The sequence below is a fragment of the Penicillium diatomitis genome (assembly GCF_028827545.1).
Source record: "Penicillium diatomitis strain IBT 30728 chromosome Unknown utg000003l_segment0_segment0, whole genome shotgun sequence".
Taxonomy (NCBI): Eukaryota; Fungi; Ascomycota; class Eurotiomycetes; order Eurotiales; family Aspergillaceae; genus Penicillium; species Penicillium diatomitis.
The window spans coordinates 3,276,736-3,337,163 of NW_026623175.1; the positions used below are offsets into that span (position 1 = coordinate 3,276,736).

General features: G+C 50.5%; 16 protein-coding genes across 16 annotated transcripts; 7 read left to right on the top strand and 9 right to left on the bottom strand.

The window, feature by feature from the left end:
• Nucleotides 1–259: 259 nt before the first annotated feature.
• On the bottom strand, nt 260–1,916 carry N7539_003212 (NAD-dependent epimerase/dehydratase family protein; the record flags this gene model as incomplete). Its single annotated transcript, XM_056932814.1, has 8 exons — nt 260–392; nt 447–724; nt 845–948; nt 1,029–1,101; nt 1,177–1,293; nt 1,370–1,482; nt 1,622–1,803; nt 1,876–1,916. 8 exons carry the CDS (start codon nt 1,914–1,916, stop codon nt 260–262), a joined length of 1,041 nt encoding a protein of 346 aa, XP_056792773.1.
• Nucleotides 1,917–3,781: 1,865 nt separating this feature from the next.
• On the bottom strand, nt 3,782–6,810 carry N7539_003213 (leucine--tRNA ligase NAM2; the record flags this gene model as incomplete). Its single annotated transcript, XM_056932815.1, has 2 exons — nt 3,782–6,184; nt 6,292–6,810. 2 exons carry the CDS (start codon nt 6,808–6,810, stop codon nt 3,782–3,784), a joined length of 2,922 nt encoding a protein of 973 aa, XP_056792774.1.
• Nucleotides 6,811–9,682: 2,872 nt separating this feature from the next.
• N7539_003214 (uncharacterized protein) lies at nt 9,683–10,576 on the top strand (the record flags this gene model as incomplete). The annotated part of the gene is made up of 1 exon (XM_056932816.1): nt 9,683–10,576. The coding sequence occupies one exon, from the start codon at nt 9,683–9,685 to the stop codon at nt 10,574–10,576; it is 894 nt and encodes a 297-aa protein (XP_056792775.1).
• Nucleotides 10,577–11,594: 1,018 nt separating this feature from the next.
• Nucleotides 11,595–12,749, top strand: N7539_003215 (sucrase/ferredoxin-like domain-containing protein; the record flags this gene model as incomplete). Its single annotated transcript, XM_056932817.1, has 2 exons — nt 11,595–11,993; nt 12,081–12,749. The coding sequence occupies 2 exons, from the start codon at nt 11,595–11,597 to the stop codon at nt 12,747–12,749; spliced, it is 1,068 nt and encodes a 355-aa protein (XP_056792776.1).
• A 329-nt stretch (nt 12,750–13,078) lies between these two features.
• Nucleotides 13,079–13,375, bottom strand: N7539_003216 (uncharacterized protein; the record flags this gene model as incomplete). Its single annotated transcript, XM_056932818.1, has 1 exon — nt 13,079–13,375. The coding sequence occupies one exon, from the start codon at nt 13,373–13,375 to the stop codon at nt 13,079–13,081; it is 297 nt and encodes a 98-aa protein (XP_056792777.1).
• A 6,158-nt stretch (nt 13,376–19,533) lies between these two features.
• Nucleotides 19,534–22,054, top strand: N7539_003217 (uncharacterized protein; the record flags this gene model as incomplete). The annotated part of the gene is made up of 4 exons (XM_056932819.1): nt 19,534–19,781; nt 19,849–20,063; nt 20,124–20,221; nt 20,294–22,054. 4 exons carry the CDS (start codon nt 19,534–19,536, stop codon nt 22,052–22,054), a joined length of 2,322 nt encoding a protein of 773 aa, XP_056792778.1.
• Nucleotides 22,055–22,712: 658 nt separating this feature from the next.
• Nucleotides 22,713–24,788, bottom strand: N7539_003218 (uncharacterized protein; the record flags this gene model as incomplete). Its single annotated transcript, XM_056932820.1, has 1 exon — nt 22,713–24,788. The coding sequence occupies one exon, from the start codon at nt 24,786–24,788 to the stop codon at nt 22,713–22,715; it is 2,076 nt and encodes a 691-aa protein (XP_056792779.1).
• Nucleotides 24,789–27,815: 3,027 nt separating this feature from the next.
• N7539_003219 (glutathione S-transferase family protein) lies at nt 27,816–28,619 on the top strand (the record flags this gene model as incomplete). Its single annotated transcript, XM_056932821.1, has 3 exons — nt 27,816–27,846; nt 27,909–28,132; nt 28,191–28,619. The coding sequence occupies 3 exons, from the start codon at nt 27,816–27,818 to the stop codon at nt 28,617–28,619; spliced, it is 684 nt and encodes a 227-aa protein (XP_056792780.1).
• Nucleotides 28,620–29,990: 1,371 nt separating this feature from the next.
• Nucleotides 29,991–31,679, top strand: N7539_003220 (isocyanide synthase family protein; the record flags this gene model as incomplete). The annotated part of the gene is made up of 1 exon (XM_056932822.1): nt 29,991–31,679. One exon carries the CDS (start codon nt 29,991–29,993, stop codon nt 31,677–31,679), a length of 1,689 nt encoding a protein of 562 aa, XP_056792781.1.
• Nucleotides 31,680–33,787: 2,108 nt separating this feature from the next.
• On the bottom strand, nt 33,788–34,918 carry N7539_003221 (uncharacterized protein; the record flags this gene model as incomplete). The annotated part of the gene is made up of 1 exon (XM_056932823.1): nt 33,788–34,918. One exon carries the CDS (start codon nt 34,916–34,918, stop codon nt 33,788–33,790), a length of 1,131 nt encoding a protein of 376 aa, XP_056792782.1.
• A 2,615-nt stretch (nt 34,919–37,533) lies between these two features.
• N7539_003222 (DJ-1/PfpI family protein) lies at nt 37,534–38,377 on the top strand (the record flags this gene model as incomplete). Its single annotated transcript, XM_056932824.1, has 2 exons — nt 37,534–37,966; nt 38,067–38,377. 2 exons carry the CDS (start codon nt 37,534–37,536, stop codon nt 38,375–38,377), a joined length of 744 nt encoding a protein of 247 aa, XP_056792783.1.
• Nucleotides 38,378–38,921: 544 nt separating this feature from the next.
• Nucleotides 38,922–41,808, bottom strand: N7539_003223 (putative C6 transcription factor; the record flags this gene model as incomplete). Its single annotated transcript, XM_056932825.1, has 6 exons — nt 38,922–39,093; nt 39,141–40,361; nt 40,439–40,836; nt 40,966–41,398; nt 41,479–41,673; nt 41,705–41,808. 6 exons carry the CDS (start codon nt 41,806–41,808, stop codon nt 38,922–38,924), a joined length of 2,523 nt encoding a protein of 840 aa, XP_056792784.1.
• Nucleotides 41,809–43,290: 1,482 nt separating this feature from the next.
• N7539_003224 (putative 4-nitrophenylphosphatase) lies at nt 43,291–44,423 on the bottom strand (the record flags this gene model as incomplete). Its single annotated transcript, XM_056932826.1, has 3 exons — nt 43,291–43,646; nt 43,709–44,114; nt 44,178–44,423. The coding sequence occupies 3 exons, from the start codon at nt 44,421–44,423 to the stop codon at nt 43,291–43,293; spliced, it is 1,008 nt and encodes a 335-aa protein (XP_056792785.1).
• Nucleotides 44,424–44,975: 552 nt separating this feature from the next.
• Nucleotides 44,976–46,920, top strand: N7539_003225 (isocyanide synthase family protein; the record flags this gene model as incomplete). Its single annotated transcript, XM_056932827.1, has 3 exons — nt 44,976–45,336; nt 45,404–45,723; nt 45,796–46,920. The coding sequence occupies 3 exons, from the start codon at nt 44,976–44,978 to the stop codon at nt 46,918–46,920; spliced, it is 1,806 nt and encodes a 601-aa protein (XP_056792786.1).
• Nucleotides 46,921–48,853: 1,933 nt separating this feature from the next.
• N7539_003226 (uncharacterized protein) lies at nt 48,854–50,446 on the bottom strand (the record flags this gene model as incomplete). Its single annotated transcript, XM_056932828.1, has 1 exon — nt 48,854–50,446. One exon carries the CDS (start codon nt 50,444–50,446, stop codon nt 48,854–48,856), a length of 1,593 nt encoding a protein of 530 aa, XP_056792787.1.
• A 6,735-nt stretch (nt 50,447–57,181) lies between these two features.
• On the bottom strand, nt 57,182–59,280 carry N7539_003227 (tRNA modification GTPase; the record flags this gene model as incomplete). Its single annotated transcript, XM_056932829.1, has 3 exons — nt 57,182–58,735; nt 58,833–59,140; nt 59,247–59,280. The coding sequence occupies 3 exons, from the start codon at nt 59,278–59,280 to the stop codon at nt 57,182–57,184; spliced, it is 1,896 nt and encodes a 631-aa protein (XP_056792788.1).
• Between the last annotated feature and the right edge of the window lie 1,148 nt (nt 59,281–60,428).

A 60,428-nucleotide genomic window follows, 5' to 3' on the forward strand; every position in this document is an offset into this window, starting at 1 on the left:
AGCGGACGGGAAGCCCTGTTCTCCACACCCTGTGGTCGTATGTACCAGAGAAAGTAGACATAAGAAATATAAGCCTTTTGTTTTTGCGTGTTGTGCTTGTGGCTGCTGCACATTTCTTACTTCGCCATGACCTTAGTTATTACCAGAGGTTGAGTCATCAAGTTTTCTGGAATTCACGCACATGGGACTTGAAAGTAGCTTGCCTAGACAGTTCCCAGTCTCGCATTTACTAAGTTCATTTGTAGCGTTTCAAAGACACTCAAGGACTATCCTTGGACCTAGCCAGCTCCAGATAGTTTTCAATTTCCTCATCAAGACTTTCCAACAACCTCTCACGATCCCAGACCGGTTTCCAACCGATCAGGTCCTTATTCAAACAACTCACCTTTGGACTGCGCGATTTAGCTTTATGTTCTGTAGTTGAGGAATTGTCTCTTCTGACATACCTCGAGTCCCACATGGTCAGGGTCAGATTGACGGGAAGGTCCAGTGCCTCTGCTGCAAATGCATCATCCGGCCATGTCTTTGCAGTTGGCTCGTCCACGAGTCCACGATTGTGCATTGCGATTGCTAGTCGATCCAGAATCTCCCACCATCTGGCCGAGTGTGAGACTGTGAAGTAATAGCCTGATGTGCCGGCCGGCAGGGCTCGTTTTTGGAGCACAGCTTCAACTATTTGAATGTAGAATGTCGTGAGGTCGGATATATGCGTGAGAAGAATTTCCTTGTTGACACATCAGAATCTTGATCGATCGAGGGATGGGTTCTATTCTCAAGGAGAATAGCAACAGAATAGACATCTAGCGAGTCGAGCGCTGCGAATTTGACGTGATCTTTGACATACCTTATCCCTGGCAAACTTGAAGACTTGCCTATTCGCAATAGCCGTTCGAATGAGGGCCGGTAGTAGTAGCGTGGTTTGATTCCATGTTCCGCCTCCTCGCCCATCTATCAAGCCAAAGAGGTCAGAAGATTGCCGCTCTGCCAATCGCTACTGTCGTTCATGTCTTCTTCAGCCAAATACTAACACAGAGATGAAGGTAACACTATCAGACCCGTCAACCCGGCCGATTCTGTCTGTTCGGCAACGAGGACATCAACCTGGATGCGACAGTATAAGTACTCAGCGCCGATGATAGGTGCGAATGATCGGAGTATGGGTTGGAATGATCTCACCTCCCGCACGACATACGTGTCCGTACACTGTTTTTCGAGAAAATACACGGGGTCAGTATCTCTCACGTGTCCGAAGGGCCATCCGGTACTTTCGTCAAATGCTGATAGACCCGAGTTCTGCGATTAGACTCAGTAAGGCGATCCAAAAATGGACATGCCCGACTCAAGGTCGAGAGCTTTGTCGGCTACTTACATGGATGAAGCACGCTTTCTTCCCGTTTGCCTCACGTCGCCGTTTGAGCGCTTCTATCAGGTTATGCGCGATGTCTCCGTCTATGGATGTTGCAGTGTGAACAATGATACTCACTGCAACAGTATATATCATATCAGTTTCAGAATGACTCGAGTCTCACAGGGTAAGAGACACAGGCGAAAATGATGAAAATGATTGGGGCCTTGATCCGTTGGAAATAGGCCGACATGCCAGAAATGGGATGTCGCTCACCGTCATTGCGTATCATATAGCCCGCCAAGGCATATGGATTGTTCAGGTCAATTTTTGCAGCAACCACATTATTTTTGGTAAGGCTCTGAGCTTGCTCTTCCGAGCGAACAGCAGCATGTATTGTCGCTTTCGCGAGCAGGCCATCCTTGACGTGGGCGAAGCTTGCAATAATAGATCCTCCTCTTTCATCAGTCAGTCCCAAGCTTCATGTTCAAGACACTGACTTGGTCGAGACGAAGTGGATTGATACTTACATATAACCGCAGGCACCAGTTATAAAGATGTTCTCACCCATTCTCGAGGTTCGAAATTAGCTGGGCTAGGTATTTATTGCCGTCGCCCAAGCTTTGCCAAGCTTTCTCAATAGACCCGCTTGCCGATGGACTCTCTTCTGTGGGTTCGTCTACCCGATGAAGGTCGTCTCGGGACTTCAGACGAACTCAGGCGTGAAAGAGACAGAGATTTGAGGTAAGAAGCTCATACGTACGAAAAAGTTGATTCGCGTCAGACAATTAAGCTGGTGACAAAATCTTCCGGGGTCTTTCGGCTAGTCACCTTATGAGATCTAAGGGAGGTGGCTTTTCGGGCGCGGGGTAGAAAGTGCATCAGCGGACCTCGTGCGGATAGCGGTGCATGGTAATTAAGGGAAGAACAATTTGTCACATGCCCAAAGACGGGCAACGGTAGAAAGTCAATTTCGGGAACGAAGTCAGTCCTTGAGATCAGTGTACGAAGAATGGTTTCCATGGTTCTGATGACCGACAATCGAGATCCTACCCTGAGGCTCCGCACGGCTCTCTTTGCTCAAGTGCAAACAAGGGTTCGCCGGATGTGGACAGTACTTCCTCATCTGATTTAAGATCTGAGATTATCGTGTACGGTTGCTCCCCGCGACCTTGTCTGCAATATCCTGGATCGTGTATGGTCCACATATCAGATCAATCGATATGGTCGAAGACAAAATGATCAATCCCGTCAGGATACATTCGGGAGCCCAGCCACATACTAGGAGGGTTTGCTCCTTCCACAATAAAGCACATCTCTCCCAAGAGGTTGTTTCTGTATGACATCCCTGGCTCTGTAGGAATGGAGATCCGAGAGACGCCTCGATGATAAACTTCTGCTTGCATGGAATCTTGACCATGTCCTGCAAAAGCTTCTCGTCGGTATGTTGCCATGCTCCTTTGAACGTCAGCTCGCGCAGTCAAGGGGGTACAGTACAACTTTTCAATGTCGAACAGTTTCCACTTCGTGGACGGCTAGAAAATTCACAATTTTTTCAGGTTATCAAAGGCAGTCTCCAAATATGGTCTTCGCTTGAGATCAAATGTTTTCACGATGGAAATATCGAAAGCGCGTCTCAGGCATTCAGAAGGAGAATTTCTGCCAAGCGCTCAGACTGACTCCATCTCATCGCCTTTGGCCTTCATTAGATTCCCAGTCCAGAAATCAACTTCTCGGAAAGCGTATCATTGAGAGTTAACACAGTCCAGTGTATCATTCCGACTCGCAACTGTCATTACTGTTTTTCCAAAAAGTCATCAGCGATTTAGCCATAGTGTTGCTCCAATCCATGTCGGGCGTATTCAGTAAAAGCCAAGGGATGTCCAACTTCTGGCGAGTCATATATTTTTCTAGGCGTAGTTTGGCGTGTCCAGGTCCGAGGTCGGTGTATTGCGTGTAATCACCTGCGCAAAGAAGAGCACGCTTTGCTACGTTGACCACCGTCTGGCGCTTGTGGCGACGTTTCTGGCTTTCTGGATGGGATCAACCAGCTCCTTGAACGATGATTTCCCTCTACCTTCTCGCGTGGTGGTCATGCTGGGGGAGTTTTTTGCATATAACTTAGCTTGTGTTTGGTATCGAAGCTGATCGGAGTGAAATGAATGTAATGGAAGCAGGAGAAACCTGTGTAGCGTGCACTGGAATGCACGAGCGGACCTCCTATGGATCCGATCCAGATAAGGAACAACTCTCGTCTCAAGCTTTATTTGAAACCTTATAGAGGATCTACTGTACAGTTGATATTCAGATGCGAGGGTTTGTAAAAATACACAAGGACGGACACGCTGGCCGGTAATGCAGAGCCAATCCAACAATCAGGCCCATAGAGCACAACGTCAATGCAAATGCAATGCAACGCCATGCGAATGCAATGGGTTAATAGACAACATTCATCAACTTCCCTCCCTTAACAACGATGACCCGCTTCCTCTTCTCCCAATCATTCTTCTCTTGCAACCATAGCTTACCCTCCGCTGTTTCCAAGACTCGACCGATAATCCAGTCTTGTTCTTCCTTCGATGGACCCTTGCCACCAGCGGGTGCAGAACTGGATTGCTCCATTCGTGGAATGGTGACTGCACAGCGTAGCTTTCCATTGATTTGAACTGCAACTGTTTGGCCACCACGTGTAGAGAGAATCTCTGCTTGCTCTTGGGTGAGGAGGGGAGTGGGCCAGGGGCTGGAGTGAACTGAGGGTACTGAAACCTCAAGGCCACTGGATTTTACAACCTTCTCGTGGAGGATCTCCCAAGCCTCTGATGCAAAGGCTGGTGCGACGGGGGCGAGAAGGCGGAGAAGAGATGAGACGGATAGATAGAGCACGAGGGGGCTGGATGGTGGAGTAGATGAAAGAGCATTGGTCAATTTGATCAAGTCGGAAATGACCGTGTTCAACCCGTAAGGGTCTGACTCGATGCACGAAGTCACAGATGACACAATTTTATGCGATGCTAGAATTGCATCCGCATCAGAGTCACTCAGTTCCTGCAGAGAGGTTGGCAAGTCTACGATGTGTCCATCGGATCTCTCCATGTCGTCCACAGGAATGGATAATGATGCGCGGGTCAAGGACTGCTGAGTATCGAGAACCAACTTCCACAGTCGACCAAACCAACGCTCAACCCCGACAATCTTGGTTTCGTCCCACTCGAGAACTTCGCTGACAGGGGCAGAAAACAGAATGTGAGCACGGGTTGCATCAGCACCATACTTTGCAGCACAGACAGTGGGGTCCACGCCATTGTATTTGCTCTTGGACATCTTCTCAAAAGACACGTTGGGCGTCATCTGAGTTCCCTTGATCAAGGGTTGGTCAGGGCTTGTCAGGTCGACTTCAGATGGTAGCAAGAATCGGCCAGTTGAGGGCTCTGTAAAAGTCTTACCATGAACCATACCCTGGGACAAGAGTGTCTTGAAAGGCTCAGCGGGGCCATTACCGGTGTCAAGGCCTTGGGGGAACAGCTCGGACTGAGCAAGGAACTTGTAGATAAATCGAGCGTACAGGAGATGCAGAATTGCATGCTCAACGCCGCCGATGTACACGTCTACCGGTCGTGCAAGGGAGGGTGAAAAGGGTGCCTCCTTGTTTGCGGGATCCAGAAAACGCAAAAAGTACCAGGACGAGTCAACAAAGGTATCCATGGTATCCGTATCACGCTTGCCAGGACCACCGCAGCTGGGACACTCGGTGTGCAGCCAGTCCTCGGATGACTCAAGAGGGTTACCTTTCTTCCCTTTCAACCATTCTCCTTCGATCGTGGGCAATTTCACAGGGAGATCCTTAGTCGGGACCGGGACTGGGCCACATTTGCCGCAGTGAATGATGGGAATCGGGGCTCCCCAATACCTTTGCCGGCTGATGAGCCAGTCTCGAAGGCGCCACTTTTCAACAAATCGAGCATGGCCAACTTTTATCAAGTCCGCCACAATTTGCTTTGCGGCTTCTCGGGAATGCAGGCCTTGGTACTTCCCACTTCGAGAGGTTAGCAGACCATCCTGAGTGAAAGCTTTAGCGTCCTTGGCAGGTATTGTGCTGTCATTTGCACCGCTAAGTGAAGACTCCGGCTCGATCACGATTGGAATGGTTTCTGGATTCATGTTTTCCTTGCAGAAAGCCAGATCTCGGGCGTCATGACCCGGCACGGCCATAACGGCACCTTCTCCGTAGTCGCTCAGGACATACGGTGCGGCGAAGATGGGCAATCTTCTCTGAAGGTGAGAGCTTTCACCATCGATCAGCCGTAGTGGATGAGATGCAGTCACATCTTTCAAGCGATAGCCGGCCTTTGAATCAGCTGGCAACGATGCGGCTTCATCCAAGAATTTCCGAAGCGCCGAGTCGGTCTCAGCTGCCTTGACAACAATGGGATGGTCCAGCGCCAGAGCAAGATACTCCACACCGTGCAGAGTATCTGGACGTGTGGTGAATACTTCTACACGGACCTCCTGTCCATCAGGGCCGGTGGTGACTGGAAATGTGACGTTTGCGCCGTATGATTTTCCCAACCAGTTCCGTTGCATGGACAACACTCGCTCGGGCCAGCCCCCAGCGAGCGAATCGAGGTCCTTAAGCAGATCTTCCTTGAATCGCGTGATGCGGAAGAACCATTGTTTGAGTTTCAGCTTCTCAACTTTGGCGCCAGATCGCCACGAAAACCCATTCGCATCCACTTGTTCGTTCGCAAGCACTGTCTTGTCAATGGGATCGTAATTCACCAACGCTTCCGCCTGATAAGCTAGTCCTTTCTCGTGAAGCATGAGAAATAGTCGCTGTGTGTGCTCGTAGAATTCGGGGGCGCAGGTCGCTAGTTCCTGTAGACATGGATCTTGTCAGTCTTTCATTTCTAGAACCTTGAGCCAAATGTCGCGCTTTCAGTATGACGAACCCTGTCCCAATCAAAATGAGCTGAGATACACTTCAATTGCTCCTTCATCCGTGCAATATTCTGCTCCGTCCAGACCGCAGGATCAACGCCGCGCTCAATAGCTGCATTCTCAGCGGGTAGGCCAAACGCGTCCCATCCCATAGGATGTAACACATCCCGGCCACACATTCTGTGATACCGTGAGATCACATCAGAGATCGTATACACTCTGAGATGTCCCATGTGCAGGGTTCCCGACGGATAAGGGAACATCGACAGGATGTATGATTTTGGCTTCGAGTCGGTCTCGGCCTGGTTTTTCAGCACCGATCGCGGTCGCGCCTCGAGCGCTTGCCATTTTGCTTGCCATTTCCGATCGAGAGCCGGAAGGTCAAGTTTCTTGTGCGTATGAAGTGTCGATGCTAGTCTTGGGAGACCAGTGGCCGAAAAGCAAAGTATGGGTGAGCGGAGGCTAGCCGGCGTGCATCTGCGAGCTCGCGCGAATGAAGGTGTCAATTGAATTCGGCGGAGCATTTCCATGGTGAGACAAAGCTCATCGTGGCCATAAGGACCAGATCTTGGAGGTGCCTAATTGCTGTTATAGGATGAAAACGAAGTCCACGGTCTGTGTTCCCGTGTCAGTTGACGCCGATCGCTGCTCAGGGTGATCTCGATATTATGTTGGGCCATGTCAGTCGCAATGAGTGAATCACAAAAAGCTTCCGCGGACTCTGAAGCCGCAATCTCCGAGGCTGGTAGCAAAATAGATTGATAAACATATTCTGAGTGATGAAACACATCGAAAGCCCGGCTAACTCAATTGGTCAGAGTGCCAGACTTTTAAACAAGAAAGAGTTATCTGGAGGCTCAGGGTTCGAGTCCCTGGTCGGGCGATTTCGATTTTCTTTTTGTTGCTAATATTAGCTTGTCCCCCTGCCGGATAATCGGCTCTCTGGACTGGGAATTGGCAGGCTGGTACCCAGTGACCCACACTACCCAGACTATTAGAATTTCACCAGAGCACTACGATGCGGATGCATTCCCGAGTACCTTTGGTGGTTCGAATTCGAGATTGGCCTTGGTGGTAATTTAGCGCGTGTTGACCTCTTTGATAAGTGCTTTATATTACTGGTGATTCACGAATCAGCTCCCAGTTGAACTGTACCTTGCTTTTAACAAAGATGTACCCGCGAGGCGCTGATACTTCCTTTCACAAGATGGAGTAAACCATTAGATGCACCATAGCGGTGATTACAAGCAAACATAAACACATCTTTCCATGCACTTCCAGACAATAAAGTAACCTCATTGTCCCAATCATCTGCGCCGCCTCCCGTGCCTGTAGCGGTCGTCCGTTGGCCGCCGAAAAGATCTCTCCTACCCGTATACCTTGTTGCTGCTCTCGTGACGGCCTCACAATCAGCGTCTCGCAGCTAGGTGGCAGAAGACTGGCCTGTACCAGCAATAACATAATAGAAGAGGGAAGGAGGAGAGATAGGTGGGTAAAAAGCATGAGCGCCGATATCAGGATCTCGGATCTGACAATATACGCTGAACTCTCCATCGTGACCTTCTCGATCGACGCTGGAGCAAGAGTGCTGTTGAACACATCCGGCAGATACATCATCACTGCTTCGGCCGCGGAGTAGATCAAAGTGGGAAGTGCCAGAGCTCTCCATCGTCGGCGATCGTGGGGACTAGACACGAAGCGCAGCTGGTCGGGTGGAAGGATAGTTTTTGCGGTCCAGAAGAAATGGGTCTCCGCGAGCAGTATTGATGCAACAATATACGCCACCGGAGTAGGAAGTAAGATGGTTGATATTTTCGTCAACGAGGAGTGCATCACCCAGTAGGTACACGCGGAGCCGATGCCATTCAGGAGAAGACGAAAACCCCCTCTGCGGTAAAGGACAGCACTAGTCTGGAGCAAGTAACGACTTGAGGGAACTAGCTTCTTGTCTCCGAACTGAGAGCTATTGACCTGCTTTTCCACAGACTCGAGGATGAGAATGGACTTCAATACATGGCCAATGATGTATCGGACCTAAATCGGTTAGTTTTCGTAGACAATCAGGATTTTGTGTCAGTAGCTTACTAGAAGTTTGAGAATAATCCCGAGAGCAATAGGTGCTAAAAGTAAAATATGGTCGGTTTGAGCAGGGTCTTTCTGAAAGAGTCGATGAGCTCGCGCAAGTAGTGGATCATCTCCTGCGGAATGGATGACAGTATTGATGAGTTCGCGAAAGAGGGTTAACAAAAATTGTGGTCGTGGAGTGTATGCCATCGGTTATTGAGACAGTGAACGGGAGCAGGAATTTGAAGTTGTGCACTTTTTCTCCATTGCCCAGAAGGAAAGACAGTAGGTATTATATCTTCTCCGAAACCGAAACCGACGATTTATCCAATCAGAAAAAATCGCGCACCGACTTCGCAAAGTCCCGCGAAAGGATCGAGCTAATACCGCGCTACTGCCACGCTACTGCCACGCTACTGCCACGCTACTGCCACGCTACTGCCAAGCTACTGCCAAGCTACTGCCATGCTACTGCCATGCTACTGCCAAGCTACTGCCAAGCTACTGCCAAGCTACTGCCAAGCTACTGCCATGCTACTGCCATGCTACTGCCATGCTACTGCCATGCTACTGCCATGCTACTGCCATGCTCAGTTGCTCACACTGTCACACATACTATTATTTTCACCGTCTTAGTACTCCGTAGTGATCAACAGAACAAGTTCAATGCTGAAATCTTTTTTGAGCGGAGAGCACAACCAGTTCAGGCCCTCATCAGACGCCCATATGACTCAAAGACATACTTATACGGAGCTAGGCTACGGTAACAACCGAAAGTCTTATCATTAGCTATAGCAAGTAAACCCATCGCGATCCCAGTCGCTCCTTCCTCTCGCATTTAGCGCCTCATGCTCGATTTTCAAACACCATCTCATGGTGTATCAGTCAGAGCTTGGCTGTGTGCACATGCGACGTTCACACAGATCTTACAGTCACCTATCGGCCTGGTTAGTCCTAAGTGGGTACTGCTTCGCTGTTGCCTTGAAACTACCCCTCTCCAATGTCACGCTGTTCTAATGCGAAATCAACCCCTGGTCCCCTAGTGTCTCTAGGGATGCACCTTCGTCTAGCGGCTCAATGCTACTGGCCAAAGAGCGGACTTTTGACGGCCCTGGAAACTGAATCAAGACCAGTATCGGTTGCTAATGATCGGGTAAGCATCCATGCTCAACTATGAGGGTTATACTCTCGGAAGCCTTATAAATAGAGTCAATTCCACCAGCTGGATATGCACAGAAACAAGCACAGCAAGCTACTGTCTGATCAGTCTCTCAGCTCAGACCCTCCTCGGCCTCCTCTCCCTCTGCTCTTCCGGTTTCTTGATACCCTCCAATAACAATGAGAACTTTTTCGATATATCTCCTCGCTGGAGTGCTACTCGGACGAACCGCCCACAGCCAGCAGCTCAGCTACAAAGACAGCATCCAAGCATTAGCCTACGGCAATATCGCCACATCCTCAGTGGAATCCAGCGGCGATGTCTGGCTGAACATCACTGGCTTCGCGGAGACTGAACTGCCGCACATGCAGACGGTGGTGGGAATCCACTCCTTGGACAACGCCCGTGAGCTACAGGTGATTGCAAATCTGGCGCAAAATGCCGCGAGTCAGGCACTCTGGGGCGACCTCGTGTTTCTGCACAACGTCTTTTCAATGAACGCCTATCCCGCATATGCCAACGTTACGAGCACGCAGATGCAGGGAGGCCTGTTAAGTGCTGTGAGCGGCAAGAATGGGCCAGAAGAGAGCTTGATCGAGCTCTACGCCAGCACATCGAGCGTCCCGGGTCTAGGGGTGGCGTACCGCGCACTGCCCTCCCAGTACAACAAGCAGCATAGCAAATCCGACATCTCGTCCTCGGTAGCGGCGATACCCACGACGACGACCGCTGCCGCCATCGATAAACGGGAGATGGACTGGACTCGCAACCAAATCGTCTGCAGTGCCGCGCATGTTGCCGTGGGCGCCGCCTGTATTGCACTGCTTGGGCGCATCCGCCTCGATGGGAGCTGGAAGTCGGGCGGCCCACGTGATATTTGCTACGAGGGGTGCTGCATCAGCTGGAGTGCCAATGCCACCTTCCAGATTGAGAACCTTTATAACGATGCCCAGCGCTGTTATAGTATCTGCGTGAATGCGTCCGGGGGTGTTAGCTGCGAGGCTTACAACGTCAGTCTGCAGGGAACCATTGTCAACCAGTGCTTGAGCAACCGGCCGAATGGATGTGCTTAGATTGAGAGGGGAGTCGTATGGTCTTTTGTGGAAAATCGAAGTAAGGAGCTTAGCGAAAGGGAGAGGTTGTTACCCCCGAGGATGCTCCAACGACTTGGATGTTGGCCCGAGAGACCAGGTATGACATAACATTCGCGAAGCAGCAGGACGGGTGGACTCTGGAGGATGGATGTAAAATTTCCCGTCAAGATTAGTCTAGTCACCAGTACATACAATTTACTATTCAGTACTGTACTGAGTACTGACTAATGAGGATAACGGCTTGTCAGCAACGTAGAAGGATTCGAGATTTCGGCGGTTGCAGATGGGAAGAGTTTGGTGCCCTTAAGATTTCGAAACACTCTTTTCAAGGCACTCAAATGGCGTTGAGCAGGATTGTGCGAAATCTAGCCAGCTTAGTGACTGAATATTAAACATCTGGTCTGGTGTTGACCATTCGCCAGATCAAGGGGCCGATCTTCTGCGATATTCAAGGACCTCCTTCGCTGAAGCAGTTCCGGTATTCGCTTGTAAGGCTTCATTTTCAAAGAATGGCGAGGTCACCGCGTGCGCGTCGTGCATGTTGAACTTTCAAGGACTACTCGCTCTAAGATGTCTGCGTCAAAAAGGCTGGGCCATCTGTATGTTGTATCGCTGGTTATGGATGTCAAGCATCTCTCGACGGACAGCTAACAGACAGCCTTGTGGCGTCCAGTCACGTGCACACAACCATCGTCGCCAATTTGGAAAACCCTCTCAAGTTTCGCGCTTGCGCTCAGCTGAAAGATTTATGATCGCAATGTTGGATTCGTTTGAACAGATGTATGAAAACGTCCTCATCAACACCTTAGCCGACCTAACCTCTCGGTGGCCCAGTCTGCTCAACTATGACGCGGTCGAAGTGCAGTCCGCTTATCCCCGCCCCGGGGATGCGTCGCTTCGGAGATAAAGCTCGCCTTGATCTTCATGTCACTTTCTAGCCGGAGGTTTCCCGCGCGGCCAATGCACTTACCTCCGCCACGCGGCAGATCCCACAGGAATGAACGTGAAGTTACCCAGGCTCGCGGAGTCGCTAGTGCGCGACTGTAGCAGACAAGCTACCAATGCCCCAAAATTGACAAGAACACTCGCGACGACAAGACATCGGGCCAGTCGACTCCGAGCTCGCCTCGAGATACCTCCTCCGTTTCCGGTTACGAAAAGCTGCCCAGAGACTACTTGCAATTGTCCCACAACACCAGCGCTCCCCGAAGGTCTGCCGATCGACCATAAACAAGCGTTGAATGGGACGATGGCGGCGTATGCGCAGCAGCTTGTTGTCTGCACGGGACAGCGGGACTGGACCAGCCGGATAGAAGACGATGGAAAAGAGCAGGGATGGGGTGCACTCGTCCGGGGATTGAAACAAATGATGGGCCGTGGTGGGCCGTATCTTGACGTAAGTGAGCTTTTAACATCAACCCAAAATATTGCATCGACTACAGATCATATCTTCATTTTGCTGATCGTAATTATGGCGGTATAGCCATTCAACAATCTCCTTGTCACCAACTCGTCTCTCAAACCATCCGTGCCAAGTTCCACTGCCGCCTCAGCACTACTCTTTCCAGCTTTCAAATACATCCCTTCCATCCCGACCGCAGATCTCGAAACCTTCATTCGCGCATTCCTTTTGCCGACCCAGCTCCATGAGATGCACTCCTCCCTCCCTGAAGCTAAGCAACGGGACATGATCCGCGTGCCCGACCTGGAAAGCCAGTTCTCTAAGGTCATGAACATCCAGCAGTCTCCGACGATCCTCATTTGCGGACACGGAGGACGAGACATGCGATGCGGGATCATGGCTCCTGTGCTCGAGAAGGAGTTTCAACGAGTGCTAAGTACAGCCGGATTCCAGTTCGATGGGAGCAGCGGTGTTCAAGACGGGCCGAGCCACAGTAACGTGGGATTGATCAGCCATATTGGAGGGCACAAATACGCAGGGAATGTGATCGTCTATATCCCACCGAAGATGACGATGGGTCCAGAGACGACAGGAGAGTTGCATCCGCTGGCGGGCAAGGGGATTTGGTATGGACGCATTGAACCTAAACATGTGCAAGGGATCATCGAAGAGACCGTGCTCCGGGGGAGAGTTGTTGCGGATCATTTCCGAGGTGGAATCGATCGCAACGGCGACATTTTAAGGATGTGATATTAGTGAAGTTCCATTATCCATAAAGGTGTGCGCCATAGTATTGAAATCAGTAGGGTCAACTGCTAATGTTAATAGGAACTAGATATTCCACAAACCGACAAGCTTGCTGCCATTTATAACTTCGACTCCAGATCTTGCAATTTTGTATATTATTATCCCCCGACGACGGCCATCGATATCTCGTTCTTGAGCCAAAGACACGAAACCTGGAACGCACTTTCACACAGACCATTGAAATCGTCTCCGGGAGATCGGCAAAGGCCGAATAATTGGGTGGCTTTATGCTTGTGAAGCAGTCCTTCGAAGCGCTTCATGAATCGTAAATCTTACTCTCCCATAGTCAGGCCATTGCCCGCCGAGAAACAAAACCCAGTGGGTTTGATGTCGCCATCTGACGAGATTGCCCAGATGGCGGGCTCAAGGGGGTTCATTTCGGAGACATGGGACTCGTTCCAAGGCACAGATGTACCCTCGTAATCAACAAGCATTCCACCGGGTTCGAGATCAAAGTGGCGATGAAGCATGGCGAGACCAAACGTACGGTCTGTGCCTTGCTCAATGAAGAATACTTTGAAGACATTTTTTGACAAGTTCATCGCCATCCAACTCCACAAAGTGGGCATGTGTATCCTGAAGAGAAGGTAGGGTCTGAAATTAGTCGATAGAGTGGCCACAAACGTATACCTTATATTGGGTGAACATTTGACTTGAAGAAAAAAGAATCCAACCTTGTAAGATGATCTGAGATGGACTGATATGTCAACCGACGTTGGGTCGCTATTACCCCGACCAGGTGTTGACCATGGAGAACAAGGTCTCGCCTTTGATCACTAGTAGATGTATATAAATTTGCTCAATATCTACCGTCCAATGCTTCTTTATAGCTCACAACTGGAATACTGTTTGTGAATTTGTTTAATGAGGATCGAATGATCTACACGTAGAGCCAAACTACCCAATGGCTTTCGACTTCCTAACAATGTCTAGGCCACACCTGCACGTGGGGCAGCATAGAGTCGCTTGGCCTCTCAAATATTGTATCAATCTCTATCTCTCCCTTCGTCTCTCTCCCTCTCTCTCTCTCTTCCATAAGGACAGATTAGAGACTGGCACTTCTCCTCTCTTGAGACGTTGTGGTAGTGTCTTCTGGCTTGGAAACATAGTGTGTGATAGACTAATTGTATAAACGAGAGAGACGAGTATCCCCTGGCCCACTGTAAGGCTTAATCAAATGAGTAATTACCTTCTTCTCGAGCAGTCCAAGAGATCATCGCGACTGCCGTGTACTATCCGAACGGGCAGATGCGGACCAGAAGCGGACGAATTTCAAATGAATACTTCAACTCACAGCATCGATGGCTGCATCAGTGTGCCGAATATCAAATTTTGTTCTCTAGCTCCTCTCAGTCAAGGCTACAAGCTAGCAAAAACTGAAAAGTGAGATTTTCGAGTTGTCACGGGTGCTTTCACTGTCCTGGGTACAATTATCAGCGGTCTGTTAGCAATGATAAAAGCAAACTCTAAAACGCGTAGATTGTTCCCTAGGCGGCAGGCCTATCACCTTTCTGTTCAACGAGCTACCAGCTCTACCTTGACCGATACTTCAACTGGAAATGAAATTCTTATGGTTCTCATTTTGAACGAGGTGGGTTATTGAGGTAGAAGAAAGGCAATCCTGATGCTCTGCAAGTATAGGCGTACACGTGTCTACTTTATAACACTGGGTCATCAATCTGATAGCTGTCTTATCATTCATAACAGCAATCAGAATTCTGTCACTTACCGTTTATTTTCTGGTATGTTTCAATTTATCACTCCGTATGACGCCTATGTTTTGGTGACCAAGAGATGTAGGGGCAGCGGAAGGTTTTGTTTCCCTTTTATATATTCAGTTTTTTCCCCGGACCTAGCTTCGTCTATGCGCAAACTGTGAAAGTCTAAGGTATTTTCAAAAGACATATATTGACCATAAACACACAGGAGAGACGCGATATCCCTTTTAATAAAATCGAGAGTACCCAGAGTATCAAATTTCCCCAGTAGCGTTTTTGATTGTGTCTTGTAATGATGATAAGGTCGTCAGACAGTGATCATGCACAAGAATTAAGTACCCTATGGTAAGTCCTTGGTAAATCTTCATTTGCTGGCAAGTCTCGACAGGGTCATCCTTTCCTTTTCATAATACATCGGACTCGTATATGGCAGTCCAAAGAAGGATTAATCACACACGACCACAGGGTGTGGAGAACAGGGCTTCCCGTCCGCTCAGCCGTACTTAAGCCACACGCCGGCCAGTTAGTAGTATGGTGGGTGACCACATGCGAATCCTGGCTGTTGTATGTTTTGTGTGTTCAAATTTTTACTTGATTGATACATTGCCTGTGATTGTTCAATACGTTCTCGTGAAAGGCTGCTGAATCCTTACTTTTATGGTAGAGCGGCAGCCAAGATCGAATACACACTTAAACAAGTCTGAGTTTTCTCAGAGGTAGAAAATTGTTCTTCTCAGACTTGGTAAAGATACGAGTTTCGCTTATAAGGGCTTAACTGGACTAAGTCTTTGGATATTGATCCTTCCATTCTACATTGTTGCGAAATGTCTCGTTTTGTCTTGTAGTGAGTCCAAGTACATACGACCATAGGGTGTGGAAAATAGGGCTTCCCGTCCGCTCAGCCGTACTCAAGCCACACGCCGGTTAGTTAGTAGTATGGTGGGTGACCACATGCGAACCCTAACTGTTGTATGTTTTTTCTTTTGATGTTGTGTTCATCATGGTCAATGTTCTTTTTCTTATAGCCTGCTTTTTTGTTGAATCCTCAGTACACACAAGGATTTACATTTGCGGGGCCGCCAAGCAAGCCGTAAAAGTCCCCGGAGAGCCTCAGAGCAGTATAATTTTCGAAAAGGAGGAAAACTAAGCCGAATGAAACAACGATATTCACAACAGAGAATCTCATGATACGGCACATTCTGTTCTTGTGAGCTTTGGTGCTAACCCCTATGCCTTGAGAAGCCCGCCGTGATGGCCTTTAAAGAGTAACCCCCATCGGATAAAGCCTTGCTATGAAGACAGAGATGAAAGCGTATTTAACTGTCTGCGGCATGATCGCTACTAGGCATAGACGGGCAATACCTTAGGCCATGCTCACCCGGCGAGAGCATCTCTCATGTATAGGACGACTTTCAAACCTCTACCATATTTAGGCATCCATTCAGGTACCTTTCAAAATCAAGTAACGACAAGATCAATCATTCATACCAGCACGTTGACTCCCGCGTTCCGTGTAAAACAACAGGTAGACTGAAGTTCTTGAACCGTAGGAGGTATTAGTTCGTGAGCACGTGCGCAACATGCATACTTTGAGCAGCTTTGACTACTGATTAGTAACTAGTGCTCAGTCGCGGCACAAGCCTTCCAATATGACAAACCATCACTGCATAAGGGCGATACCTCGATAACCAGATATAAGTATTGATGCTAAGAGCAAATGTGCTTTGACGAGATACTGTGACATATACTCGAAGTTGACAAATGACTGAATGGATACCAGGGTCCATATCGTGGACTCGGCTCAATCTGGACAGAAATTGGCAGCGTGTGGGGGTGCAGGGCGACTTCGAAGAAAATGAGGATTCTAAGTTATCAAGTTCACATGATAATGCCATTGTACATCTCAGGCTTGGCGGAGAATGTCTGTGCGGTAATGGCGTGAGCCTGACCCTACTAGTGCGTCTTGTACAGCATGTGCTGCAATCTTGAACGTTTGCCTAAAACGGCAGCTCGGTTATACCTTCCACCCCTTGTGTTGATATTGACCCCTCGCTCCTTGCCTGACTCTTGTGGCCTTTTCCAAGGAGGCGAATCAAAGTGCACAGTGTAGTAATGTATAAATGTACACTGTATAGTGTACAACTGTACACTATAGTCTTGTACAGTATCTGAGGATTTTCCGTACCCGCAGGAAGCGACCTGAAGGCTTGAAGGCTCCTTGTCTCTAAAGAGGTCTAGCTTGTCCAGGGTCTGGACGCTACGGTGGTATTGAAATGGAAAAGGAATGTTCGAGTCAAGTGTAAAAACAATCCTTGAGCTGCCTCGGCCCACCTTGGATGGTTTGAGAGGCTCACAATGTCATGTGTTTGTAGACACTGCCGGTAGATTTACCTTGTGAAGTTTGTTGTTGAGTCCGCCTGCCGATGCAGGTTGTTGACGACAAAGCTCCTTTGATCACGTGGTGGACGGCAGAACGCTGCATTACATAATGATTCTCATACGGACTCTAGTCGGACGCTCGACCCTTTTCTATCTTTGTTATCTTCCTTAACGGAACGGGCCTTGCCGGACTTCCCTGAATGCGGACCGATTGCCGCAATCCATCACCGCCCAGCAATCGCTCTCTGTAACAGACCTGATCCTGGCGGTCTTGTTAAAAGGAGTGGTCTGTTGTCCAAGAGGAGAAGTAGAACCCAATTAAAAACGCTTGCGCGATGCTGGCTGAATTTGAAGAAAGGCTGACACCCATTCAGCCAAGTTTGAACGGTGCTGATTGTGGACACTGCTTCGTCAACGTATCAGATAGCAGAAATCCTGCCGAAGGTGAGATTTTGGCGTCTTTGATGGCGTCGCTCAGCTCCGTGATTACTCAACTACATTACCGACAAGGTTGATACACTCGGAGTCTTGGTGATCGGGTTTCGGAGACCGCCAAAATTTGTCAATCACTCTTCCAGAAAGAACATCATGACAAAGCTTGTGTACGGTAGAAGAAGACAATCGCATGACCAATCGTATACTTCGAGATTCTCACGGGATTCGGACTAGCCTCACCCAGTGAAGAGGGGCCGAGAACTGGCCATTTGGACCTTTGCATAGTCCTGTGCCAAACATTGCTCGAGTCAAGAAGTAAGCAGACGTCATTTGGCTCCTTCAGAGATGGAGTGCACGTTTTAGAGCCAAGCTTGGAATTGATGCCGCAATGGCAGTCCTTCCAACCTCTGCTTCCTTCGAAGGAAATTCGCTATACCGAATGACTCGACATGATTGCAAACTCAGTCGGACTGTCCATGTCATGGTCCTTTGCCATCCGGAGCAATGCAACAACCCCAATCAATGGAATACTTGCACATGCTTCTCGACAGAGTCCACGCTTCACATGGTCATACTACTCAACGTGGAGCAATCGACAGCGGCTAGAACTCCAATCATATAGCAACATCCTGATTGTCAGGCTTTTTTTCAGAGAAGTGTGCACTGTGCAGAAATCCTTGTGGGGAAATCTTACCGGAGTCGGAGACGGCACGGTTCAAGATCGACAACAGAAGGAACAGAAAGAACAGGAGCGACCGAAATAAGCATGAGGTGCCAAAGTACGTTGACTTTGCTACAAGAAGGCCCGACATGACTTCATAAAGTTCATGGACTAAACACATGAACGGTCTGAGCGTGATGGAAGACGGTTTGCGAACGCGGACGGCTTCGCTTTGGGCTTCTTCAAAGGATACCTGAAGCAGCCACGCGAAGTTTAATTTAAAACGGGTGGATGATTGGCTTAAACTTTCTGGATTGTGTATGAGGAATTCTCGCGTCCGATCAAACCTCATAGGATTCGTACTGGAGCTGAACGCATGGAGAATCAACGAGTGCTAGTCCATACATGACACACACAATTGTATAGTGGAAAGAGTAGAGTCACTATGATTGTGTTCATTCTTGAATAAGAGTGCATGTCAGCATGACCAAAAACTCCGAACTCTAAGACAGGAATAAGGTGGATCTCACTTCGTATTCCACGCGAGAAGAAAAACCCGCCTGGACTGGAGCTAACCGTTCGGCTGACCGGGATGCGATCTTAGCGTGGTGTATTGATATACCAGATGATTGAGTCCCACTGGCTCTTGAGCAGAAGGAAAGTCCACGAGCGGAAATATTACCCTTATCTACCACTCATCAGTCATCAGACTTCCTTATACTGCAATAATCTGCATGATTAGTAGTTTAGTACAGTACCTTAGTACATTACCATCGTGATACTGCGCTAGTGTCACTTGTGGACCGACAAAGCGATACAGCGAACTCAAAACATCTGCGAGAACGCCCGCATCTCTTCAGCCCATGATAACCTCCGACGCTTGTGACTGGAAGGAACTGGAACCCAGAATCAGCAGTCGCTTATGTTATAATATCGGACTCTCAAGTTGACTACATCTGGATGAAGCTGAATTGTTAGATGATTACCGGAGTTGTCAGAGCTGAAAATCAGAGCTGAATGTCGATTAAGAGGGTGCTCCAGCTGTGTCGTCATGGTCTTCTATGGACAAGTCCGCGGCGAGGGAAAAAATCCATCTTCAGCTTTGCCAATGGCCCCCAAACTTGACACTGAAAGATCGCAAGGGGCAGCTGTATTGGCTCTTCTGCACAGCCGCTGGGTACTGGCGACGCGTATGCAGCGCTGAGTCAGATCTAGTCTCTGGTAGGCTCTGGTCTCAGCCTTTCTTCAGGGAACAGCTGCAGGAGGTGCACTCAGGATCTAGCTGCAGGAGATTTCCTGCTCTGAAGTCTGTATCAGGGCATCGGGACTTTTTTGGATCCCTATTCCATACCTTTCTATTCTGTTTTGGGCTTCGCCATAACCCTGCTTTCCATTCATGTAGGAAGTGTGCCCTTCGGTCAGGTGTCCACCTGCTACCACCCAGAGCCATTGTTCATAGCTGTTATGTGAAATTCCTCTGACCCTTCGACACCTTTGAAATCTTTCAGGCCAAGCACGCGATATCCACCTCGTTATGACAGCTAAGGATTCTTCTGCAAAGCCCGTTGCAGCAGCAGAGAGCGTCGAGAAAGCCAAAGCCCCTGCTCAAGCGGGCGCTTCACAGCCAAATGTGGCGCCTAAAAAAGGCAAAGACAAGAAGATCTTCAGCTGCCACTCATGTCGGCGGCGGAAGCTCAAATGCGATCGGTTCGATCCATGTGGTGCCTGCCAGGCACGAGGAGAAGGACACATGTGTACATGGGAGGAGGGACAAAGACCGGAGTGAGTTGTTGAACTCGATCACTTGATATAGCCAACGACGCATGTGCATATCGCTGACCAAGAGTAGGAGGAACCACCGAGACAGCCTTGAGCAACTACCGAAACTCATTCTGAAGTTAACTGAGGAGGTCCAGGAGCTGAAGACATTAAACACAGCTTTGATCGAGAATATCAGGAGCAAAAGCAAGGATCCGACTGAGGGCTTAGATTTGACCCTGTTGGACTACAGACCCCCATCCCGCGGGGTTTCAAGCGGCAGTTCTGCAGGCTTTGTCGGTTGGGGTACGTTTGAACGTCTCAGTGATGCGTTGAGAGTGGTTGAACTGACCTAGAATGGTACAGATTTGCAAGGTCAGAACCCGGATCTCAATCAGTGGAAATCGTCATTGCTTGGATTGCTACCGGAAAGCTCGTTGCTTTGGGGCTTGATTTTGCATTACGTGAGCCTTCACTATTACCTCGAAATGATTGTTAGCATCGCGAGAGCCTCCGAGACTAACGCCTCGATTTAGATATCCGCAGCTGCGTCGCTGACCGGCTTCATCGACGTCCAGCAAATTCTCCGCGATATTGAAGAGGTTGAATGGGCACGACAAGGGCTGGATCTCGCCAGCTCCGCAACCTCGTTGAAGCACCTCGATATCAAGGTCTCCATGATTTTGGCAGCTGCCAGTCTCGCAACCATTGATCTGGACCCAGGGAAAGCTCAAGAGCTGGGACTCGCCAATACAGACATTGACGCGCTGGCTCGAGATTTATGGAAAGGCTCGCGGACCCTGATATCGCCCGCAGATCTGGACTCCTTCCATCCCTCTACCAAGCCAATCCTTACCGAGGAACCAGCTCTGCCACCGCAAGAGATGAAGGGAAAGTTAACTCGGCAAGGCGGAAATCACATTGCTACATCGACTGATGTCTCGTTGAAAGTCGTATCCATTAAGATCCTGCTCCTGCTAGCGGCGAGATCGTTTGCTGCGCCATCCGAGTACCTCAAGCTCCACCTGGACGTCATCTCCTCCGCTATCGATGCGTCTCTCGATGGACCGTCCGATGAGAGTACTCCTATTCTAGATCGCGAATGGCGTTGGCAACTCTGGTCCTTCATCTGCCTACTGGATTGGACTTCGCCCGGTATCTACCACAATAGCAGCTACTTTATCCGACCAGAAATGCACCACAGCCCACCTTCCAAAGCCCCTGGTCTTCCAGACGACGGGGCCTTCTCACCAGCTATTTCGCAAGAGCACCGCGATCGCCTCAACCAGACAAGACATTACCTGGAGTACGCACTAGCCTTGGCTCATCTCTCCCGTCGTGCAGAGGACTGCATCAGTCGTCCCGGACCCGTCTCCCCCGCAGAGGCTGCAGAGCTCTGTTCCAAATTGGACGCACTGGACAATAAACTCGCCTTCTACCAGTTACTAGGCAGCACGCTTCCCGACGGCAGCACCTTCAATCCCGCCAGTATAATTCCGGTCGATAACACCCCAACTTCTGGCTCTGTAACTGGCGGGAATTTAGCTACCGACAAGCACATCACCCAGTATAGGCTCTCTCTAGCACGCGCACCCTCAATTCAAAACATGCATCTCAGTCTCGAGCTCGGTCTCATCCGTTTCAAGCTCTTCCGTCATGAGGCGTTCCATCTCATGCACGCACCAAGTACCACCGTCACACTACGCATGATGTGCATGGACGCTTGCATGGACGCCTGTATCCTCGTTCTTGAGCAGTGCTTTAGCATCGGGAACCGAGACGTGCCGGGTAGTCAATCACACTCGCAGTCCCACTCACAAATCCCCTTCAACTCGAGCTCCGAGAAGCGCGCCTGCACAGGGAGTCTGCGCCGTGTGCTACAACCAGCCTCATCGGCAGCACTTGTAGGCCAAGTACTTCTGCATGCTGTCCTGAGTGCGGACGGAACAACCCTCGGAACAGGAATGGCCCTAAGCTCAGGGCCAGGCCAGGCAACAGACTTCCAGAATAACATGGGCACCGTCTCGAAAGGAAACTCCGCAACGGAGTTTTTCGCTTTTGCGCAGGGAGCTGGGGATTTCGACACAACCGCGAGCGCCGCCATGCCGCACCCGCAAAGCGCGTATACGGCGGCGACAGCGGCAGCGGGCGGAGCCTGGGGTGGTGGCTGGACCAGTGGGGAGAAGGTGAAGGTGTTACAGTGGCACATTAACAAGATATTGGAGTTGTTGGAGGCGTTGCAGGGAACTTCATCGTTGGCGCAGTATAAATTGAGCTTACATCAACAGTGCATGTAATTTTTGGCATTGAGCGTGAACGACTTACTTGGACCTGTCTCAGTATGAATGTTTTATTTATTTTCTTTGGTGCATAGGTAGTTCGTCATATCCTCAAATAGCGGAAGCGGACGTGAACAGTACGGAATCAGTCTGATCGCGTGTTCTCTGTTTCAATTTATCTATGATCTGGAAACATGTGAATCATAGGGGCCGAGCTATCTGGGGTCGGATTGTACTAGCTGGACACGAAACATGACACACGGAGTAAGAAAAATCCTGCCTGTACACATGGTTTCCCATCCCGAACTTCAAATAGGAGTCGGAAGCTGAAAGAACACATTATTGGAATAGGACAAAGATGCATCGAATTGTTTATTGAAAGGGGGAGCTTATCAGACAGAGCCACAGCTACATTCCAGATCCATAAGACGAAGAGATTAAAGGTCAAGTTTTCAGATTGTACTATTCAAACGAAAGTCTAGGTAATTTTCCAACACAGCAAACTGAGCAACAAAACACAAAAAGCAGGGGACACATCTAGTCGCAAATCATTCACTTTCTCGGACAAAAAGCCACAAAATCAAAAATAAAAAAAATAGACATCACAAAGAGCTGAAATGGGAAAAGGGAGGAAAGACACCTATACAAGACTTCCTTCTGAATAATTTCCAGCCACTTAAGCAGTGATCTCCACCGCGTGAGAAACCACCACGGAGCCGTCCTTGAGCTGCTGCTCGTGAACGGCTTCCTTGGGGGCCGCCCGAGAAGCAGGCTTAGCGTCAGAAGCCCGCACCAGCGCTTTGACCTCGTCGACAGCCAGAGGGGGGTTCCAGGTGATGGCCGCCTCCTCAGCCGTTCGCTGCTTACCACAGGAGTGGCACTTGAGCCAGTCGGGGCGGCAAACGAGCCAGGCTCCGCAGCCCTTGCACTGGCGGGAGAAGACGTCCTTCCAGTTCTTCTTCTCGTCGTAGTTGAGGTACAGATCGTAGTAGCGCAGGAGACCGTCCCAGCGGAAGTTGAAGCGGTTGGAGTCGACGGCTGCGCGCTTGATCTCGTTGGAAAAGTCGATCACCTCGCGGACGACCGATTCGGGGATAGTCTCCTCCAGTGGAATCGGAGCGATAAGCTCAATCGCTTTGCGGGCGACAGCATCGAACTCGGGAACCTGCGAGCCCCAGGCCCAGTTGATTGAGTGATCGACGTAGGTGTCGAAGGTCAGGTTGTAATCCTGACGAATGAGTTGCCAGCCCGGAATACCGATACCAGCGAAGAACTGCCACAGGAAGGAGACCTGGGGTCCAAGGCGAGGTTCACGGAAGCAGACGTAGTGGAACTTGTTCATCTGGTTCAGAGAAGGAATGAGTTTCTTCGCAAACTCGTCATAGGGAGCCAGTGTCTTGCGGATGGACATCTCAGCCTCCTTGGCATCTGCCACACGCTTGGCCTCGTCGAGCGCCTTGTGAGTCAGCTCAGCGGCGTAGGTCGAGGTAGACATGGCGGCAGTGATACCGGGGGAGTGCAATGGGTTGGTGAAGCCGCAGGCATCACCAACGGCCAACCAGCCGGGACCGGAAACAACGGGGGACTGGTAGGTGAGGGACTTGCGGATGTACCAGGTGGTTCCAGGTCCGTACAGGTTCTCGATGAGTCGGAAGTTGCCCATGAACTTCTTGATGAGATCGTACTTTTGGACGAAGTAGTTGAACTTGCGCTCAGCCTCGCGGGTTCCGTAGGCAGACATATCCTCGGGGTACTTGACATCGTTGCGGACGGCGAAACCGATGCTAGTAGTCCAGCGGAACTTAAGGTCGAACATCTTGGCAAGCTCCTCAGAGCTGGGGATCTGGTCACCGGGAACACCAGCCTCAGCGCAGTCGAGCAGGTAGGAGATCATGTCCATCAGGTTGGGGATGGAGCTGCCTTCCCAAGAGGGAAGACGGATGACCCAGGCCCAACCCTCGGGGAAGCACAGGTGGTTGGTGTGGTCACCCTCGTAGTAGCGGAAGGGGATGTTGCTCTCATCAGTGGGGCAGTCGAAGTATCCCCAGAAAGCGTCGTAGTTCCAGCCCTCGAACCGGTGGAGTGACGCCTTCTTGGAAGCCAGTTGGCGGAAGCGACCGGTGGCATCCACAAGCAGGGAGGAGTCGATGGTGGTAGCAGGCTTGCCGTCGAACTTGCCGGGGTTGATGGCAATCTTATTGCTCTTGACTCCACCCTGAATGGTGCTGCCGTTGAAGTCGACTTGGCGGCCGTGGAAGACGTTGACGCCGTTGCGCTGAGCCAACAGGGTGAAGAGCAGCTCGCTGATGGGACGCTCAACCTGGAATCCGCTCAGGAAGACACCGGGGGTACCGTTGCTGCAGAAGTCGGTATACTCCCCCTGGTTCTCACGGTCTAGGAAATAGAAGCAAAGGCCGTCCTTGAGACCAAAGAGACGCAACATGTACTCGGCAGTCAGGCCGTGCATCTTGCACCACAGTGAGAAGAGCGGCAGGGTACTCTCGCCGATCTTGTAGCCGGGCTTGGTGCTTTTCTCGATCAGGGAGATGTTGAGCTTGCCAGGCTTGTACTTGGCCGCATGAATAGCATAGATGAGACCATGGATACCTCCACCTGCGACAACAACATCAGAGTCCTGGGGGATCTCTGCACCGGCAGGGTTGTTGGAGTTGAGGATCTGCGCATCGTTGAAGTCGTTGGCGGCGGCACGCTCAGCAAAGGTGTGCTTGGGAGTGGGCTCAATTTGAGACATTTTGAAGTATGGAATTGGAGTCTTGAGGGAAATCCAAAAAGAAAAGTGTTATGTGACTTGAGATGTCGAGATGATTGAGACTGTTGCTCTTGTTGCTTTTGAAGCTGTTGCTGTGTGATGGAGACTGACAGGTGATTTCATGAAGCTTTTATATTCATTTGAACGTGAGATTGAATCTCTAGTAATTGATAGTAAGCCGTGATGTCCATGATGTCCACGGCTTGCATGTTGCCTCTTCCACTCTTGCTCATTGCCTCTCGTGATCCTTCCAGAGTAAGTCCAGCCTTTGGAGAGGGAAGCGTCCGCATATCCGCGGATCTTCGTACTGACCGCCCGTGGACACTTTCTATTGGCGCATCTGACCAGCATCTTTCGTACTCTTTGCTACTATGATTACTGGGGCCAGAAAACCATCCAAGATGACTTGACAAGCTCTGATTGTGAATGGCCCATCATTCGATTTGGCTGCATGATCGAATCTGAAGCTCGATGTCGGTAGATTCTAGATCCTGCAGTTTCACGCATGCCTCCCCAGAGCCGCGGACCAGCAACTATTGGTTACGCTTGAATCTGTCACAACACACCTTCCTTTACAGGAGTTTCATGCCTGTTGCATTTCTATTTGGAAATATACTCGGTGAATGGGAAATCGTCCGATACGGTATCCAGATGGCCTGCGAATCTCATCGCCGCTGGATCCCAGTGCTTTAAACGTTATGCACCTTCTCCTCAACAGGCCGCGGACCAACAACGATTGGCCAACTGAGGTTGATAAGAGTCCTTGTTTCTTTCAATTGATCACAATGAAGCAATAACTGCCTTAGGCACTTCGATTGCTCTTCCGTGCCTACGACTCAAGCTTTCCATGGAGCGCGAGGCCTCTTTACAATTCAACCGAGGCAACATACACAACCAGCGGCGAGCGATGTCCGGAATCACGCGTATGATGCAAAGCAGAAGTAAGTCATCATTGAGAACTAGGACGACATCAATCTCATATTTCGCCCACGCCTTTTCAATCTATACTCACGCCATGTTGGACACCTTTGCAATTGCCGAGGGCATGCCATTACTCTCCTCCTCGATAGCAATCAAATGATGTGCAAGATCCCACCAACCAGGTCTCCGGGCCCCGATTAACTTCATTCAGGTATCTGCAAATGTCCATGACAAAATACAGCCGGTATTATTCAAAGTACCCTGCAGGCATCCCTGTCAACGGCTGCCCGACATCAGTGCGCTCAGTTTCCACGTGCAATGCAAGGTGCTTGGCCCCATTCCCTGGGTACTCCCGTCTCGGGATGCAGTACGCAAGGAGATGCGCACGGTCGAGCCTCGTGTATGCGGAGAGGCTTGATGGCTGTAGGACTTTTGTATCTTATCGCGTTTCCGACGAGTGCCGACTGGAGCCATCGAGTTGCTGTCGACGAAGCAGCAGATCGGATGAAGAATTCCTTGTGTCCACACTTCTTCAGCGTCCAGCCAATGAGTTCTTCACGATCAGGAGGTCATCTGTCGGATGCAACAAAGGCGTGCAAAAGCCACAGTGACTGACTCCATGCCTTCCGATGGCGCTTCTGTTGCATCCTTGGCAAAGGCTTGTCCTTGACGTTCATGTGTCACAGTGGCATGGTGGAGAGGCAACACACGGTCAACCATTTGCTCTGTTAAGAAGAGAGGTAGTGCTCCGTGTGGCAACTGTGCCCACTGCCCACACATTCGGACTGTCTGGTGCAATTCTCTTGACTGAAACCAAAATCATGATCGACAGTCGTATCAACGAAGAGTAAGCGAAACACGCCACAGTCGAAGACCGACGCGCAGAAGCCCACATTTAGCCAACGGTATGAGATACTTCCGAAACAGCAGATGATAGAGACTCGATTTGTGCCGTCAATAGGTGAAAGATTGTAGTTTTATACATATCAGACATACTAGGTTGTATCTTCGTGGGTCAGTCGGCCTCTGACAACGTAGACTTAATTGAAGCACCTAATCTCTGTGACAGCTAGATATCGCATTGATTAGTGAAGGTGAAATCAGTTGACGCAGTCATGGTAGAGTTAACTGTAGAGCAATGCGATTCACAAGGTACAAGTTTAGATAGGAGTTTGCACTCTCGTCTTGCCTCATCGTCTCCAGCAGATGGTCTCTGGCACCTTCCTTCGGAGACAAGACTCTGTGTTGGAAACCACCACTTAGTGATCACCAGAGACCATCAGAGCTGAAACTCCAGGAACCTTTGCCACATCGGAGCACATGTGATCCCATTTTTTCCGAAAGGGCTAGGATGCGTAGCAGAAAAACATCACGATGTTTGTCTCAACACACGTTGACCTCAACAAGTCCAGTAGTTAATGTCCGCGGGGATTCCAAAGTCTCGGATATTTTGCCACCGCCCGCGGAGTTTCGGAGCTTCGGAATCACATCGCCCAGCCCGATTGCCCGAATGAATGCATCCCGGAGTCGTGAAGTGATCTCATTCCACGAAGAGACCAGCCAACAACGCTGAACGTCGGTATTGACAGCTAAGCATCTTCTAGCTAGCTTGTTTGAGCTCAAATGTAGATCTCCAGACATTACACCATCATTGGATGTGACCGAAGCCACGGCTGGGCTCCACAGTCCCACATCGGGGAGGACCGTCTTCGGCTTCCTAGGAGCTCGGATCGAAGCTATGTGTGAATTGATTCAGTCCAGAGAATCAGTATCAGTCGTGTGGAGTTTCGGAGCTTTACCAACTGTGAAATGTCCCACTGTGCACATCTTCGAGTGGGGGCTAGTCGTCGACTGTGTAGCCTAAGGATGCAGCTTCTGGCCCTGGACATATGGCCTCCAACAGGTATAAAGAGAGGGATTGGAATGGACCTCTGAGCCTTCATTCACGACAACAATAACAACAGTGCCAACATCCTCCAATAGACATAGATGAACTTTTCTTCTCTTCTACGAAATACACTTCGCACCAAATCTCATTCGACCTTTGCCCGTGTCCCAAAGCGCAGTTTTTCCTCTTCAATCCTTGCAATGGCTCCATTCACCCTCTACACCCACGCCGGTAAGATTTTCCTTCCAGTCAGATCAAGCCTCGAGAGTCTCTCTGATGAAGATCATTCGTAGGCCCCGGTCCCAACCCCGTCAAGGTAGCCATGGCCCTCGAGCACCTCGGCTTGGACTACGAGTGTGTTCCCCTCGGCTTCGGCGAGGGCAAGGGCACCGTCAAGGACTCTGAATACACCACCAAGGTCAACCCCAACGGTCGTGTGCCCGGCCTGATTGACCACAAGAACAACGAGTTCACCGTCTTTGAGAGTGCCGCCATCCTGCAATACGTGGCCGAGAAAGTAAGCGGCGTTTTCCACCCATCGATCTTGTCAAGATCCAGCTGACAACCATTCCCAGTACGACGCCAGTGGCAAACTCGGCGGCACTACCCCCGAAGAGCGTGCTACCATCAACAAGTGGCTCGCCTGGCAGGTTTCCGGTCTGGGTCCCTACCAGGGCCAACTAGTCTGGTTCCTCGCCTTCCACGAAGGTGCCCACGGCGAGAAGCCCAACGGCTCCGTGATTGCCCGCTACCAGGCCGAAGTGGAGCGTCTGCGATCTGTGCTGGAGAAACATCTTGCGTCCGCGGAGAACGGATTTGTTGCCCTGGGCCGTCTGACCATCGCTGACTTTGCCATTCTCCCATGGTTGAAGATCTCTGTGCTGGCGGGCCCTGCCCTGAAGCCATTCGAGGAGTACCCGGCTATCAACGCTTACATTCAGAAGCTTGATGCTCTGCCTGAGGTGCAGGCCGCTTACAAGAAGGCTGTTCCCCCTATGCCTTAGATTAGTTGAGCGCAGATAAATTAGACGATATGCACTTGTTCTTTCCATACAGCTTTGCCACAGTGTAGTCCCAGTAGTGAGTGAAGCAATATAGAGACAGGAGAGATGGGGGGATTCTACTCCTTCATGGTGGAGCAAACTCTTGCTCATACCTATTTCTGTGGTCCCAGATCTCCTGTCACACCGTGCAAAATCCTCACTTTTGCACGGTCCTACCACTTCATCTGCTCCACGTTGGGTAGGGATACAAGCTCTAATTTCGATCTCGTCGGAGAAAAGCAAAGTTCAAAAGGGATTCATGGTTATCCAGGCTACTGGAATGCCTGTTTGGCTTTCCTGAGGGAGATGTCGATGTTTTTAAACTGCCCAGCCCTAACTATCACGTACCATCACATTGTCTGGAATTTCAATCGCGGCCCCAATCTAATCTCGCTCAAAAAGCTCAAAATCGTAGGAAACAGCTATAGTCCATTTCAAGACTCTCAGCTAGGTGTCATTCTACAAATCTCTCATTGACAGGAATACCCGAGTACAACAATCATTGGCTCATCCTTCCTCCTTCCTAATTCGGAAGACGGGCTCAAATCACCACTGTACCTGATAGCCGTGCCCGGACGATCGAAGGATCAAGCACGAAATTCAAAGGAATCACCACAGTTAGATACAGACCAACCGCTTAGACCTGCACCCGGCCACAGCTGGAAACAAGCTGGACGCGCGGTCTAGAACTCGTGGTCAAAAGATGAATCCCCCCTTCACAGCAGACGGAAACCGCGGACGACAGTGGCAACCAGGTGCCCTATCCAGACCAAATGTAACGTAGTTCGATGTAATATCCGCAATTTGATAGGCTTGATGCAGTGTGCCGGACCTCTGTGAGCTCTCGTTGGGTCGTCTTTGCTTGGTTTACTCGTCAGTGCGTGTCTTCATGCGCGAAGCTGGGCCGTTTTCCACGTGTATGGTCTATTGGTACGGTGTCTTTGACACGGTCTCCTGGAAACAGAGCAAAAGATGCGCTGCGTGGTCCAGGGGCTTGGGAGTTGCTCTCCGCGGACAGCCGGTTACCTCGGGGGAGGAGAGAGAGGGACGGCTCCAAGCTGATGCTGAGTGGCCTTGGAGCTGCAGAGAAGATATCTAATATGTATAAGAATGACTCTGGATCACGGTGTGGAAAGTAAGAACTCCAAGGCCAGTCTCCAGTTCGCTACCAGTGCCAAAAACGCTGAAAAGAAACCACAAGAATACTTTTATTCTCCTCATCGCTACTCTATTCGATATACGAGCGATCGCTTCAAAATTCATTCCACTTTCGGTTTTCATTCATTGAATATAGACGATTTTTCTGCATCTTCCTTTCATCGATAGACCAAAATGTTGTCCAACGCCATCACCATCACTCCCAGTATCGAAGCGCGAGGTGTCGAGCCCTTGCAGGCGTTCGAGACCACGCGCCGTTTGAGCATCCAGACGACTCTTCACGCTCATGACGCGGTGTCGGGAGCAAGACAGAAAGCCGCCAATGAGGCTCTCATTGAGCGCATTTCCGAGATCATCGCCTCATATCGTATCAGCGGACCCCAGGACCGGTACGATGAAATCTACAAGCCCAAGATGCTCGAGACTCTGCGGTACTTTGTCTCCAAGCAGGAACCCATCAACATGGTAGTCCCCGCCTACCCGTTCAAGAGCCCTAACCACGACGAAAAGGTTCTGGGACCCGAGCCGGATGTCGGAGAGCGTATGTCCCTGGAGCATTTCAACTCCATGGGTGCGCGTATCCAGGAGATCTACCCACCTGGTGGCCATGTCACTATCGTCAGTGATGGGTGCTGCTACAATGACCTGTTGGGCGTCTCTGACGAAGAGGTCTTCCGATACGCGGAGGGTCTTCACCACATCGTTGACCGACTGGGACTCAAGCACATCAAGTTCTCGGACCCCTTTGATCTGATCGAGGGCTCGCACAGTGTTCCCTATACCGAGGAGGACTATGCCAGCCGCATCGGTGAGCTCAAGGATCGTCTATGGGACACGTATCTTCCCGCCGGCTATGACTTTGACGCGGACCTGAAGAGAGACCCCAATGCCACTCTGACGTATCAGGGCTATATCCGTTTCCTGATGACCGATCTTGCTCTCTTTTTCAAGGAGAAGAAGATGAGCAAGAACGCCGTCAAGAAACACTGCTCTATCGTCGCTCGTGGCATGATCAAGCGCGGCAAGGCATTCTCTGCCCTCGTCGCCAAAGCCTCGCCCTTGCACGTGCGTCTGTCGATTCATGCCAGTGACAACACCGACAAGCTCTCCGTCGCACTACTGCCGCACAAGCGATACAGCACTTTTCCTGTCACTCCCTGGCACAACACCCCTTACCTGGACACAACTGGCGTTTCGCTCAGTCTGAACCGCAACCCCGCCAAGGGCGAGGCCTCCTACCGTGTCTGCCAGGATGAGCTGGGCCTCAAGTTCCTCTGTGCCGATGCGCCCATGTACCGGGTCATCGAGGCCATCGATGGATCCGAGCTCGCTGAGAAAGTCCAGTTCGAGCCTCTTTACCCATTTGGACTCAAGATCAAGGTCCCCAAGGATACCTCTATTGGCCAGTTCCGCCTGGAACACGTCGCCGAGTTGGCCAAGGTGCACTCCCCCATCATCTTCGAGGGTCTGGACCCCATGCAATACACTGCCGAGATTGGTGATGATTTTCGCCGTGTCGCCGGTGGTGCACTCTCATTGAGCATTCTGCACGAGGGCGTCGTGACCGGCAACAAGAAGAAGAAGAAGCACGTGGGCGAGTCCACTGCCAAGTCATATTTCGTGCAGATCCCGGACACCACGGACGGTGGTAGTGGTGACCAGAGCAAGGGCGATGGTGATGACAATGCAGCCAAGACTGCTGCGGTTCATCCGTTCCTTCAGGCAGCTGCGGCGCTGGACGATGTGCGGTATCGTGTGCTGCACAACTGGCAGGTGGGCCATGCAGTTGTTTCGGACCATCGTGTTGCCCTGCCGGTGCACCTGAGCCCATCTAGTCTGCGAGTCTTGCGCGCGGAAGTTTAAGGTAGAAACTTCTAACTGTGCTTTTCTTGTTCCTCATGTTTTCCCTTTTTTTGTCTAGATTGTCTGTTTGTTCTCTCTATCGCATTACCTCTCCCTCTGTCTCTCTTTGGATATGTTGGCACTACAGTAACGTGGACCCGGTTCGTGATGTGTTTACTTTGACCCCTATTTGTTTGGTGCTAAGCAGGTCCGTCGTTTTCTCAAGCTTGATTTCAAGTCTTATCACAAGGTTGTTTGGTTTTTTTATTCATCCATTTCTGTTCTTGTTCCTAGATTGTCACTTTCCCATCTCATGAAGAATAGGCTTAGACCCGATCGCTCTAAAACAGACACAATATCTTAGTACTGCGTTTATTCCGTTCTGGCAATCAAATAAAATTCCTTCCAATCTTCTACCTTTGTCGCTTTTTCGTTAATTAAATTCCTTTTTTTTTTTTTTTTTTTTCTTTTGCACAGAAGAAAAAAAACACAGATAAGATCCTAGATCTCGAGAAAAGAAAAACCACCACATGAAACCCCCATCTTGGCTAGCCTTGGCTCAGCTTGGCTCCACCAACATCTATCTCCACGGACTTCGATCGAAACAATCCAGCACGTCCCTAACTAGAAGAAGGCACCCTCGATAGATCTGCAACAGCACCACGGACCTGCAGCAATTCACAAACCACCCCCGTCCAGTCCGGGCACCTCATTGGAAGTCCCGACTCCCGAGTTCGGAATTCCAACTTTCACTGAAACTCCGCGGCGTCAAAGCGATGCTTTGCCACTCCGCTAGACTTAGCTCGGAGGGAACGGGGGCGGCGGCGGCGGACCGGGGGTGATCTGCGGCGACTAGCTACTAGCCACTAGCCACAAGCCACAAGCCATTAGCCATTAGCTAAGGATGGTTAGCGTGGCTAGCGTGAATCTCAGACCATGGGGGTAGTATTCATGACCACCCAATATACAGCGGATAGAATGAGACGAGAAAACGATAATTACGACAACAGGGAGTGGAAAGTAAGGTATGCTTGATGCACGGAGTGATTTTGTGGACGGATCTAAGCGGGCTGAGTCTACGTCCGAGTCAGAGATGATGTCCAATCTGTAGAAGACTTGAAAGGAAAAAAGTTTACAGATCGTCCGCGTGTCAATAGGGCTAACGCGTTTGAATCATGGGGCATCGGTGACGGGGGTACTCGTGCAGGGCTCCATCATGTATGGATCTGTGGTTGTGGAACTGGTTTACGTCCGTGGAAGGGCCAGGTCCCGGAGCTGAATACGTGAGATATGTCTCCCAGTAGCCTCGGCGGTTGACAGTGGCGCCGAGGCCTGCGGAATGTGATTCTACTGACTATTGCATCTATATCCGGAGATTCTAGAGATGCTGGGTGTACAGAGTGAGAACTTGAAGTGAAGGCTACGCTATAGTCTATGGTAGTCAATGAACCTTGGTCATGTCCAAATCTACAAGCTATAATATGAAATCTGACGGTACTGACATTCTCTGCGTTCAAGGGGTTTCGAGTCAATCTGAAGACTTATAAACGCCTAGAACGCAAAGCTAGCCGTCTGCAGGTGGGTGCGTCTGTCTAGCTGCGTCTATCCGTGCACAGGCTTCTCCGAGGTCCATGGGGGAACACCTACCCATTTGACTCGGCTGGAATGGGAATGGATTGATCACAAGAATTGAATAGGTATCAAGATTGATTGGCAGGTGGTCAGGGTATTCAGACACTGAAAGTTCAGCAAGAGCCCGAGATTGGAAATTTGAGGTTTAGAATAAAGAAAAAAGAAAAAGAAAATGGTGATCATGTTCCAAAATGGGTTATACTTCAGTTTCATTCATGAGTAAGGTTGATCAATACACTGATCTTATCTCTGAAACAGCAGTCTAGTATGCAAGACCAGCCAGGATCGAATGAAAGGCCAGAAATCGTCACAAGTCCAATAAAATCATCAAAATTATATACTGCTAGACAAGGATCCTATGTACAGAAATAAATCTCATATAACGTTTAACCAATCAAAGAAAAAGGGGGAATCTCTTTTCATCCTCATCAAATCAATCGGAGCAAATCATCAAATCTCGTATCCAGATCTCACTCACGTCCCACACCTTCGAAACCCTAAACCTTCAACTTCTTGCTCCCAATCCCCATGCCGATCCCCACGTCCCACCCCATCCCCTGCTCCGCGGACATTTCACCCGGATACCCATCGAGAGTCAAACTCCGCTTTCCGGGACTCGTGGGTCCGCTGAAACCTGCAGCACCAGCCCCAGCACCTGCAGTACCATCACCCAGATGCAGCGCAAATGCATGCTGCTCGTTCAACCAGCTTGCCAGGCCTGGATCAGTCTCAGCTAGATCAAATAGGCCGGCGTCATATGTTGACGGATCAGAAAAGGCCCAGGAAAAGCCATCTGTAGAGTCGGTGGGGAATTGCTGGATCATGGCGTCGATTTCTGCATCGGTGAGAGGGGCTAGTGGGGAGGAGAATGAGGTGCCTGGACCTGAGGCTGTGCTGGAGATGGAGAATGGAGGGGTAGTGTCTCTTGTCGTGCTAGTAATGGTGCTGGTGCTGGTGCTGGTGCTGGTGCTAGTGAATGCAGAAGTACCGAGGGAATGGCCTCCAGGTACGATGGTTTGATCCGGCAGGGTTGTTTGGTCCTGGCTCGGACCTTGTGATTGCGATTGCGGTTGGGATTGCACTGGCAGTTGGACGGGGGGCTTGGAGGGAAAATACGACTGGTCCGAGTTGCCCGACGGCCCTGCATCGTGGATGCGGCTCGTCGAGTCCCCCGTCTGTCCATGCCCATGCTGGGGCTCTGGCTGATGCATGGGGGCACGGCTGCTGCCGGCGCCACGTGCACTGAACCATGCAATCCACGAGGAATCATCCATGTGTCGACCCGGGGGTGTGACACTGCCGGCATATTGCTGGCCCCTGGCTGAACGTTGTCGGCCGTCGCCGTGCTGCAGATGCTGCGCGTCCCCGGTCACCGATAGGAGGGTGAAATAGCTTGTTGCGCTGCTGCATGAGTGCGCACGTCCACTGTGGTTGTTTTTGAGATTGGTGCCGGTGCCAGTGGCTGCGGACTGCAAGGGTGTCGGAGAAGATGGGGATGGGATTGCTGGACCGGAGGACAGAATTGCAGGGGTCTTGCATTTGGTGTGAGCGAGTAGCTGCAACCATTGTATATCCGGATCTCTGCCCAAGGGCGTTGTCGATCCACTGCGGGGGGTGGTGCTCTGCATAGTCGGTGGTTATGTGTCGATTGATGTGATGTGACACAGACAGCTTAGGAAGGGGATTATAAATGGGAAGACCACGTGGAGATGATGCCAAGTCTGCCCGCTAGATGGATTGGTGTCTGCGTGGTAGATCAATTGTGATTGGAATGGGTTGGGTTGCACAAGAAGCTTGTTGGTTCACTTTCTTGTTGCAGCGGTGTAGATGAGAATGGGAGAAAAAGAGAAGTCCCACGAGATGTTCCCTGTCATGGATCATAAATATATACCGACCACCACCTGCACCTGCACCTGCGCCTAGCACCGTTGGAGGTCTCAGGCAGCTGAATGAGAGACCTGCTAGTACCTACCTTAATAGAAATTAAAAGACTAAACCTACCGCTGACCTGCATTGATACGAAACGTTCTTTTCGCCTTCAGGATCCAAGCCCTCATGCTGACGTGCATCTCACTTCTCACTTGATACGGTTGGAATTGATTTGATTGTCCTCGGCACTGCGTTTCCGTGCAGGATTGCGCTTTGAATGCGGCTACTGATAGGAAGAGCCCCCCCCCCCCCCCCCCCCCCCCCCTCTGACCCTTTACCCACCCCTCTTCGGGCCATTTTTTTCGAGGGATTACCACTTTGAGTAGCCAGTGACAGAAGATCAGATCATGCAGACAGACCAGCCCAGAACCGTCAAGCATGTGGTTCGCCCACTTGGCACTAGGAATGCGAGTCTTGTGGGTGAGACTGCAATGCCACTGGCCCGTCGGTGATTCCGCAGCTTGCATAAGATCGGCGCTACCACACAGCCCGGACACTCTCTTTGACAGGAGTAGATTCATCCCGTAGAGTTTTGGGGCTGACTTGACCCCACCGGACATAAGCGCGCCACAGCAAGTCTGTTGTATTAGGAGGGAGGGGGAGGAACGAGCCAAGCATGTGCTTCAAATTAGATAGGCGAGGGGAACTTTCACTGGTCAATTAGGTTTTTTTGTTTCCGATTGTGTCCAGGAGTAAGTTTAGGGTGTCTGTGGTTTTATCCGTGGACATACGGGGGTCAAGCAGCTACCGTAGGTGGTGCTTTTAAACCTAATTAATGTTGGTTGGTACTAAGATGGGATGGGTATCCACTATCGACTATCCACTTTTCAGAGTGGGGGGAAACGGTGGGGGGCAGAGTCGGTGAATTTGTGACCTGAGGAGACTAAGCTTTCGCGACCGATAATAAGTACGTACTGGACACTCGTACAGTAGCTCAATTACAAGGTCCACGACTCCATGGAAATCAGGAATCCGCTATAAGGCAGAGTCGTACAAGAATGGAGTATTTCTGTCAAAAGTCAACTACTATCGTGACCGAAGGTAATAAGCCTACTAGTGTACTCGGGTATCAGTACTGATGTAATCAGGACTCAGGAGTCAGCAGACAATGACAGGTGTATGACATACTTTGCCTCAGTTAGGTACCTGGAACAGACGGCGGGGCCAGAGGCGGGGTTGGCATGGCGGGCCAACCCGATGTACCACGACGGTCTCGATAACAGCGGATCCACAGCGATAACAACAACGCAAGCGACTTATAGTTACGGAACTAAGGTATTGCACAACAAATGGACAAACACAACTGCCACCTACTCGGTGGAGTCGGTACTAGGTTGAATAGTCGATGTCAATAATTTCCGGTGGTATCAGATCTGCCTACTCTCCAGAGTCTCCACAGCATATCGACATTGTCCAGAACTCACACTAGTCGGTCCGCTCAAACTCTCAGACCCTCTCTGCCCGTCTTCGCCGACTGCTACCATCGTACTACATTAGCGCGCCACATTGGGATCTGCGTTTCTTCACTCCAGACCACAACAAGCGCCACATTGGGCGTGGGTGCCTGATACACAGAGAGAAGAAAAATTAAAATCTCAACTATGAACTATACTACGACGGTGTAAGTTTTCGAATATTCGTATATGCAGCATGGATTTTCCTCAGGGTTGCCTAGTTGGGTCCACTCCTCAGTTGATTTTCTTAATTGAAAAGGAAAAAGTGGGGCCAACGGGATCGGCTGTATGCGCCCGGAGACAACAGTCAACAGTACCTCGACGAGTCGTGACTCGCCGTGGAGCTTCGGAGTTTTCATCAAAACTCCACGGAGTTTCAAGACACGGAGTTTTGGGAGCACGTGTTATATTTTTTCATTTTTTTTTTTATTTTTGATTGTTTTTCGTCTCTTCACCACACTCGACAGTCGACATCCCCTTGTGGCCTTTGGCACTGGTCACTTGTCGCACTCGAGGTGCATCGATCCGCGGAGGACGAGATGATTTTCCCACCCCCACTGTCGGACATCTTCAGGGCCGCTTCGGGCTTGGGTGCTTGGGGGTGGAAAGTGGGAGAGGGACTGGTCCCGATCGATTTTGGCGGGCCTTCCCTCCCGCAATGAATGCCATTGTAGCTTGTGGTGGAAAAGGTACAAATAGCCGGACATCCTTGGGCCAAGATCTGACGTTGGATATAAGCATAAGCATTCTCGTCTTGACTAGCTCAGCTCTTGGCTATCCGAACCATCTAGTCCTCTTTCTCGATTCTCAAGACCTTCTTCTTTAGAAAATCCACCATCCACCGTTTACACCTGCCCAGCATGCCCACCCAGCACCGCATCCTCTCCCTCGTCTACAATGAATTCGAAGCCCTGGACCTCTTCGGCCCGCTGGGCGCCATCGTCCCCCGAAGCGACTACTACACCCTCGAACTCGTCAACCTGCATAATCTCGACTCGCCCCGCGGCATCGAGACCTCCATGAAGAACGGCATCGGCGTGCTCCCGACCCTCTCATTGGCAGAAGCCCTCCGCGAGGACCAGCACTTCGACACCCTCTTCATCCCCGGTGGATTCGGCATGATGCCGCTCGTTTGGGACCCGATCCTGCTGCAGCGCATTGGCCAGCTGGTGGATCGCGCGCCGAATGTGTTTACCGTCTGTACGGGGTCCATCCTGCTGGCTGCGACGGGGCGATTGGACGGGCGCAAGGCGACGACGAATAAGCGCTTGTATGATGAGTTGACTCCGAAGCGTACGTCCCTTCCCACTCTACCTTTTTTTCAAAAAAAGAAGAATTTCTGCTCGTTTTGGAGAAACGTCGTGCTGACTCTCTCGTTTTGACATCTTATCAGACCCCGGCATCAACTGGCAAAAGCGCGCCCGCTGGGTCCAGGACGGCAAATTCCTGACGTCCTCGGGTGTCACCGCCGGCATCGACGCAGGCTTCGCCTTCATGGCCAACACGTACGTTGCGCCCGAAGACCGCTCACAGGACGTCCAGACGCCCTCGGCCAAGGGCGACGAGTGTCCTATCCCAGGATTCAAGAATGAGAAGGCGTTGAAGTTTGCCCATTTCACCGCCTTTGGACTGGAGTACCGATGGCACTCGGATCCGGAGGATGATCCGTTTGTGGACTTGCCTGGAACGAATGGAAGTGCATAGATTTATGATTTGATTTTGGGATCTTGGGGGGGGGGGGGGGGGGGGGGGGAGGTTAGAAAGGTGGAATGATATTTGGGGGTGGGGGGGGATTGGATGTTGCGAGGAGCCAGGGCTGGGGTTGACTTTTTGTATTTGTTTGGGTGTGAACGGGTGATGAATGGAATAAAACTGTTCGTTTAGAGTGAGTCCAAGTAGGAATGGATGTTAGGTGGGCACGTGGTCTGTATGAACCGGGAAATCAAAGAAAACAATATTTGATATTCGAGAAATTGAAAACACAAAAACGAAGACGGGAATATGCCCATATCGGATTGGCTGACATGAGAAGAATGCAAGGGGTTTTCAATCTTCAAAAATGAGATTAATCATTAAATCAAAAGGCGAGAAAAAAGAAGAAGCAACCCACGAGACGGGATTGGCTGATATGCAGACAATTGTCAGATTGAAGCCCATCGTCAGGAACTACTCATTTCGCCATCATTCTCATGGGTCCAATTCCCCTCATTCATCATAGTCAGCCGAATGGAATGAATGAACAAGTAGGCTACAGATTCGGCAACGATCCATCCCCTAGCGCGTGGCAAAACTTCGCTGCAACGTACGCATCCACACTCGAAGGCGTCGTCGCAGTGTCACTCTCCCCACCCAATCCAAAGGTGTCACTCCTCATAGACGACGGAGACGTGTAGGTCATCCGAGTGCCCGACGCAATAGTGCTATACGAATTGGGGAATGGGGGGTCCCCATCCCCAGAGGACCAGACAGGTCACCCAAGTTTGCAAATGGCAGTTCCTTGGGCGGTTGAGAGTCGAATGGTAAGGGGAGAAAGTCAAACGGCTCGTAAAAATTAGAGCTGAACCCATTAGAAAGGATGGGGAGCACGTCCAAGTCGTATGGGAATGCGCCGTCGGGACCGCCGATATGGGCGAAGGCGGGCGAGACATCAAACATGGGAAAGGGATCGAAGGGGGCGTGATTCTCTTGCATGAGGGGGTCCGCAGCCATCGAGTCAGATCTTCCGCTGGGACTCAAGCCCCGAAGGATCTCGGCGACTTTTGACCGTAACGAGGCGTGGGCGGTTAGTGGCGGCTCGCCCTGGAGGGTGCCGGCCGCACTGCCCGGCTTGTTGATCTCGGGGTGAGCGGATATGTCCTCCGATAGCCTCATCAGAGCCTCCAGAGCATCGACGCTCCGTTGGGCGGACCCTTGGACCTGCTCCGAGTGAAGATCGTGGAGGGAGGTCTGGTCTGCCATGCTTTTGGTTCGCAGTAATTCAATCGCTTCCCTGACTTTGTCGCGTGTCATCAATCGGCTGAGGTGGGCCGTGGCACTATCTGTAGCCTCTTGTTCCGAAGTGAAGATCAGGTCGAGGAGTAGCACGACAGCCGCGTTGAAGAGCTGCGTCTCGCTGGTCGACAACGAACCGCAGACGGCGCATCGGGCCTGGATCTGGGCCTGGGTGCCGATAATGTTCTGTGCTAGCAACTGACATGAAGCACGCCCGATGGGAGATAACAGTGTCGCCCGATGCAGTCGAAGTAAGAAGCTCCACAGCTGCTGGTGGAGCATCCATCGTTGCACGGGAATCGCCGCCGATGGACCGGTGGCGGTGAGTCCTATTGTGCTGCCGAGTCGAAAATACGACGGCAGACCGGCCACGTACTTTTCGTACTTGTTGTTGAGGTGTTTCCGCAACTTGGCAGATTCCGCGTTGCCACCGGGCTGCTGGGACTGTAGCCCCCAGAGATCGATCGATTCACGGACAATACTGCCGAGCTCGAGGGCGTGGACGGTGTACGACATCATAGTAAACTCGGATCGAGGTCGCTCTGCGATCTCGCCGTTGACACTGAGTCTCCATGTGGACAAACAGAGATCATCATCATTGATATGTAGTGGCATCCGAGTGTTGAACTGTGATGGACGGACGGTGTAGTACCCAAGGGCTTGACCCCGTGACCAATCTCTCATCACGAGGGCCCACCTGCACAGAATTGTTGTTAAAATCAACTAGAACACAGATCAAGGCAGTAAACCCTAGCTCAAAGTCCGGGTACCTACCATATTCGAATGCCCACTTCCGTGCGAAGATAAGATGGTTCTGCCGGCTCAGAGCTGCCATTGCCCATCAGCGGCGAGTGCGATGCAGAGGCGTCCAGTTTGATGTCGCCGAGCCGATGCAGGCCGAGCTTGCGGGCTCCAGAAATTGCAGTGACTAGAACCGCATCGAGTGCCAGAGACCCCTCTTGACCATCAAGCAAAAGCATGATCGCGGCCTGCAGGCCAGTGATCGAGCCACAGAACAGAGAAATTCCATCCTGGAGACAACGCAAGCTTAGAGATCTCCAGGCCTGGGAGCGCATGTCGGATGCTCGCAGCTCCTCCACGCGCATGGCCGAAGGCGTAGGAGTCCATCCGAGCATTGACGGAGTTGGGTGAAATGCGAGACCGAGTACGAGCTAGAATAGGATAAAGTTATGGGATGAGCGAAAAGAAACAACCCCCCCCCCCCGCCCCCTGCCCCCCGAACAACAACAACAAGAACAAGAAACAACGTCCTGAAAGTGCAGATATTCTCGAGTACGTACCGCTAAGAGGAAACAACCCAGTGATTCCATCGTCACTGTGCTCGATATCGCCAAGACCCGCGAGTCTGATGAGGCCAGATGCAAGCACTTGCTGAACTGCTCAACTTGTTTCATAAAGCTCGGCGTATGCACCACATTGCCCAAGGGACCCTGGCAGCGGGTCACAAAGATTTCAAAAAGAGCATGCATTGTCTCCAACTCTGGCATCGCATCGACAATCTCTTGGATCAGGGTGAGTTTCTCACCCTGTCGCTTAGGATCATTATTTTCCCAATGTCGATTAGGAAAATCCGGCGCAACCGACAACGAGGTTGGGCCGACCAGAGCGGGTAGAGAGGCACTCGCACGAGGCGGTCCGTCGACAAAATGCTCCAACAGTTGCATTGTCTCCTCGGCTTCTGCTTCGCCCTCGTCCTCCACCGATGGTGTCTCACTGATTCCACGTACATCAATGTCAGTACCAAGCCGTTTCATGGACGCTCGCCACAGCCCTGTCGAACAGCTTCAACTTACTTTTTGATCGCGGTCTTGTCTTTATTATCCGTCTTTGATCGTTTGGCTCGTGCTTGCCGCTCGTCCTTGGTACAAAGATGGCCGATGTTACGCTTGACGCATTCCATCTGTAAAAGCGCACATATGAGCCTTCCCGCCCCCTTCAATTCACTGATATGCGCAAGAACAACTGACACAAGGTTCTTTGCGGTCGCACTTCAGCTTGGACGCTCTACATCGAGAACACGACAGTGTAAACTTGCGTCTCCCCGAGTCGGCGCCTGCGCCCGCGCCCGCGCCCGTGCCCGTGCCCGTGCCCGTTGGCTCTTTGCTACCATTTGCATCCGTCATGATGAGGTGTGATCTGAGATGGTCGACGAGAGGGAATGAACACCGGACATGGTTTGACAAGTCGCAACCCGGGGCCGCGGCCGGACCACGATATGGTCCGAGATTGGGTCTCTCAGTGGTCGTTCTGGTTCTCGGACTCTCCGATTCCTCCCTTTGCCTTTTTGGGGTTAGTGAGCGCCGCCTGCCATGGGAGAGGCACGTCACAAAGGCCGACCGTCGTAGTCAATCAGTAGTGTAACTTACTGACCGTAAGTAGTCAACTTACAACCTTAACTTACCACTAGTACTACTGTACTAGCAAAGGTACCTTACTGATCTTAGTTCTGGCGAAGAGGAAACGCGGTGAGGCCCCGTGCGTTTCTCCCCTTCGGTTCCAGCCAAGAACTCACCCCACCAGAGAGAACCGAGAAGCAATAAAATAATCCACTTGGCACTCGCCCCGGCCCGCTTACACGACGATCAGTTTGAGAAAGTGGTGGGCCAGCAAAGATTGCGATCCGGAAAATCAATGGGAACATGATCAATTGCTCATCGTAGCCCCCACTTGCTTTCGCATCTGGACTCGTGGCTGTGGTTCGGCGGGTCTCCGTGAATCATTCCTTTCCACTGATCATCGTTATCAAGAGATTGCGACCACCCGCGTTGGGCAGTTGAGACTTAATGCCAAGAGTGTCCTAGGAGGAGGCACAGCATGGAATCTCTATGTTCAAGCAAATGTTCAGCCGTAGATTGGGTGGAAGCCTGGGCAGCACAGCTTTAACTCACGTCATGGCATAACCATGCTACTATGCTACCATGCTACCATGCTACTGTTCAAGGACGTGAGAGGCGGATGTGGGTTGAGTGGTGCTGTCAAAGCGAGAACTTCCACTCGGAAAAGGTAAGCCGGTAAGCACGCCGATCACGTATTAGGCAGCCTTCCAGCCGCGGATGATCTCAGGTCCCTTGGACTCGCATATGAAGAGTCACCCGACTGAGCACGTACACGAGGATCTTGTAAACAGCCTCGGCGAGGATCAAGGCCCGCACTCCGATCGCCGGGAGTTGAGTTTCAAGGGCTCTTCGAGAAATCACTTAGAAAAAACCCTCGGTCGGCCTACGGAGTGAAGAGTGGTCTGTCTTCAAGCCCTCTGATTTCTCAATGTGGATGTAGATGCGTAATCTCTTCGGTAGACCGCAGCATTGTATCGGGCCTCTTGCTCAGTTTATCCAGTGGAGTCTATGGAATGGCGTCAGGATGGAGGATAATGCCAGGGTACCGGTCGGCGCGGAGTCAGGACCCAGGACTCAGAAGTCTCTCGATCTCTATGGGCAGTGGGCACTAACTAGTGACTACCTTGGGTTTTATACAATGTCTTCGGATATGACTGAACTCAACTGCATCAGAGTAGCGAACATGGACCCCTACGGGAACAATGTTGTCCAACGAAATCCACTCTGCACATGGCATGTCCAACGAAACTCACTCTGTACAAGAAATGTCTACAGAGATGCATGAATCCCAATCGTTCCATCAACACCTACGGCGCCGATCCTCGACGGTCCCGTTTCCGCTGCCACGATATTGCTAATATTATCCATGATAAAGGATGGCCAGATCGCTTCAGTCTCACAATCCTCCTCTTTGGTCACCCCTGTCAGAACCAGAAGGGAGTCCATTTTCCCATCTTGGGCAAACAGGATATCCGTGTGAAGATTGTCTCCAACAAATATGGACCGACTCTCGTCGATGTTGTAAAGTGATTTAACAGTTTCCAGCATGGGCGCATGAGGTTTGCCGACCACAATTGGCTCACGCTTTGTCGAATCGATCAATGGCGTGGCAAGAGAGCCAGAACCTAGGAAGCGGCTGGTTAGTGGACTGCAAGAACACTAGAGAATGAGAGCAATGTCTTCTTACCGGGCCATAATTGTCCCATAGCGGGAACCACCTTGTCATCGTTCGTCAGGATAAAGTGGCAGCCACCTCCCGTCTTCCCAGCGAGGACAGGCCCTTGTGCGCCTTCGCGCGTCAAGTATCTGTATGCCTTGCAGAGCTTGGCGTAATTGAGGTGCATGTCGAACCCACAAAGGACGGCACCAACCGCAGGATCAATTGCATCCTCCTCGACAAGCGAAGAATAGTCGTTGGCAGGGAGGAACTTGTTGTCCTCGGGGTGGGTTCCTCCACATCGTTGGATACCAACCGTGTCGAGCTCTGCTTCGATGCCTTCCATTCCCATGACAAACACCTTGCGGTCAGCGGGGAACTTGAGCACGTTCTTGAGATAGACAGCTGCCGCATAGGCACTAGACAAAATTTCATCCTGGTCGGTGATTTTGCACTCGTCAGTCGATCGGGATGCTCCTCACGAGAACATGATACTGACCTCCGTGGCTGCAATCCCTAGCCTGTCAAACTTTTTTTTAAGCATCGGCCGGCTTCTGGCCGCATTGTTCGTGACAAAGATGACTCTTTTCCCATGGCCCCTTAGAAAGTCGACTGCCTTGCTAGCTCCGTCGATAACTTCGTCGCCGGACCATATCACACCATCGCAGTCGAAGAGCCAAGTATCATACCGGGACAGAAGATCCGCATAGTCCTGAGGGGTCGAAAGCTTTCGGGGAGAAGCCATTTTCACCCCTAGGAAAAGATTCAAGATCTGGAAAAGAATAGGATACTTCTCCCCTCTATACAAATAAAAGCGGTATCTTGGGGGCGCGATTCTCTTCGCCTCACGGACTCCGTGTGATGGCAGCGAATCTCGCCATTTTCATGCGAGTCCGCGGATCTGACAACGGCTGGAAACCAAATGGGCAAAAGCAATTCCAACACACAAAGATACAAGATAATCTTCAAGAGCCTACTTTGTGGGGTCAATTAATGTGGTGAAAGATGCACGTGTGGCTTGCCACCGCCCTCCACTCACAGCTCCGTCGGAATCCGCAAACTACGACTATGTCTCCTCAAGCTGACAGGCCCGGAGCGAACCACGAAACGACAACACGCTACGATGGGAACATCGATTGTCTTTGAGCGCCGTGGCGTACTCGTCTTACATGTCGAAGTGAAGGCTGTATTGCAAATATATAAAGACAGGACCTGACGTCCAGCGATAGAGTTTTGATCATCATCAAAGCAAAACATTCTCAAGGCGAACAACATCATATCAAAAAGATTGATCAAGATGCCTTACGCCGGCAACCTCCCTACCCCGACAGATGAGAAAGTTTCTCAGATTCTTTCCATCATCTCAGCATATCGTCACCGCTCGGCAAATGTCGCTGATCGCTTCTCTGAATTCGTTCCAACTCTCGAGAAGCAACTCTCTGAAACTGTCTCCAAAGGCGAGACTGTGCGATTCATTCTCCCAGCTTTCCCCTTCAAGGCCCCCGCCGAGGGCGGCAAGCGCAAGACCCTAGGCTCTCTGCCCGACAAAGCTGAGGAGATTGCCTTGCAGGTCCTCGACGGATTTGCCGACTCCATCGCAGAGATCTACGAAGGGGGTGCTGCTGTGGTACTCGTTTCAGATGCATCTGTGTACGGAGGTATGTTAAGCCTACAGTCCCTTTTTTTCGTTCCAATCCGGGAATATTGGCTGACGGCAACCCACAGATCTTCTCAACATCCCCGATGCCGACGCCTTCACATACCAGCAGGAATTGAAGAAGCTGGCCTCATCTCTCGGTCTCACTCACCTTGAATTTGTGCGTCCAGGTACTCTGGCTGGCGTTGCTCCCGAGGAAGCCAAGACGCTTGAGGAGTATTCCAAAGCTGTCTCTCAGACCCGTAATCTTCTTGACGGCACCCTGGCTCAGTCCGTCGATGCCAATGAAGATGAGAACGTGCAGGCAACAAGCAAGCACTACGACACGGCACTGCCCCAGTCCGAGGACCCCGAAGCCTTCAAGGCTGCTATGCTCAAGCGGGGCAAGGTAAGCCGAGCTGCCCCCTCTCATGTCGTTTCAATATGTCAGTCACAGGAAATGCTAATACGGTTCTCCTAGGCCTACGCCAAGCTGATTGCACAATCAGCCGAGTCGACAATCCGCTTGTCTATTCACGAGTCTAACAATGTCGGTAAGGTGACTCTTGACCTGTTCCCACCCGCGACCAACCCAGACTTCATCACTCCCTGGCACGGCGCTGTTGCGGTCCTGGCAGATGCCAGCGTCCGCATTGTCGACGCCTCTACGGTCGACATGTCCAAGTTCGACGTCATCAACAAGCAGGGTCGCCCTTGGCTACTTCGCGAAAAGTCCGATCTCTTCGACTGGTTTGGCATGGAGCTCGACTTTGAGCCTCTCTTCCCCTGTGGTATGCTGGTCCGTCCCACCGAGGGATACGGCCCCTACAAGTTCGAGGATGTCAACATGAAGCGCGTGCGGAAACTCGCGCTGTCCACGGCCCCGCTTCTTCTGCGTGGCTTCACCATGGAAGTTGAAAAGGAGGTCTTCCGAGGCAAGGCCCGCGAGCTGGGTGAGATTCAGATGTGGCCCTTCGGAGACATCCTCGAGGTCCGCGAGAACGCCGACTTCAACATGAACAACGTGCTCACCCGCGAGGCCATGCCTTTCCACTACGACGGTGTCTTCAAGACCGTTCAGGATGAAAAGACCGGCGAGTGGATCTCGGTCCCTCCCCTCTTCCAGATGTTCCGCAACCGCGCCGCCTCCCAGTCCAAGGGTGGCTTGACACTCTTCGCCTCGTCGCGCAACCTCATCCCTCTCCTGGGACCGGACAGCATTCCCCTCGAGGAGCTCCGCAAACTCAAGTGGAAGACCTTTACCGCCGTCAACGAGGCATTCGGTGGCCAGGAGCTCAACCTGCCTTTCATCATCACCCACCCGGAGTCGGGCGTGGACACCTTCCGCTTCCACGAGCCCTGGCCCGCGAGCAAGTGTATCGCTGGCAGCAGCGAGCCAACCATTGTGCAGGTTGTCGGCTGGTCCGAAGCCGAGAGTGACGCACTCGGTGAAAAGCTCACCCGACTCTTGTACGATCGCCGGGTTGCCTACCGTCACCAATGGCAGGCGGGCGATTTCATCTTCAATGACAACGCCATGACCCATCACACTCGTACTGCGTTCGAGGATGGCCACCGTGAGCACTGGCGTGTGCACGTCAGCTAAATGATTTTTCTTCAAATGTTCAGCGATGATGATCTGGGGGGTTTTTTTTTCCGTTGAGAGACATTCCTATTTTATGTCTCTGATTGACTTGAAAATTGTACCGCACTGATTATTTCATTTGTCTTCTTTTTTGATTTTCAAACATAGAACTCATGCTCTACTCAATCAACACTACAGTACTGCCTACCTACTTCTACCTAAAATTAGCTACTCCTCTCGAATAACAATTCACTCACATGTTTCCACGTGATCTATCCTCTCGTCCGAAATTCTTTCCAGTGCCAAATGCCCAAAACTCACCTGACTCGACAACAAAAAACACCAAAACGTCACAGACTCAACGAAGCCACTCATGTCATCTAATCACCAGATCGCATCAAGCTCTACCTGACACATCCCCACCATGACGCAGTGCAATTCCATCAGCGAACATTCACTGCCTGCACACGCATCGAGACAGAACGAGACTCTCGGGCAAGGAGCCAGCTGGCTGATGATCGCACACAGTCCCGTCCCACTACAAGACCGAACTGTACTATGAAGTCAGTGGTTGACTGTAGTGGTGTTGCTGGCGTGACTTGTCAGATTCATGACTACCAAGGTGCCAGACTAAGGTCTAGGATGCCAATGGTCTTGTATGCACTATGCACTGATGCAGCGTAAGCACTAACCGTAGGAGTACGAGTAAGCGCCAAGAGAGTTTTAGTCCCGGCTTGGAAGTTGGAACTAGGGATTGAGCGTCGGGTAAGGCTTGTTGTTGGTGATGTGGTTGCTTGGTGGTTAAACTGTTTCATGTTGTTTTGTGGCTCTCTTCGACTGGGTGACTGGCTACTACTACTACTATTACTACTACTACTACTACTACTACTACTACTACTACAAGTATAACTGGACGCTTGTGTACCGGAACTTGGCGGTAGCGAGTAGATAGTAGCGACGCATACGTTAAAATGGGTTTGTCCAAGTAGACGATACATGCTTCACAGTTCACACCAATTGAAGTTGAATCTTCCGATATCAGTACAGTAGTAGTATGTAGTATACTAGGTAAGTAGATAGTCCAACGCTTGTCCACCTCAAAAATGAGAATACCACCCGCTTCGAAATTCGACCTTCCTCTCTCTCTCTCAAAAGCAGAGCCACGCCCTCAAACCACCTTCATGCCCCACCACAATCCACGACATCAAAGAAAAACCAGCAATCACAAGCCAAAGACCACAAACTTCGTCTTTTCAAGTCCCCAGCACCAAAAAGCCCATGTACCCTATCTAGTAGTTACCTAGTACCTACTACCTAGTATACCCCCTGTTCGAATGACGTCGGCAGTGTTTCGTTCTAATCGCATCTAATCCGTACTGTGCCTGTCTTACGATCTTCAGCGGATGTGGCTCCGGCTCGACTACTTTTTCCGTCTTCTATTTTTGTGCTTAATGGTTGTTGGAAGGGAAACTTCAGGTTGATGATGGGAGATGTGTATATTTGGGGATCTGTGTGTCAGTGTGGGGGCGAATTGAGATTTGCGAGTCAGTGGCTTTCGGGAACAGATTGGTATGTCGGTTGTGGGCGTTGGTGGGATGGGGGGCCAAATGTGGGAGTTGGATTCGGATCAGGGTGAGTGGAAGTGGGTTCGTTCATTTGGTATGTTCAAGGTTGATTTAGGTTGATAAACGTCATTAATCACGACGGGGAGTATTGCTGCTTGACTTGTTTACTATGGCACATCAATGGTGATTATCGTCTAGATAGATTCATCATATGCGATCCAAATCATTCTATTATTTGTGCTGCGACTAGTGCAATAGGCTCGTTCTAGGGTAAGATCTCTTGAGCGCCGAGACTGGACATAGGGAATAAAGAAGAAAACAGGTCAACAATGACTCGATACCTGTAGATCAAGAAATGTATGCAAAGTGGTCATTCGTCATTAAATTCTTCAAGCCTCGGACTTTTCGAGTCCGCCCTCGCTGCCGCCCACAGCAGACTCATCGTTGGTCTTCTTAGAGAACCGAGTGTCCCGGACAAAGAGAACGACAATGAAAAAGGCCACCGCAGCGAAACAGATACCCAGCCAGAGCGCACCACGGTACCCGTGCACCACATCCTTGCCGCCGCTGTTAGTGTGCGCCTCAACGGTCGCCGCAATGCCCAGGCCGATGGAGATGGAGTACTGCACCACCGTGGAGATGAATGAACCTGCGACACCCTGCTCCTCGGGCAAGACCGCGTTGGAGATCAGAATACCCGACGAGGCGAAGGAGAGATCGGGCCCACCGACAACAAACAGACAAGCGGGGAAGATGAAGGCCCAGTAGACGGGGGAGTAGTTGGCGAAGCTCATGAGGAGGTTACCAATCAGGAAAGAGAACATGGAGACTCCGAAGATGTACTGCGCAGGCACCTTGGGGATGAAGATTCCGACTGAGGCGGTCGCAAAGAAACCACCAATGACCAGTGGTACCATCTGGGCGACAGCCGTGAGTGGCTGCGCGTGGTGAATCGTGAGAATGAAGATGGTGGTGTAATAGAGGAAGATACCGAATGACATCCAGCCAAAGGACATCGCTGTCACAATGGGGGTGAAGCCCTTGCGAGTCCATAGGGAGTTGGGCAAGACGGGGGCCTTGACGTGTGACTGCGAGAAGGCAAAGGCGACAATCAAGACGATGCCGACAATGAGGAGCGCGTAGACGTAGGGCTCTTGCCAGCCAACCACAGAAGCTTGGTTCCAGGCGAACGAGAAAAGAATGAGACCCGAGACACCGAGGAAGGATCCCAGATAGTCGAACTGCTTGAGGCTGAGTCCAGGTACGGGCGAGCCCACGCTATGGGGGACAATGAAGTAGGTGCCTACGCCCAAGACGAGGCAGCCAATGGCCCAGAACCAGAATCCCCATCGCCAGGTAACATTCTCGGCAAATGCAGCGCCGATGAGCCCACCGAAGATGTAGCCTGAAGGCGCACAGAAGCCGAGGAAAGCAAATGCGATGTTCTTCTTGACGGAGAATGGTGGGAAAGCCCGGGCGATCAGGGCAAAGGAGTTGGGGACGAGGGCACCGTTTCCAATCCCTGTCATGCCGCGAGCAATGTCAAAGAGAATGACATCCTTGGCAAACCCGCTGATCAGAGACCACAAAGCCATCCATAGCCAGCCGAAAAGGAAGACGTATTTGTGGCCAAAGTGGTCACCCAATCGTCCGGTCACCAGCACGAAGACACCACCACAGAGAGAGTATGCGGCCAGGAACCAGGACATCTGGCCATTGCTTGTGGCATTCAGCGACTGCCCAATTTCTTGCACCGAGAAGGCGGCATTTCCAAGACCACCCACAGAGAACAACTGTGACAGGCCCATCACGAGGATGAAGAGGCCCTCGTGGAAGGTCGACGAGAAGGCGGACGGAGGACCGTTGACGTCGGGTTCACCAGCACCACCAGGTCCAGAGATCATGTTGTCGGGTGTCTCGATCCCTTCTTTGCTCTGAGGTCTGCTGCTGTCCAGCATAGTGGAACCGTTGGTAGAGGACATGGTGTGGGTTTTTTGATTGTGTTGATCCTTTTTTTTGTTGTCGTGGGGGCGCAACAAGCCTGTCCAGACAAAGAACGAGTCTTTTCAATCAGGCTTCCCTGAGGTGAATCTGGGTAGAATGAGATGGATGAGGATGAGCAGAGGAGCCCCGAGCATTATTATATCGTTGAGCTGATTGCTCATTTTGGCATGGGAATTTCCTGGTTCAGGGACTCTTCAGGGATGGGAGGTGCTGTGGCAAAGATTCGGAGTGCCAAACGGCCAGCAACAAGCCGGCAGGCGTGTTGAAAGTCCGCGGACTTTCAGGCCAAAAGTCCGATCACAGCGCAGATGCCGATCACTTTGAGGCGTCGCGGATATCCGACACCTTGTTGCCAGGATCCGTCAGCCTCAGCTGATTTCATTGGCAGTGGATGCTAATGTGGGCTCTGATTGTCAGGGAGATGCTCGTCGGAGAGTCGCATCTCACTTGCGATCGGAGTCTTGTTCCATCTAGGCTGGCCTTTTGTATATACAGTCTGCCCGCCCGCTTTGTTGAGTCTTCAACGTGTCTCCTCCACGGAACCGGAACCTTGCTGTGGCAGCCCGACGAGGCTGCATAATTGTCGATCTTTCGCTTCAAGCCGACTCTGCGATAGCTAATGAATGCTTGTCTCTTCATTGCTCACATGTCAGAGCTACTGATGCAGGCTTTTTGTCTCGTCTGATCTATCAACGGGCAGCCGGTACAACTTCGGCCCCCATTCTCATACCACTGTGACTACAGCAGCGACCACGATGCCTCAGTGCGCCACCGGAATTGCGACAGAGACCATCTGCTTAGATGTGACTTTTAAATTGGTATGTACTTAGCATGAATGAACTAACTTGTGCCTAGTCTGTACATGTGAGGCAATCGCCGCTCAGCCATTTCCCCAGAGACCGACTCGGACTGGCGAACGGCTAGCCAGAATGTGATGTTCGTACCAAATATGGTGTCTAACGTATAACTGTCAACAGATAGCCTACTCATGCACATCGAATCATGTACTCGGTCATCTGGTGTCTCTGCGGCCAAAGATTCCACCCCCAATATGACAACCAAGTAAGACAAAATGATATGGAGCAATAGAGGTTGTTTCTCACCCCAGCAGCAGCCCAATGCATTGCACATGCGCAGCACGTATGGAACTCGGCTCTTGGAGAAATCTCTGCAATCACCGTGGAAAAAGAACGAAATGTCCGAGCGTGTCAGTCCTATACACTGTGGCTGGTGGGAACTAGCATCAGAGCGACCATCGTTCACCATCTTTTCGAGTCGATACAATGATAGATGCCCGCAAACCAAGATCAATATCTCAAGTCAATCTAGTACAGGCTTCCAACCCTAAAACATCGCTGTTTTCTTGTGCGACGCATTATTGATTTCTCAACTGCTGATATATTGGTTGCAGGTAGGCTTCGTGCTGTTCGCTATCATCGCACACCCCTACCACCAACCGCTTTCAATTCACTTCACGACTGATGCTAGGACGTATCAACCTTTCGAAGAATACATAAGCAGTCATCTTAGGAAAGATCGATAGCATGAGACAGTAGGATGCGACTCTCTCACTTGGGCATGTTATTTCTGTACGAACTTGTTTCGTTTCAGACAGAACCCATTGGCATTGTCTACTGTATACCTTAAAACCCTCAGATTCCTGTATTTTCGGGCTCGAGAGACTGTCAAAACAATCCCGTCGCCATTCATCTTCGTACCGGCAGGTGTCTCTAGTGAGCTTTACAATCTTCCCAGTACCACGAAGATCATCCCGATTTTCCCTAATCTACAATGGCAAAAGCGCGGGCAGGTCCGCTAGAGAAGACGATCATGTTTCCCTATTGAAATTCTGCGTGCGGAAACTTGACGTCTTCGTCGTCTGGTATCTTGTCTCCATACGGATATCTGACTCCTTTGGATAGAGGAAGCCGTTGTTAATGCAGACTAGTAAACCGGTTATGATACTCCTTGATAGTATCGAAAGGGCTAGGTTTCGCGGATTATTGCAATATACCTTGTAGTCTTGCGGGGACCTATAACCTATGGATCCTGTATGGAACGGTTACCTGGCTCTGCGTTACGGGTATCTCTATCTAGTCGGAATCCATATACTAGTAAACTGATGACTGAAATGCAGATCATTTCGGTGCAAGGACTTGATGATCTAACAAAGAGTATCGCGAAAAGAGTGTTTGTCTATATCGGTGAGCTCATTCCAGCGGTTCAACAACGTGCTTCCTTGAACAAGCTCCATGTCAATAGACATTTTTCTTTCTTCATTGACCAGCCACCCAAAGACCTCGAACACTGAAACCCTGCCGCGAAAGACCCGTTTGATCATCCAAGGACACTGTGCCCTTGCTGTTGCGGCATAAGGACCACACTTGACGAGCAGTCCCAAGTCTTGAAAGATGAGTCTGGGGCTGAGGATTCTCACATCCTTCGACAAAGCTCTCACTTGAGGGGGAATCGGGAGGCCTTTGTTTGTATCACGGAAGAATGATGAGGAGGAAAAATTCATTCCTCGTACCAGTCTTTCGGCACATGGTCTCGAACGCCCGAGATCAAACATGATGAATAGCACCAGTTCTCCATCCTGTGTAAGTAATTGGTAGATGTAGAAGGTGCGTGAGGCCGTCTCGTGGTCGGGGAGTAAATGATGGAGAGTGAAGCCAGAATGCGGTCGATGAGGGCGAGATCGGTGAATGTATATGATCTTGTGCATTCACATTGACGCTGCGCGCAAACGATAATGAGCACATGATACTGAAGAGGTAGCAGGTTCTGCAAGTCAATCAGCCTTGTCATGAGGATTGCAAAGCTCCCAGAAGGTGCTTTTACATACCGGCTACCGCCAAAAGAGCTAGTTCTAAGCATATCTCTGGGCTGTAGTCCTCAAGCACGATTCTCAATAGTCACCTTTAGGATTCATCAACCGGCTATAGTGTTGATTGGGCCCGGCCTCCTGCACCCTATGCTTGACCATTCGACGATATCTCCACACCCCGCAATTTTTTTTTTTCAGATGGCGAGCTTGCTCATTCTACCCAGCAGAGCCCACGGTACTTGCATTATGAAGGATGCATGTTTCAGCAGTCCCTCAATATCGCTAAGGATGTGCCTCACGCCCGGTTGTCTAATCAAGCCACTGCTTCGCCCAAAGATCAAGTAGGTGAACATGCCTGTTTACATGGCATGTGATTCTGCCACTCACCACAGTCCATAGCTTAGGTAGAATCTCTTCCCCACAGCAATCTCACTCCTCATCCCTCTCACACATCGATACTGCTGCCCCTACCGTAGCCGTATCTCATCAATGTCCAAGGTTGTACAGCTAGACCAATCAGCCATGAGTGGCCCTCCCCAGACTTGATGTGGATCAACGCTATCTGAGCTGAGGGCATCAAGGAACATGGGAACATGTTGCCGGGTTCTGGACTCACAATCCTCGATAGACGAGCCCGCAAAAGCCGGGTCCGATCACCTTGGCACGTCTAAGCTTGAGTCATGGTCTCGATCGACTACGGTCAAGACGCCTTTGACACCGTTATGTAGAACTTCGGGAACATCACCTTTGAGGATGTCCCGAAGCTACAGTAGACATCTCAACCACTTTTAGCAACCTGGGCCTATTTCTCGAGAGTAAGATCAGGAAACTCAAAAAGGTATCTTTGATGAAGCCGACTGCGGTGCTGAAGATCAGTATGTTTGGGCCGTAGCGTATGATGGGGCCCGTAGACAATTCAAGTTGGGTAATGTATATTCGTTGATCTTTTTGACGACCTCGAAAGTTGAACTACCCTATTTCATAACGTATGATAGCGGCCCGTATGTAAGTGGGCCGCCCGATGCGCTCCATAAACGGTGGGTTTTCTCCATGTTGATGAACATCCCAATAAACGGTCTGGAGTAATGGTTCAATGGGTTTGGTGGAACATATGAGATGGATTGCATAAACAATGCTCCGGACAAATGAAGAAGCCGCAATAATGATCTTGTAAGTCAATCATTTGACTCCGAAGGGGTCTTAAAAAGAGTGAGCTTTCAAAATTGTTTAGCAGGACCTATGAATTGCTAGCTCTCGTAGCATAAATGAGGTACCCGTATCATGCTTCTATGGACACCTTGGAAGGTAGATCCAATATTGTATCGGAATTGAAGCTTTTTCGGATGCAATCCGCAGAATGTGATTTTTTTCAACACTATTCATTGTAGATCAGGTTCATCTTCATTTTGGAAGTATTTATGGTAGAGATCAGATAGAAGCGGGAGGCTGGTTTAACTTGAAAAGTCCTGTTTGATGGATCCCTGTTCCATGCACCCTGCATAATCAATGCTCATAAATAAATGCTCCGTTGAATCAATTTCAAGGAATCCAAGCCAGTCCGTAAGAGGGCTACCTAGTTTCTGAGTCTCTCGAATTTATTTTTAGGTCCTGAAAGTCCGGGGTAATCAAGCGTAGGCTACCGGAGTATCGGGACAGCGGGAACGAGGGAACGAAACATGAATTGATAGAGACGGCGGGCCTGAAGAATCGCCAGCTATCTTCCTACAACGACACAATATAAACTCAAATCGACTAATAAGGTAAGACTCCCTTAATTCCTCATCCAAAAGGCTAAAGGCACTCCAAACTGTGCTCAAAAATGACTGCCTGATCGGAAAGTTCTGCGGAGCGTGTGGTCTGGCACAGTACGCTGCCGTGCTATTCCAAAGAAAAGAAAAGAAAAAGAAAAGAAAAAGCACTGTCAAAGGGTATTTACTGGTTTTTCGTTGACCTAAACATGCGATACTTCAAGTTGCATGGCAGACTGGAAAGAATGAGTCATGCCTGATGGTTTCGATTCAGCGCACTCAATAGTCATGATCGATGCTCTCGGCCGTCTTCCGAAAATAATGCAGAGCCTCGGAAATAAGAGCCTTGTCCGACCAAGCTCAATACTTCAATACTACCTGACCATCTCGAGATATAACTTCGCAACTGAAAGAATCCTAGAAGTGGACCCCGACGTAAGACACCGATGCATTGTCAATTCCCATATGGCTTGTCCTCCCATCAGCCATCCCACGCCATACGTGGATCTCACCTGGACCCTGCAGCCCAGGTTATGGTTCTCGGTAGCACACACGGCGCACTGTACCAGACTACCAGTACTTTTAAATAGAATACTTTGAGACACCATTCTTCACAAAAAGCCCGGCTAGTGAAATGATTATTAGTACGCAAATTTGCTCTTTCGCGGAGTAGTAGACGATTATGACATACCTACTCAGACTTACATCCAGCCATGAACCCTATTCCCTTCTATTAAAGTTTCAGATTCATCATCGAACCAGAACCCTGCGCGACCGTTTCATCATTCAGCTCAACAATAATCCCTGTTTCATCAGCTCTTCGAGAACTAGCCGAAAGAGCAACCCGCTTTTTGAAAGAAAAAAAAAAGCCCAAGGTTCAAATCCAAAATCAAAATATCACATTACCAATCACGCACTGATCAGCAATTGCACCCCTGATCCCCGCCTGCCACATGTCTTGTCTTTCTTCTTCTATACTCTGCAGATAAGAGAATCAGCACATCGTGATCTTCCTGTCCATATTAGGCCTAGGACGTGCCATCGCCACGGATCATGACTTGCATAAGCTGTACAAGTTCATTCTATTCGAAATTTCTCGACGGCAGATCGACTGGGAAGCTGCATGAGTGGGTCTGATATTACTCATTCGACGCGATCCTTCGATGAGCCGTCGCATCATCAGAAACATGTCAACATTCTCATGTCAAAAAATAGAAAAGGATGAATCGGAACCCGACCCTGACTCAGACGCGCATCCTTGTGCTGCGGAATAGCCCCCATCTACTGGGAAGTTTTGAAATTTCTCGCGGCACTTTCGGTATAGGGTCTAGGTCAGACAGTTCGGTTCTGGAAGAATACCTCATCGGAGCATTGGAGGGCTTAGCGAGGGTGGTGAAAGCGATTCGTGGTCGAGGAGATGGTCATGATGATGGGTAAGCTGAGAGAGAGAGATACACCCAGGGCTGCGGATCGGTTCGGGGGTAGTCGGCCATTCCAGGCTTGTTTCGTCTGGAAGACATCATCGGTCATTCAATCATACATCGTACTCGATCTCTTTAGAATTGTGGTCAAATCTTCCTATATAAGTACAGCGTCAACGGCGTGGACCCCAGACATCACAACTGCCTTCATACATTGCATGGGGAAAGTCACAGGTCAAAGTTCCTGCTCATCATTTGACATTTCACCATTTGGGCTCCAACTGGCACCGCTCACTCATACACCACACAATCTCCACCCAAAGACAGTCTCTATGGGTCGCGGCGGCTACAACGGGCCTGCCAGTGATGCAGAGGAAGCGGAAGAGCCAAAATCTTCCAGCTGACAATGTGTTCGACACCTTGCTCCAGCAGGAAGAAGACACTCTGTTGAGCGATAAGAGCTTGGAGAAATCCAGACGTTATTCAAACACCCAAATGAATGTTAAACGAAACGAAGACACCTGCCCAGCCTTGCAAGAGTTGCACAACCCCATCGCACCCGCACATTCGGAATCCAAGCTCTCGTATCCGGCACAACCATATGAGCCGCCTCGAAAAAACACCATTCGCAATCTCACTTGCCGACACAGAATCTGAGACGGTGTTAAGCCAGGCACTTATACATCGGAAGAACTCAAGACACGGTGATTGGGGGACTCACTTTTCAAAGACTACACCAAGCACATCCTCAACATCTCCGCTCTCTCCCTTGCCGGTGATTTTGGTCAGCATGTCAGCAGCAAAGCGCAAGTGTTCAGCGGCAGTCACAATGTCGACGTCAAGATCAGCAAAGGCCGAAGCATGGTTAGGCACGGGGATAGAATGTTCAGAGTCATTCGTTGTGGTTTGGGACAAAAAGTCGTGCAAGTGATCGAGACATTTTTGTAAATTAGAGCTTTGTCGATGTGTGACTCCCAACGAATCTTCCCAATAGGATTTGTCATATGATCCATGTTCATCTCCGTCCGCCCCCAGAGGTGATGCGATTTGTTCGAATGTGGAAATGAGTCCTCGTAGGAAAGTCTGAATATTTCCCGGATCTGGTTGAACGCGTTTTTGGCGATTGGAGACAGAGAGCGCTGCACGCTGCGCATCATTACATGAAATTGCAAAAACGCGATCTGCCGACACAGCAGGGAAAAGCTCATGGACTCTCTCTACCAACGTCGGTGGCAGCGAGGCACCCCAATCTTCGGCAGGTAATTTGTCGCATTTGTTCACAGCCACGACAAGGCATTTCCCAGCCTCTACGCAGTCATTGACAGCGTCCAGAACCTCGGGCTCAACACACAACCGAACGTCCGACCCATCGTGCTCTAGGGAAACCACCACAACCACCACATCAGATTCCAGAGCTCTCTCCCTTGCCCGTCGAATGCCCTCCTTCTCAACAGCACCGATCACGACCTTACCAGACACGCTGGCTTCGGCGCGAATCCCAGCCATGTCTCCAAGTTTGCAGTACCATCCGCCGATGTCGACGCCAACATCCACTATATCACGCGTGGTACCTTCCTCAGTGCTCACGATAGCCGCTTCTTTCCCGACCACTCGATTCAGCAAGGAACTTTTGCCTGCATTCGGTGCGCCCAGCAGTGCTACACGAATTCCATTTCGTAAAAGTTCACCCTTGCTAGCATTCTGCACATGGAATCCAATCTGCACCACCAAGCTCCGCACCTGACCCGCAACGGACGCGACAAGCTCCTCGGTCGACTCATCAAAGTGCTGATCTTCCGAGAAATCAATCAGCGCCTCCAGCTCCCCGCGCGCATATAGCAGCGTCTGACGCCACGCCTCATACCGCTTGAGGAGAGCATCGCTTGCGCCACGAACAGCCAGTCGTCGCTGCTGCTCCGTATCTGCGGAGAGAGTATCACCTAGAGCCTCGATTTGTGGAAGACCCAGACGGTCATTCATGAAAGCGCGACGCGTGAATTCGCCCGGCTCGGCGTAGCGAACGACAGCGTCGGTTTGGCTCGTAAACGCAATGGCATTCAGCACGGCCTTGATGATGGCTGGGCCACCGTGTACGTGTAGTTCGAGCACATCTTCGCCAGTGACAGTTTTAGGGCCGGGGAAGTAGAGGACTAATGCACCTGCGTCGAGAATCGTGTTTGATGAGGGTGGATATGAAGGATCATAAAGCGTGCGAAGAGTTGCGAATCGGGGCTTTGGCAGAGGTTTGCCGGGACAAAGAGCGCTGTAGATCTGGTGGAGCGCAAGAAAGAACGGTTAGCCCGTTGTTGTTGTCGTTGCGACTCGCTCAGAAATGCTCGAGTTAGAATGTGACAAGGTAGTATCGCACCGAAGAACACGCCGGCCCAGAGACTCGCACAACTGCAATCGCAGCTCTTCCAGGAGCCGTTGACAATGCATAAATCGTAGAATCACCATCCAGCATAAAGCGCCGGCGGGCGCTGGACGAGAAACCTCGGACCTTTTGCGGAGCTGCATGCGGAGCTCGGGCAGCGAAGCTTCCAGCCCATGATCGGTGCTGGTGCTGGCTTTCAGCGAAACTCGGGATCGAGGTGACTATCTTGCTGCATGATGGGCGGATGGGTAACGCCCAACGTAGAAGCCGAGGGCTATTAGCCCGCATACAGGTTTGAGTGTCTGTTTTGAAATAGAACTGCTGGACAGTTGGGTTGATGCCGCGTAGTCCGGCGAGGCGATGAGAGCTGGGTCTCTCACGTGATGACATACTACTTGGAGATCTTACTACTACTGTCCTGGGGCTTGACAACGCCCTCCATCATCGCACCGGAGAATCTGTGATCTTGCGTAAGTAGGTATTGAGATCGCCAATAGCCCCTTAATTACAGGTCAGGTCACGACCAGGGGATTGAAGTTCCAGTCAGACCGGGAGGCAAGCTATCACATACGAAAGAGACATTTTTTCAATGCCAGTGCAAGCCATACCTTTTTACCTGGGTCACTCGTTCTTTCGCGCAGGGTCAAAGACGTACAACTACAAGCCTAGCAGTGACTGAATCCCTGGATCTCAATGAATGACCACTTATCTTAGAACCTACAAGCAAATGTAGATATTGTAGTAGGGAATCCGGTTGCATGTACATAGAGCAGATAGTCTGTTGAGATGCATGTGCCTGATGGTGGCCTTACGGTCGGGAGAGGCTGTTTGGACATAAGGAGAGGGAGTCAATCAACTTGACAACCATGATGATGCGGCGGATAACCATGCGGATGCGAAGGATATGATACAACCATCGGATTAAACGGCTTCAAGAGAGTTCAGTATAGTCTTTATAGTCGGATTCTTTTATATTATAATAACATACTCTTTTTGATCTTCCTCTTTACCTTCGGATATCCTACGGATAGGTATTATACGGTCGGGCTAGGAGATCTCTAGATGTATATACTAGTGGTTATGGTTTAGTTCCTCTATAACTCGACCTATCTAGTAAGATTAGACTATTATAAGTATTCCCCTCTATATTAATAACAGAAATAGGGGCTTTATAAAAAGGTAGCTAAGATAGAGGACTATATTATTCCTATAGTATAATTATAAGAGGATCTAATTATTAGGGGGTCTGTATCGTAGGACAGAGAACCTATTAGCTAGGCAGAGAGTCTAAGTCTATAGTTCTGATTTTCAAAGACTGAATCTTAGGGTATAGTAGACTTTACTAGTTCCTATAATATATATATAGGGGTTCCGCGTACTGAGTCCCTATAGCCCTACACAGAGCCTTTAGGGTTATTACCCTAAGGTAACGCGGGGTCGATTCGATCGTAAATTATCCTAAGTTACTACGTATAACTTACGCCGTAATAACTATTCCCCCTTTCTATACTAGTTATCCCGACTAGGGATATTCTTATCTAGGGGATACTATAGTCCGGACTTTATTATAGTACTAAGAGAAGAAATTAT